Source organism: Scyliorhinus canicula, unplaced genomic scaffold (assembly GCF_902713615.1).
Source record: "Scyliorhinus canicula unplaced genomic scaffold, sScyCan1.1, whole genome shotgun sequence".
NCBI classification, from domain to species: Eukaryota; Metazoa; Chordata; class Chondrichthyes; order Carcharhiniformes; family Scyliorhinidae; genus Scyliorhinus; species Scyliorhinus canicula.
The window spans coordinates 402213-474110 of NW_024056010.1; the positions used below are offsets into that span (position 1 = coordinate 402213).

Here is a 71898-nt window from a genome sequence, read left to right on the forward strand (position 1 = left end):
AAAAAAGCAATAAGGGGAGAGAAGATGAAATATATGGGGCTGTTTAGCACAGGGCTAAATCGCTGACTTTGAAAGCAGACCAAGGCAGGCCAGCAGCATGGTTCAATTGCTATACCATCCTCCCTGACCAGGGGCCGGAATGTGGCGACTAGGGGCTTTACACAGTAACTTCATTTGAAGCCTACTTGTGACAATAAGCGATTTTCATTTCATGAATGCAAGCCGCCGGCCTCCTACCCATCCTGGAGCTGGACCGATCCAGTGAAGGATCCAACACCGTATTGAAGTCCCCAGCTACCTAATAATATGAAAGAAGAGAGGAAGAGATTTTTCAATATATAAAAGGTATATATATACCTTTCAATATATAAAAGGTAAGAGAGAGGCAAAATTAGACATTGGACCACTGAGAAATGTGGCAGGAAATTTAATAATAGGACACAAAGAAATGGCAGAGGAACTGAATACTTACTTTGCATCAGTCTTCATGTTGGAATACCCCAGTGGAATGCCAAAACTCCGGGAGAATCAGGGGCAGAGGTGAGTGCAGTGTCCATCACTAAGGAGTAGGTTCTCGGTAAACTGAAAGGTCTGAAGGTGGATAAATCACCTGGACCGGATGGACTACACCCCAGGGGCCTAAAAGAGATAGCTCAAGAGATTGTGAAGGCATTGGTGGTGATCTTTCAGGAATCACTGGAGGCAGGAAGGGTCCCACTGGACTGGAAAGCGGCAAATGTAACACCGCTGTTTAAGAAGGGAAATTATAGGCCGGTTAGCCTGATTCGGTAATTGGTAATATTTTAGAGTCCATTACTAAAGATGGGATCGTGGAATACTTGGAAGTGCATGAAAAAATAGGACTGAGTCAACACGGCTTTGTCAAAGGAAGGTCATGTCTGACAAATCTGTTAAGAGTTCTTTGAGGGGGTAACAAGGAAGTTCGATTTCCAGGCCTTTGACAAGGTGTCGCACAGGAGACTGTTAAATAGGTTAAGAGCCCATGGTGTTAAGGGTAAGATCCTGACATGGATCTCGAACAGTGGTGTTAGAATTTGATGTGAGTATTGGTTGTGAGTTTCCTGTCTGCGAATCCCTTTCTAAGCCCCTGTGAAAGAAGTTTACAAAGGCATCACTGTCAGTCCAGAAATAAAATTCAGGAATGATAAACATTTCTCCTGGTTTGAATTTGCTGTGTGTAAATCCTCCCCTCCTAATTCCCTGGAAAAGGAATTTCCAAAATTAATCACTGTCAGTCCAGGATAGAAATTCAAAACATTCTCTCCTGCTCCCTGGTCCAGGATGACCGCTCATGCCCCCCGCTGAACACTGACCCTCGTTGTCATAGCAGTCCCTTGATTTGAGGGTGATGTTGACTCAGGGTTGTGAGTTTCTGCCCTGGGTCTTCATGTGGTTGAACAGAGCCGCAGAGCTTTGGACACATGGGGCAGGATGTCCAATGAGACAGCGAAATCCGGAGAGCAGGATTGGCTTCCTGTTCTTTCCATCTCTGCCACCGCTTTGCATCATCAATAAGACATTGGGAGTCAAAGACTGATCCAGTTTGATGGACAAGTTGTCTCCATTCTGAACAATGGGGAACAAGCTCCTCCCACTCATTGTGACAAAGATGACAAACACGCATGCGCCCTGATGCACATCCAATAAAGATGGCGGCTGTTAACCCGAGCCGAACATGAGGAGCTGCAGCTCCGCTCGGTACAAACTGGGTCCCGGAAACGCATTTCCCGAGGTTTGCGACTTACAACAGCTTTACACAACGTTTCCGACCACCCCCGCGATCTCACGCTTCCTCCATGTTGTGGAGATGCCTGCGTTGGACTGGGGTGAGCACAGTAAGATGTCTTACAACACCAGGTTAAAGTCCAACAGGTTTGTTTCCTAAAACAAACCTGTTGGATTTTAACCTGGTGTTGTAAGAATTCTTACTGTGCTCCTCCATGTTATTAAACGCCTCTTACCAATTTCGGATCTGAAGAAGATGCTCTTCTCCTTCGCCATTACCCACACTGCGCATGCTTCAATCACAGCGGACCCCGCCCCTCATTCACTCCAATTGGTTGGAGGACCAGCCGTCCCCGGTCGATCCTCCAGTCCCACCCCTCCTCTTCCTATTGGTCCGGAGCTGCCGTCAATCACCCGGGCATTGTGACGGTTCCAGATGGTGAGAGCAGCCACAGGCTCAGGCTGACTCGCTGATTGTCCAACAATAACAGTGAGAATCTCAGTGGGACAATCAGACAATAATAGTGGAGATGGGGCCCAGAGGGGAAACAGCAAAGGATTCACTCACTTTGAGAGTAACAAACACAGTGTCTGTTCAAATAAGTCAGGCTGCAGTGTGTGAGTGAACACATCTTTGGATCCAATGTAGAATCATAGAATCCCTACAGTGCTGAAGGAGGCCATTTGGCCCATCGAGTCTGCACCGCCCCGCTGAAAGATCACCCTACCGTGGCCAATCCCCCACCATAACCCCGTAACCCCACCCAGGGACAATTTATCACAGCCAATCCACCTAACCTGCACATCTTTGGACTGTGGGAGGAAATCTTCTCAGCTACGGGAAGAATGTGCAAACTCCACACAGTGAACCAAGGTCGGAATCAAACCCAGGTACCTGGTGCTTGAGGCAACAGTGCTAACTACCGAACCACCCCCGTAACTCTGTCATGATTAGACAATAACCTCGCCTGTTATTCCAATTCTGGTGTATGTTACTCTGTCACTATTATGATTAGACAACAACCCATCTGATAATCCAATTATGGTGTGTGTTACTCTGTTCCTGTTATCATTAGACACTAATAGGAGGGCAAAATGCAAGGTAGCAATGATATTTTGAAGTTTCTGGGTTACAATGAGTGTCACAGGGAGGTGCGTGATAAAATAGGAATGGAAACATCATGACAAAGAATGGCACGGTGGCAGTGGTTAGCACTGCTGCCTCACAGTGCTGAGGTCCCAGGTTCGATCCCAGCCCTGGGTCACTGCCAAGTGGAGTTTGCACATTCTCCCCATGTCTCCGTGGGTCTCACCCCCACAACCCAAAGATGTGCGGGTTGGTGGATTGGCCACTCTTTTGAGGTCCACCAACAAAATAGAACAACGGAAACAAACTTAGGGACAAAGCAAAAAGGGCCGCTCCAGTTCGGGGCACTGCCCGAATGTAACAAAGATCAGCAGAAACTTAAAAACATCAAATGGGAGTGTATTTAAAGGGGTCAATAAAGCACCCCAACCCCTGCGGTGCCCACCGGGCATGGAAGGCTTTGATGGTGCCCATGGACACTGCATGCTCCCTTTCTTGGGATACCCAGCTGCGAGTGTAGCCGCGGAAAAGGGGCAAACAGTCTGGTTGGATGACCCCCTCAGTCGCCCACTGCCTGGACCTATAAATGACGAGCTTCACCAGGCCCAGAGCAGGTTCACAAGGAGGTAAGTGGCGCTGGTTCGCGAGGTCTTTGGCCCAAGTAGGACTCAGCAAAAACACAGCCCGTGCTCCCACCCTGGAACAACCACCCAATGGAATCCACCTCCTCCCTGATGATGTGTGGAGTCTTCAGTCCGGGAGGGGGCTCAGCAAACACACTGTCTACTCGATCCCGCTGACCTGGAACAAGCACACCGGATCGAATAAGGAAGGTTTTGTCCTTGCTGAAGGCAGATGTTATCAGTTGGGAGGACTGGGCCGGGCCCTCGGCCCAGCAAACAAGTAGTCCAAGGGCTTTACTCCCACCTTGTTTTTGAAGTTGCCTCCTTGTTGTTGTCCTTCTCTCCCCTCTCCTTCCTTCTCTCCCCTCTCCTTCCTCCAGGCAGCTCAGCAGCAACCAGCACCAGAAACAGGCAGCAAACTGAGCAACAGCAGCAACAGCAGAGAGTGAGAGAGAACAGTAACAGAGAAAGAGAGAGAGCAGCAACAGCAGCAGCCACTCTCCACAACAGCAACATCCTCACAACACCAAAGTCTGCACTGGGAGTGCCAGCTTCGGATTGGCCATGCTAAATTGCCCCTTAATTGGAAACAAATAATTGGGTACTCTAAATTCATAATAAAAAATAATAATAATACTCACCTCTTGTCACAATTTTGGTGTTTTCAAGTTTACAATCTGCTGCAACCTTCGGCTGGAAAGATATCAGAAGCTTTGGAAGCACCTGTAAAAAGAAATTACACTGGTCAGAAATGTTAGTTGAGGTTAGAAATTCAGATCAGACAAACCTTTATCTTGGTTTGAGTTTGCTGGGTGTAAATCCTCCCCTTCTAACCCCTGGTAAAAGGAGTTTCCAAAATCCATCACTCTTCAAGTCCAGGATAGAAGGTCCAAACATTCTTTCCCCTTGTTGCCAGTCCCAGGATTACTTAATGAGGGTTTTACTTGCTTTGGAGGCAGTTCAGTGACGTTTCATTAGTCTGATTCCTGGGATGCGAGAGTTTGTTTTATGGAGCAAGATTGAGCCTGTTTGGTCTGTACCCCATGGAGTTTAGAAGAATGAGAGGTGATCTTATGGAAACGTCTAAGATTCTGAGGGGTTTTGATAAAAGAATATTTTCCCACGTGGGGTTCAAGAACTAAGGGGGACAGTTTAAAGATAAGAGTTCTCCAATTTGACACTGAGGTGAGGAGAAATGTCTTCCCTCAGAGGGTCATCAGTATGTGGATAAAAGTAAATTGCTGCGGATGCTGGAATCTGGAACAAAAACAGAAAATACTGGATAATCTCAGCAGGTCTGACAGTATCTGTGGGGAGAAAAGGGAGTTAATGTTTTGAGTCTGGATGACTCTTTGTCAAAGCTGAGTTTCTGGAATTCTCTTTCCCAGAGAGTAGTGGCACTGGGTCACTGAATATACTCAAAGCTGAGTTAGTCTTTTTTTAATCTACTGGGGAGTCAAAGGTTTTTTGGGGAAGGCAGGAAAATGTGATTAAGGGCACATGCGGATCAGCCATGCCTTTATTGAATTGCAGAGCAGGGTCAATAGGCCGCATGGCCTATTTCTGCTGCTAATTCTGATGTTATTATTCTTCTGTTCTTTGGATTGCCACACATCGCAGCAGCACCTCTCCCTCTGGAAGAGTCTGTCAATCATCCAATGATTTTCTCTCCTGGTCACCGGGATCCTGAAGCACCACCTCTGTTACGTCATCAAGATGGCTCCTCAGCCGCGCCGCTAAACAAAGATGGCGGCCGTGGAACTAGGCCTGATACCGGATAAAAGCTCCGCAGCTGCAAACGCGGGATTTGCAGGGTCTTAAACCGGCCTTGTGAGCAGTAGGGGGGTTTATGAAGCCTTCACTCCCTCCCACCCCGACTCCCGGCTCCATTCCTCCCTCCGCCTCACCGACTCTCACTGCCCCAAACAGCCGCTCCCGCACTCGCAGACCTCCGAGCAAAGTGACACTGCGCATGCTCCAGATACAGCCCAGCATTGCGTCTGCGCACTGGGCTCCTGTGGAGTGAATAGGGCACTTTCACAGCCGCAGGGAACGTTGGGTAAGAGTCGCACCATTGAAACTGCAAGAGTAAAATAAAATAATTTGGTTACCAATTGATAAACATAATCAAGCAAATTATTATCAATGGGTATTCTGCTATTCTCCATTTCTCGAAATGATTGAATGCTGCTCTCCTGTGGAACAATGCAGATCTTAAGGTGCTTTTTCCCCATGGGTGCTTCCTCTCTCCTCCCCAGAAGATGCAAACAGTTGCTGGGTTCAATCCCGGAATCAATAATTCCTCCATCTTCTTCCCTCTTACTCGTGATACTGAATGTTCAGTGTTTTCTAGAATGATCCAGCACAGATGGAAGTTACTGGGCACATCATGTCTGCACGGACTCTGGACAAGAGCTACCACTTTTCCTGGTTAAATTCCATTTGCCACTGTACTGCTCTATCAAACTGCATCATTGGGGTGGCACGGTAGCACAGTGGTTAGCACGTTTGCCTCACAACGCCAGGGTTCCGGGTTCGATTCCCGCTTGGGTTACCGTCTGTGCAGCGTCTGCACATTCTCCCCGAAAGACTTGCTTGTTAGGTGAATTGGTCATTCTGAATTCACACGAACAGGTGGTGGAGTGTGGTGACTCAGGCATTTTCACAGTAACTTCATGGCAGTGATAATGTAAGCCTACTTGTGACAATAATAAAGATTATTATTATTATATTTGAATTCCAACACCTCAATGAAGAGGTAGAGAGGGATCTCTGCCAAACATCTGTGGGTCGAGAAACACCTTCTCCAATCGCAGAAAGACCACAAGAGAAAACATATGACCCTGAGTAGCTGTCATCCTCGAAACGAGGAACAACTGACAACCGAACAACAGAGGAGGAGCAGGTCATGAGGGTGTGACAGTCAATGTAACTTTCTGCGTTTGAGTGGTTCAGCTGGAATTCCAACCTTGCCGGGTTGGTTCTGATTTCTCAACAATCAATAGCCTTTCCCAGTTCAAGTGATGAGGATTCCTTGTCCAACTCAATCATGATAGGAAGTTGCAGGAGAGTCAAACAGAGACCGCGAGGTGTCCGTCTCACAGGGGTACAGCTCACAGTCGTGTTCAACCCAGCAGGACATGTTCACATCTGGTGGTGAGAACTTCACCATACTCCATAATCAGGGTGGCACGGTGGTGCAGTGGTTATCACTGCTGCCTCACGGCGCTGAGGTCCCTGGTTCGATCCCGGCTCCGGTTAGATCCCGGCTCCGGTTACTGTCCGTGAGAGTTTGCACATTCTCCCCGTTTGTCTGGGTTTCGCTCCCACAACCCAAAAATGTGCAGGGTAGCTGGATTGGCTTAGCTAAATTGCCCCTTAATTGGATAAAATGTATTGGGTACTCTAAAAAAAAATTTTTAATCCATAATCAAAGGCAGTTCAGACTTCTTGTCAAAAGCAAATTACTGTGGATGCTGGAATCTGAAACCAAAATAAATATGAAACTATCTTTGGTTTCAGATTCCTTGACGCAGACTGCTCCAGTGTTTATTTGCACAGCATCTCCATCTTTTACACAATGGTCTTGGCAATGTTCAAGTCCCAAGTGATGCACTGTTCTAGTTCTTGGGTTTATGTTGGACATCGGGTCGGCTTTGGTTTTTGCTTCAACGACAGATGTCATCTATGCTGAGTGGGTCTCAAACCAGTCTTTGTTGTGGGTTCCACCTTTACCAAATTTTGCTGCTGCTGTGTCAGAAATGATTCAACTCAGTGACTTCCAAACTTCATCAGTAACAATGTAGATTGATTAAGTTTTTATTCATGAGCCTGTAAAATACTTTACAGTTTCATTTCATGTTGATAATTTAATTTCATAATGGTGGTGTCACAGTGAAGAATATGTAAGTCAGAAAGAATTGTCAGCAAGGATTAATCAGAACTTTCCACTTGGAGATCAGTAGAATGTTTCAGAAACTGAATTATAGATTTTGCACCCTAAAAACTTTTTAAGATTAAAGTAGACATTCATAACGCTATTGCAAGTGTGTTCCTGGGAAAGATCTTGAATAAAGAGGAAAGATGTTTTAAAAAAGAGACACTGCAGCCCCAAAAATCAGGGACGAATCCAGAATATTAAACTGCAGCCAGTTATCGGGGTTGTTGACATCAGCAGAAATAACCAAATATTGTAAGACTATCAATCTTGTATGTGATTAACAGCAGCAATAACAGCAGAATCCAGTCTCGTCAGTCACTCATTAAGCTGTTGATGTGTCAAGAGGTTAAGTGACTGAGAGTATCTCTTCCCACATACAGAGCAGATGAACGGTCTTTCCTCAGTATGATTACGTTGGTGTGCAATGAGAATGGATGACTGCCTGAAATTCTTCCCACACTGAGTACAAGTCAGTGGATTCTCCTCGGTGTCTATTTGCTTGTGTATCAGAAGGCTGGATGAATGAATTAATCCCTTCCCACAAACGGAGCAAGTGAACGGTCTTTCCCCAGTCTGAACATGCTGGTGTACATTGAGGTTAGATAACCGCCTGAACCTCTTTTCACAGTGAGTGCAGCTGAATGGCCTCTCCTCAGTGTGAATTTGCTGGTGTGACATGAGGCTGGCTGACATACTGAATCCCTTCCCCACACATAGAGCAGATGATTGGCTTCGCCTCCGCGTGACTGCGTCGATTCCAGCTGAAATGAACATTGAACCATTTCACACAGTCCTCACATTTCCACACTTTCTCCATGGTGCCGGTGTCCTTGTGTCTCTCCAGGTTCGATGATCAGTTGAAGCCTCGTTCACACTCAGAACACATGCATGGTGTCTCCCTGCTGTGAATGGTGTGCTGATTTTGTCAGGCTGTGTAACTGGTTAAAGTTATTTCCACAGTCTGTTCATTGGATCAGACAGATGGGTGACCGCTAGAAAGGGCAGGCAGGCAGTGCAGGAATCCCCTATGGCTGTCCCCCTCTCTAACAGGTATACCATTTTGGATACTGTTGGGGGGGGGGGGGGGGGGGAGTAGCCCAGTGGGGAAAACAACAACAGCCAGAACAGTGGCACCACAACTGGCTCTGTTGTTCAGTAGGGGAGGGCAAAGTGCAGGAGAGCGATAGTTATAGGGGACTCTTTCGGAAGGGGCACAGATAGGCGCTTCCATGGACAGGAAAGAGACTCCAGGATGGTATGTTACCTCCCTTGTGCCAAGGTCCAGGAAGTCTCTGAACAAACACAGAACATCCTGAAGGGGGAGGGTGAACAGCCACTGGGATCTTTTCCTAGGCAGGTGTGACCTGTACAAGAAGGATCTGTTGCACCAATATCCTGGCTGGGAGGTTTGCTAGAGTCACTCGGGAGGATTTAAACTAGTATGGGGGTGGGAACCAGAGCGCAGAAGGTGTAATAACTGAAGGGGAATTGGAGAACAAAAATATCATCCTGTCTGCTCAAACATAGCGGTTTGAAGTGTATTTGTTTCAACACCAGCAGTATAGCAGGGAGGCAGATGAACTTAGAGCACTTATCAGTACTTGGAATGACGATGTTGTGGCTATCACAGAAACATGTTTAAAGGAAAGGTAAGATTGGTAGCTGAACGTTGGAGGATATAGATGCTTCAGGAGAGACAGAGGGGGATGTGAAAGGGGTGGGGGAGTAGCATTACTGGTTAAGTCTGAATATTGTCGACATCTCGCTGCATTTGGCCATGAACTGCTTTAGTATCCGGGGAGTCATGAATGGTGAACATTGTACAGTCACAGCAAGCATCTCCACTTCTTTAAAAAAAAATGTTTTTTTAGGGTATCCAAGTCATTTTTTGCAAGGGACGTGGCCAATCCACCTACCCTGCAAATGTTTGGGTTGTGGGGGCGAACCCCACACAAACACGAGGAGAATGTGCAAACTCCACATGCACAGTGACCCAGAGCCGGGATCGAACCTGGGACCTCGGCACCGAGGGGCAGCAGTGCTATCCACTGCACCATTGTGCTGCCCCAGCATATCCACTTTTGACCTTTTGATGGAAGTAAGGTCATGGATGAAACAGCTGAAGATAGTTGGGCTGAGGACATTGTTTAGCATGTCTGGGATCCATTCTTCAGTGGATTTCACAATGTATTTCTTAATTCATCATTTTACATCTGACAAATCACATCTGCAAGCTCACACCTATATCCTCACATTAGGCTACATGTGCTCCATCCAATGCAGACAATTCATAGACTTTCAGGTGATTGCATCAGAAGGTCAAATAGGGTGTGTAGAAATCACAATATTTCTTAAACCATCGAATTATTTAAGTGTAATTGCAATCAACCGATCCACCAGTGTTTGGAAATAGTTTACTCAATTGTTTTATTTGAACAAGACTTTTAACAATTAGGAAGAACATGAATTTCTGATGGTAAATTGAAAGAAATTTATTTAAAATAAAGATACATATCGATACAGAAGGAAAAGGGTAAACTGATCGATACAGAAGGAAAAGGGGAAACTGATCGATACAGAAGGAAAAGGGTAAACGGATCAATACGGAAGAAAAAGGGTAAACTGATCGATACAGAAGGAAAAGGGGAAACTGATCGATACAGAGGGTAAACTGATCGATACGGAAAGAAAAGGGTAAACGGATCAATACGGAAGAAAAAGGGGAAACTGATCGATAGAGAAGGAAAAGGGGAAACTGATCGATACGGAAGGAAAAGGGTAAACTGATCGATACGGAAGGAAAAGGGGAAACTGATCGATACAGAAGGAAAAGGGTAAACTGATCGACACGGAAGGAAAAGGTTAAACGGATCGATACAGAAGAAAAAGGATAAATTGATCGATACAGAAGGAAAAAGGGAAACTGATCAATACAGAAGGAAAAGGGGAAACTGATCGATACAGAAGGAAAAGGGTAAACGGATCAATACGGAAGAAAAAGGGTAAACTGTTCGATACAGAAGGAAAAGGGGAAACTGATCGATACAGAGGGTAAACTGATCGATACGGAAAGAAAAGGGTAAACGGATCAATACGGAAGAAAAAGGGTAAACTGATCGATACAGAAGGAAAAGGGGAAACTGGTCGATACGGAAGGAAAAGGGTAAACTGATCGATACGGAAGGAAAAGGGGAAACTGATCGATACGGAAGAAAAAGGGTAAACTGATCGATACAGAAGGAAAAGGGGAAACTGATTGATACAGAGGGTAAACTGATCGATACGGAAAGAAAAGGGTAAACGGATCAATACGGAAGACAAAGGGTAAACTGATCGATACAGAAGGAAAAGGGGAAACTGATCGATACGGAAGGAAAAGGGTAAACTGATCGATACGGAAGGAAAAGGGTAAACTGATCGATACGGAAGGAAAAGGGTAAACTGATCGATACGGAAGGAAAAGGGTAAACGGATCGACACGGAAGGAAAAGGGTAAACGGATCGATACAGAAGAAAAAGGATAAATTGATCGATACAGAAGGAAAAAGGGAAACTGATCAATACAGAAGGAAAAGGGGAAACTGATCGATACGGAAGGAAAAAGGGTAAACTGATCGCTACGGAAGGAAAAGGGGAAACTGATCGCTACAGAAGGAAAAGGGGAAACTGATCGATACGGAAGGAAAAGGGGAAACTGATCGATACAGAAGGAAAAGGGTAAACTGATCGATACGGAAGGAAAAAGGGTAAACGTATCGATACTGAAGGAAAAAGGGAAACTGATCAATACAGAAGGAAAAGGGGAAACTGATCGCTACAGAAGAAAAAGGGGAAACCGATCGATACAGAAGGAAAAGGGTAAACTGATCGATACGGAAGGAAAAGGGTAAACTGATCGATACGGAAGGAAAAGGGTAAACTGATCGATACAGAAGGAAACGGGGAAACTGATCGATACAGAAGGAAACGGGGAAACTGATCGATACAGAAGGAAATGGGGAAACTGATCAATACAGAAGGAAAAGGGGAAACTGATCGACACAGAAGGAAAAGGGGAAAATGATCAATACTGAAGGAAAAAGGGGAAACTTATCGATACCGAAGGAAAAGGGGAAACTGATCGATACAGAAGGAAAAGGGTAAACTGATTGATACAGAAGGAAAAGGGTAAACAGATTGATACAGAAGGAAAAGGGGAAACTGATCGATACAGAAGGAAAAGGGGAAACTGATCAATACCGAAGGAAAAGGGTAAACTGATCGATACGGAAGGAAACGGGGAAACTGATCGATACAGAAGGAAAAGGGGAAACTGATCAATACCGAAGGAAAAGGGGAAACTTATCGATACAAAACAGACTTTTATAATTTCTCTTGGTTGATCAGGCTTTAAAAACATAATCCCTTTTGTAGCCCTTCTTTGACAACAATTCTCATGGGAATCTTGCTTTTCGGATTCCAGTACCTGGCTACAGATCTTCTCCTCGGGTTTTAAATCCTTAAGTAGCTTCTCCCTCAGTTTGAATAAAATAATTAGAACTCAATGGTTGGTCAATTTCATTACTGAATCGATTTGATTGGTTTTGTCACACACTACTTGTGTCAATGTCTCAGATTGGGAGACAATGGGACTGTTTAATGTATCCCTCCTGTCTGATCCTGTACATGTCTTGAATTCACTGTATGACCTTCCAGTTCCAAATAAGATGACCAAAGTATGAAACCTCACTGCTAACCATCTTGTCAGATCGGACATTCCTTCTTACAGAAGCTGTAATATAGAATTCAAAACAGGCTGATATAGTTTTAGGTATGTCTTTAAACACATACGAACTGATTATTAAATCTTCAATTAAATTTAATTGAGGCTATTTGTTTCTGGCTGGTGAATGATGAATACACTTCATTGCTTAATACAATTGGTTAATAGCTGGATACAAAATGCCCTTTTCAGGTAAATATTAGTCTCAAAATGGCTTCCTTCATCTTGTTTGCTGACTTCAGTAAACATAAAATGTAACTTGTCTGAAAATGAATAATTTCGACTGAAATTTACTCCCTAGTCCCACTGATAGGAGTCTGTAAAGACTTTTGTTCATCCCTCTGCATGATTCAATGGGTTAATTTGTTCAGGAGAACAAAAAGATGTAGGAGCGGAAAAAATCTCGAATTAATGATGAGATGTTATTGTTCAGTGGTGACATTCCCACCTCTGAGTCAGGAGGATGTGGGTTCAACTTCAGCTCCAGAAACCTGACCATAAAATCCAGCTGGTATTCCGATGCTGTACTGAGGGAATACAGCACTGTAATGAGGGAATACAGCAGTGTACTGAGGGAATACAGCAGTGTACTGAGGGAATTAGGAATACTGCACTGCACTGAGGGGATACAGCACTGAGGGAGTACAGCGCTATACTGAGGGAATACAGCACTGTACCGAGGGAATACAGCACTGAGGGAGTACAGCAGTGTACTGAGGGAATACAGCACTGTACTGAGGGAATACAGCGCTGTACTGAGGGAATACAGCGCTGTACTGAGGGAATACAACACCGTACTGAGGGAATACTGCACTGTACTGAGGGAATACTGCACTGTACTGAGGGAATACTGCACTGTACTGAGGGAATACTGTACTGCACTGAGGGGATACAGCACTGCACTGAGGGGATACAGCACTGTACTGAGGGGATACAGCACTGTACTGAGGGGATACAGCACTGTACTGAGGGGATACAGCACTGTACTGAGGGGATACAGCACTGTACTGAGGGGATACAGCACTGTACTGAGGGGATACAGCACTGTACTGAGGGAATACAGCACTGTACTGAGGGAATACAGCACTGTACTGAGGGAATACTGCACTGTATTGAGGGAATACAGCACTGAGGGAGTACAGCGCTGTACTGAGGGAATACAGCACTGTACTGAGGGAATACAGCACTGTACTGAGGGAATACAGCACTGTACTGAGGGAATACAGCACTGAGGGAGTACAGCAGTGTACTGAGGGAATACAGCACTGGGGGAGTACAGCACTGTACTGAGGGAAAACTGCACTGTACTGAGGGAATACAACACCGTACTGAGGGAATACTGCACTGTACTGAGGGAATATAACACCGTACTGAAGGAATACTGCACTGTACTGAGGGAATACTGCACTGTACTGAGGGAATACTGCACTGTACTGAGGGGATACAGCACTGTACTGAGGGGATACAGCACTGTACTGAGGGGATACAGCACTGTACTGAGGGGATACAGCACTGTACTGAGGGGATACAGCACTGTACTGAGGGGATACAGCACTGTACTGAGGGAATACAGCACTGTACTGAGGGGATACAGCACTGTACTGAGGGGATACAGCACTGTACTGAGGGAATACAGCACTGTACTGAGGGAATGCAGCACTGTACTGAGGGGATACAGCACTGTACTGAGGGGATACAGCACTGTACTGAGGGAATACAGCACTGTACTGAGGGGATACAGCACTGTACTGAGGGGATACAGCACTGTACTGAGGGAATACTGTACTGAGGGAATACTGCACTGTACTGAGGGAATGCAGCACTGTACTGAGGGAATGCAGCACTGTACTGAGGGAATGCAGCACTGTACTGAGGGAATACAGCACTGTACTGAGGGAATACAGCACTGTACTGAGGGAATACAGCACTGTACTGAGGGAATACAGCACTGTACTGAGGGAATACTGCACTGTACTGAGGGAATACAGCACTGTACTGAGGGAATACAGCACTGTACTGAGGGAATACTGCACTGTACTGAGGGAATACAGCACTGTACTGAGGGAATACAGCACTGTACTGAGGGAATACAGCACTGTACTGAGGGAATACTGCACTGTACTGAGGGAATACAGCACGTTACTGAGGGAATACATCACTGTACTGAGGGAATACAGCACTGTACTGAGGGGATACAGCACTGTACTGAGGGGATACAGCACTGTACTGAGGGAATGCAGCACTGTACTGAGGGAATACAGCACTGTACTGAGGGAATACAGCACTGTACTGAGGGGATACAGCACTGTACTGAGGGGATACAGCACTGTACTGAGGGAATACAGCACTGTACTGAGGGAATGCAGCACTGTACTGAGGGAATACTGGACTGTCTTTCAGAAGAAACCTTCCAATCTCACCCCATCTGCTCTTGCAGCTGGACATAAAGGTTCTGCTGATGATATTTCGAAGGAGGAAGTTCTCTCGGGTGAACTGCTCACTATAAAGCCCTCGGTGATGAACACTGAACAGATAATCTGGCCATAATCATAGTTCTGTTTTGAACTCACTTTCTTTCTTCACAGATGCTGCCTGACCTGCTGAGTATTTCCAGCATCTTGTGTGTGTTTGTTGGAGCTGTTGTACACAATCTGGCTGCTGCATTTCCTACATTACAACAGTGACTACACTTCAAAAGAACTTCATTGTGTGTAAAGCACTTTCTAAGAGAAATGAAGGATTCCAACACTGTCCATTTAATGCAATGCATGTCCATTCTATTAATTCCTTTCACTGGGCTGGAGTTTAACATCAAGGGAAATAAATCTGAACAGTCAGAATGAACATTGTTCATTCCTGGGTGTTGGAATCCAATCCCTGTAATTATATGTGAACTCTCTGGTGTGCCAGACAATTGGATGGCCGAGTGAATCCTCTATCACACACGGGGCAGGTGAACGGCTTCTCCCCGGAATGGATTCGCTGGTGTTTTGTCAAATCACTTCCGCTTTTAAATCTCTTCTCACAGTCAGAACATTGAAATGGTCTCTCATCAGTGTGAACAACCCTATGTTTCCTGAGCTGCGATTTCAAAGTGAATCCCTTCCCACACTCAGAGCAGGTAAAGGGTTTCTCCCCAGTGTGAACTAGCTGGTGATCCCGGAGATTGTATGGATTAGTGTAACTCTTCCCACACTCAGTGCAGGTGAACGGTCTCTCTTCAGTGTGAACACGCTGGTGTTTAAGAACGTGTGCCGATTTAATAAATCCCTTCCCACACACGGAGCAGATGAACGGCCTCTCACCAGTGTGGACACGCTTGTGATCAGTGAGATGGGAAGAACAAGTGAATCTCTGCCCGCACTCAGAGCAGTGGAATGGTCTCTCCCCAGTGTGAACCCGTAGATGTTCAGTGAGGTTGGATGAACACCGGAAGCTCTTCCCACACTGAGAGCAATCGTATGGTTTCTCTCCAGTGTGAACGAGCTGGTGTGTCATTAGGCTGGATGCTGAAGTGAATTCCTTTCCACAGGTGGAGCAGGTAAATAGCTTCTCTCTCGTGTGAACACGTTGATGATTGATTAGACCCGCAGCATTCTTATAGCTCTTCCCACAGTCAGAGCAGTTGAAAGTCCTCTCCCTGGTGTGACTACGTCGATGAATTTCCAGCCCTGATGGGAATCTGAATCCTTTCCCACAGTCCCCACATTTCCATGGTTTTCCCATGCTGTCGGCGTTCTTGTGTTACCAAGACAGTGGCGTTGGGGTAGTGTCACTGGACTAATAATCTAGAGACCCAGGGTAATGCTCTGGGGACCCAGGTTCAAATCCCACCGCGGCAGATGGTGAAAATTGAATTCAATAAAGATCTGGAATTCAAAATCTAATTATGACCATGAAACCATTGTCAATTGTTGTAAAAACCCATCTGGGTCACTGATGTCCTTCAGGTCTGGCCTACATATGACTCCAGATTCACAGCAGTGTGGTTGATTCTTAAATGCCCTTAGGGATCAGGAATAAATGTTTCCACAACCAGCGATGCCCACATCCCATGAACAAATGAAAAAAAAAACAAGCTTGATAATCAGTTGAAGCCTCCTCTACACAACACGTATATGGTTTCTCCCCACTGTGAACGGTGCGATGTTTTTTCAGGGTTTTCACAGTCAGTTCACTGGAACATTGCCACTTGTGTGTGTGTGTTTGTCTCGGTGCTTTTCCAGTCAGAATGATGTTTCAGATCCTTTTCCAAAAAACAGAACAGACAAACATTTCTCCTTCCACATTCAAAGGCGGATGACATTCGGATCCTGATGAACGTGTCACATCCTCTTCTTCCAATCCCCTGTAAAAGGAGTTGACAGTGTCAGTATCACTTTCATTCCAGGATAGAAATACAGAACAAATAATTCTAATTTCTATGGAATATTCTTCCCTCTCATGTTTCCCCAAATATGTTGCCCAATCAAAGTAAAAGGAGTCAAAATCCCAACATAAACAATGGTATTGCTAACCACAATGCTGCCTCACGGCGCTGAGCACCTGGGTTCAATCCCAACCCCAGGTCACTGTCCATGTGGAGTTTGTACATTCTCCCTGTGTCTGCGTGGGTCTCACCCCCACAACCCAAAAAATATGTGCAGGGTAGGTGAATTGGCCATCCTAAATTGCCCCTTAATTGGAAAAAAAGAAAAGGAAAGTTTTTTTAACTGAACAGGATTGATGCTTTCAGTGTCTCAGAAGCACTCTGCATCTGAGGTAACAACAGTTGTGGAAGGTATCAAGCATGGACACCTCATGGTCCCACATCTCGGGCCACCTGCACATGGCCTCACATGGAAGAGAGGCCAGCAGCCAGAGGAAGCCCTACATACTCCCCTATAGGGCTCACCCATCCAGACCTACAAATTGTTGTTTTAAACAGATCAGGAGCAGAACTTCCACTCCGACTAACCCAGACCCCTCTGTGCAGCAAAGCTGACCTTCTAAAAGAGCATCCTCCCTGAGCCCACTCCCCCCACCCTATCCCCATAACCTGCAGGTATTTGGGTTGTGTGAGGACAGCAGAGCACCGGAAGAAACCCACACAGACACAGGGAGAATGTGCAAACTTCACAACGACAACCACCCAAGCTTGGATTCGAATCCAGGTCTCTGTCGCTGTGAGGCAGCAGTGCCAACCACAATGCCGCTAATTAACAATTGTTTATCCCTCCGGGCATTAGGACCCAGTTGGAAGAGACCCTGAACGTCCGGCCCATTCTATCCGACCGCGGCCAGACACCAGCGCATGCGCTCTTCACCTCGCTGAAACAACATGGCGGCCCGGGCCTAATCCCAGGCACAGGACCCAGAGCCAGAAACCCGCGACCGCAGGGTCTTATTAAGGGTTTGCAGCGTTCACTGAAGAGTTGAGAAACTCTCCCCGTCCAGAGCTGGCTCCATCACTCCCCCTGGGATTCCATATCCTTACCAGTTTACTTCAGCCCATCCGCACCACCACTTCCCGGTTCCCTCCGACACGGAACAGAGGAGCTACCCAGAATGCCCCGTGGCCGGCTGGCCCTGGAGCATGCGCACTCAGCACCTGGGCAATGAGAGTTGGTCGAGCGGTTTCTGGGCTCCGGAGGATTGTGGGAACTCTTCTTAGTGGCATTGTGGCCACCACTCATCAGCTGCAGGAAGTCAGTGTTTTCTGGCGACTGACCGCAGATCAGATTTTAACCTATAATTCTGTTCCTTTCTTTCTACAGATGCGGTCTAACCTCATTAGTGTGTCATATTTTGATATTCCAACATCTGCAATGTTTTTGTTTTTTAAAAATTCGTTAATTTTATACTGGAGTCGCTGGCTAGGCCAGTATTTATTGCCATTCATAGCTGCCTTCAGCAGGTGGTGGCGAGCTGCCTTGGTGAACTGCTACAGTCCATGTGATGTAGGTACAGCCGCAGTGATATTAGGGAGTTTAGGATTTTGACCCAGCGACAGTGAAGGAACAGCAATATATATCCAATTCAGGATGGTGAGTGGCTTGGAGGGGAACTTCCAGGCGATGGGATTTCTATGTGCATCTTGTCGTATCCTTCGTGGTTGTGGGTTTGGAAAGTGCTGTTTTAGGAGCCTTGGTAAGTTCCTACAGTGCATCTTGTAGATGGTACATGCTGCTGCCACTATGCTGGAGGGAGTGAATGTTTGTGGATTGGGTGCCAAGCAAAAAGGCTGCTTTGCCCTGGATGGTGTCCAGCTTCTTGAGTGCAAGGGTAGCACGTTGGCGCAGTGAGTAGCCCTACTGCCTCACGGCGCCGACATCCCATGTTCAGTGCCGGCTCTGGGTCACTGTCTGTGTGGAGTTTGCACATTCTCCCCGTGTTTGTGTGGGTTTCGCCCCCACAACCCAAAGATGTGCAGGTAGGCAGATTGGCCACGCTAAATTGCCCCATAATTGTAAAAAATAAATTGGATACTCTAAATTTATATTTAAAAAAAGAATGATTTAAGCATCTTGAGTGTGTTGGAACTGCACTAATCCAGGCAAGTGGAGAGTATTCCATTACACTCCTGACTTGTGTCTTGTAGATATGGGACAGGCTTTGGGGAGTCAGGAGAAAGGTTACTTGCCACACGATTCCTAGCTTCTGACCTGCTCTTGTAGCAATGGTATTTATATGGCTAATCCAAATCAGGTTCTAGTCAATGGTAACCCCCCCCCCCCCCCCCCCAAGATGTTTATAGTGTTTTGTGACAGATGTTGCTCACAGAACAGAGTGTAGAAACACAGTTAAAGACTGTGTTCATAGTCAACAAAACTATTTCTGTTGAGACTTTTTAATCCTTTTTACGTCTACAATATTTTTTAAATGGGGGAGGTGGTATAGTGGTATTGTCACCGAACTAGAAATCCAGAGTACTCTGGGGTCCCAGGTTCAAATCCTGCCACTGCAGATGGTGAAATTTGAATTCAATAATTCAATTTAAAAAGTGATGACCATGGAACCATTATCGATTGTTGTAAAAACCCATTTGGCTCACGAATGTCCTTTAGTGAAGGAAATCTGTCATCCTTATCTGGTCTAGCCTGTATATCACTCCAGATTGACTCTGAACTGTCCTCTCAAAGGCAATTTGGGATGGGCAATAAATGCTGAACAAATAAAATGGGACATGGACATCGCTAACATAACCAGCAACTCACCAAGCCTGTTCTGAAAATACCTGCCAAATCCCCTAACTTGCAAGGATGTGGACAGCAGGAACATGGGAACATTACAACTTGGAGGTAGTTTGCTGTGCCTTCACTGTCTCTGGGCTAAAGTCCTAGAATTCCTTTCTTAGCAGCACTATGGGTACACCAACAGTACTGAGACTGCAGCGATTAATGAAGGAAGCTCACCCCCAACTTTGGAAGGACAATTAGGGATGAACAACAAATGCTGGTTTTGTCAACAATGCTTCCATGAAAGAATAAAAACAATCTCTTGACAATCAGTAGTTTCCCCTTGTGTCTTCTCACACACTGAGCCTCTCCCCATTTTGGCATACTGGGTATAAACATTGCCATTGAAAGTTAAAACCAGTGAACAGTGAATTGTTTTGCTATCATGTGGCGAATGGGTACACTGGGACGGGAATCAATAAAATTAAGAACCAAATTATACAACTACCCAAGTAAACCTTTCCTTAATTTGGACATTCAGAATTCTTCCTCCGTGTACACGAAGAGACGCCGGAGTGTGTCGACATAGGGAATTTTCACAGTAACTTCATTGCAGTGTTATGTAAGCCTACTTGTGACAATACGATTGTTAGGGCGGCATGTGACGCAGTGGATAGCACTGGGACTGTGGCGCTGAGTACCCGGGTTCGAATCCTGGCCCTGGGTCACTGTCCATGGGGAGTTTGCACATTCTCCCCGTGTCTGCATTGGTTTCACCCCCACAACCCAAAGATGTGCAGGTTAGGTGGAGTGGCCACGCTAAATTGCTCCTGAATTGGAAAAATATATATAATTGGGTACACACAATTTATTTTTAAAAAAAATAAAGATTATTATTATTGTGCATAAGCCTGTGGTTCTTTCTATCCAGGGATTTTTTAATGTTCCTGAGTCAGGAATCTGGCCTGAACTAGATTCTATAATAATCATCATTATTATTGTCACAAGTAGGCTATGAGAGGTCTATGAAATGCAGAAGAGATTAAATGGCCAAAGGGATGCAAGGCACAATGAGATGGCAATCGAGAATATAGAAAGATTTCTAACCCTGATGGTGGCCATTCTGTCGAGTGGACGATTCAGTGAATCGGGAATGGTGAGAGTGTGGTGCTAATAATGCCAGGGTAACAGGGTTGAACCCCGTGCTGGCTGTCCAAGTTCCCCTGTGTGCAGGTTGGTGCACTCCTGTTATGATTCTTGGATTTGGATTTACTATCACGTGTACCGAGGTACAGTGAAAAGTATTGTTCTATGTACAGTCCAGACAGATCGTTCCAGACATGAAAACAGAGTACATACTGTGGATTACCTCCAGAGTTGACAATTCTAATGTACTCCTGACTGCTCTGCCACATTCTTCCATCTATAAAATTGAGGTCATTCAAAATTTTGCTGCCCCATGTCTTAACTTGCAGACAGTCCATTTACTTACACAACCCCCCCTCCAATTGTGGCCCATTTTGCACCCCCCCCCCATTTCAATTGTGCACGATTGGTGGCCCTGCTCCTTCAGTTGCCTCAACACTAACCTCTGGAATATGTTCTACCCACTCCCACACCTTGTTAGCCTGCTGAGATTTGAACCCGTGTCCCCAGACCATTCGCCTGAGCCTCTGGATAACCCGTCCAGATGACATGATCACTACACAATATTCTCCCCTCAACTTGGGGTGAGAAAAGGGCGGCACGGTGGCGCAGTGGTTAGCACTGCTGCCTCACAGTGCTGGGGACCCGAGTTTGACCCCGAACCGGGGTCATTGTCCATTTGGAGTTTGCACACTCTCCCCGTGTCTGTGTGGGTCTCACTCCCACAAACCAAAATATGTGCGGGTCAGGTGGATTGGCCATGCTAAATAGCCCCTTAAGTGAAAAAATGAATAAAAAATGAAATACATTTGGGGTGAGAAAGCATCTGAGCATCAGAGATTTGGTTGATTTAAGGTTTCCAGGTGCTGCGAAGCAGGGTCAGTGTGAGAGGCAGGTCAGGAATGCGTTGGAATAGTCAAACCTCAAGTTGACGTGGGTGTGAATGAGGATTTCAGCAGCAGACAAGCTGGGGCAGGCTGGAGACAGTAACGTTACAGAGGTGGAATTACGTGGTGTTTGTGATGGTGTGGATATGTGATCAGAAACTCGACTTGGATTTAAATCTGACACGGAGATTGTGAAGAGTGTGGTTCAGCCTCAGACAGTTCCCAGGGAGTGGCATGGACTCGGGAGTTAGGGCATGGGAATTGAGGTGGTGGTGGCTTTTGTCTTCCCAATATTTAATTGGAGGAAATTTCTGCTCATCCAGTACTGGATGTGGGATAAGCAGTTTGATAATTTAGTAACAGTGGAGGAATGGAGAGGGATGGTGGTGAGGTAGAGCTGGGTGTTGTCAGTGTGCATGTGAAAATTAACATGGTGTTTTTGGATGGCAGGACAGTGGATAGCACTGCTGCCTTATAGCACCAGGGACCCAGGTTTGAGTCTGGCCTTGGATGACTGTCAGAACGGAGTTTGTGCATTCTCCCCAAATCTGTGTGGGTTTCCTCCGGGTCCTCCCACAGTCCAAAGATGTGCAGGTTAGGTGGTGTTATGGGGTTAGGGTGAGGTTATAGATCATAGAATTTACAGTGCAGAAGGAGGCCATTCGGCCCCTCGAGTCTGCACCGGCCCTCTGAAAGAACACCCCACCCAAGCCCACACCTCCACCCTATCCCCGTAACTCAGTAACCCGACCCAACACTAAAGGCAATTTTGGATACTAAGGGCAATTTAGCATAGCCAATCCAACTAACCTGCACATCTTTGGACTGTGGGAGGAAACCGGAGCACCCGGAGGAAACCCACGCACACACGGGGGGAACATGCAGACTCCGCACATACAGCGACCCAAGCCGGGAATCAAACCTGGGACCCTGGAGCTGTGAAGTAATTGTGCTAACCACAATGCTACCGTGCTGCTTATGGGCCTAGCTAGCGCACTCTTTCAGATGTATAGTGCAAACCCGATGAGCCAAATGGCCCCTTCTACACTGTAGGGATTTTATGGATTCTCATGCCATCATGTCGATGGGAAATAGGAGGGGCCAAGGATAGATCCTTGGGGGACACCATGTTGGAGAGGAAAGGGAGGTAGGAGATGGGGTGGCCATTTGTAAACAAGTTGGGGGCCAAAGGTTGTTTTCTCAGGAAAGGTGAAGATAGTGTATTTAAAAGTGAGAGGGGCAAAACCAGATGAGAGAGAGAACTGTTAACAATATCAGTTAATGTGGGGAAGTTGGTTTGTCAGCGGTTTAGTGAGAATAGGGTCAATGAAGCAGAAGGCAGGTCTCGTAATCAAGATGAGATTGAACAAGACATGACAGGAGATAGGAGAGAACCTGGAGATAGATCCGAGTTCACACTCAGACGAGGGGGATTTTTAGTGACAGTTTGGCCTGGTGGAGCGAGTGGAAGGGAGGGAAGCAGCAGAGGCAGCTGATCAGATTGTCCACTCACTGTAATTACTGGTGAACTCGCTGGTGTCTTATCAGGTTGGATGACTGTGTGAATCCCTTCCCACACTTGGGGCAGGTGTACGGCCTCTCCCTTGTGTGAATTCGCTGGTGTGTCAGCAGGCTGGATGACTGAGTCAATGTCTTCCCACACTGGGAGCAGGTGAACGGTCTCTCACCAGTGTGAGTTCGCTGGTGTACAGTGAGGTCAGATGATGACTTGAACCCAGTTCCGCAGTAGGAGCACCTGAACGGTTTCTCATCAGTGTGAATACGTTGATGGCGCATAAGTTCACCGGAACTTTTAAAGCACTTATCACAGTTTTGGCATTTAAAAGGTTTCTCATCAGTGTGAATATGTTGATGGTGCAGCAGTTCCCGGGAACTTTTGTAGCACTTCCCACAGTCTTGGCATTTAAATGGTCTCTTCTCACTATGAACACTCTGGTGATTCAGCAGAGTGGATAACTGAGTGAATCCCTTCCCACACTCAGAGCAAGTGTAAGGTCTCTCCCCAGTGTGAACCCGTTGGTGTGTCCGCAGGTTTGATGACCGACTGAACCCACTGCCACACACAGAGCAGGTGAACGGCCTCTCCCCAGTGTGAGTGCGCTGGTGTTCACTGAGTTGAGATGACTGCTTGAACCCAGTCCCACAGTGAGAGCATCTGAATGGTCGCTCGTTGGTGTGAACACGATGATGGAGTATCAGGTCCCGGGAACTTTTATAGCACTTCCCGCAGTCTGGGCATTTAAATGGTCTGTCATCCGTGTGAACTTGCTGGTGCGTCATCAAGTCAGATGACCGAGTGAATCCCTTCCCGCACTCCCGGCAGATGAATGGTCTCTTCCCAGTGTGAACTAGCTGGTGTCTCAGCAGGTTGGATGACTGAGCGAATCCCTTCCCACACACGGAGCAGTTGAATGGTTTCTCCCCGGTGTGCACTCGCTGGTGTTGCAGCAGGCTGGATGATCGAGAGAATCCCTTCCCACAATCAGAGCAAGTGAATGACCTCTCCCCAGAGTATCTGGAATGATGAATTTCCAGTTGAGATGTGGATCTGAATCCCTCCTCACATTCCCATGGTTTCTCCTCACTGTGAACGGGGCTTTTTCCTTCCATGGTCAAAATTCACAGATATTCAGGTTGCAACAAATCAGATCCTGATGTAACGTTTGGTCCGAGTTTTCTGACTGCAAATCTTCCCCTTGTAACACTCTGTCAAATTGATTGAAAACAAAAAAAAAGAGTGAGAGAGAACCCACAAAAACACAAAGGCAGATTGTAAAATTGACCTAAATAAATCTGGTCATTTGTGGGGCCAGCACTGGGTGAAAGTGACCAGGAAAACTGCTGGATTGTCATAAAAAGCAACTGGTTCACTAATGTCCTTCAGGAAAGGCAACCTACCACCTTGCCTTAACCCACCTTTGCAAGAACACAAGAAATAGAAGCAGAAGGAAACCATTCGGCCCGTCAAACCTGCTGATCTTGGTCTTCCATTCCCCTTTCCTGCCAGCTCCCCAATCTCCTTCACTTCCTGAGAGACCAAGGGCGAAATTCTCCCCCCCCCCCCCACGACGGGTGGGAGAATAGGGGGAGGGCCTTCCCCACTTTTTTGATGCCCTCCCGCTATTCTCCCCCCCCCCCCCGCCGAAATCCCGACAAGAATCGCTGCCGCCGTTTTTTTACGGCCGGCAGCGATTCTCAGCTGTTAGAAGGGCCGAAGTCCCAGCCCTTTACGACCTTTTTACGAACGGCAAACACACCTGGTCCTGCCGTTCGTAAAAACGTCGTGACAAACTCGCAAAAAATAACCATGGCACCGATTGGCACGGCAGTACCACGGCCGTGCCAAGGGTGCCATGGGCCCGCGATCGGTGGGCACCGATCGCGGGCAGCGGGCCCGATGCCCGCGCACTATTTGTCCTTCCGCCGCCCCGCAGTATCAATACGCGGGGCGGCTGAGGGGCAACCCGGCCCGCGCATGCGCGGGTTTCGCGCAAAAACGCGATGACGTCACCCGCGCATGCGCGGGTGGAGTCTTCCCACCTGCGCATGCGCGGCTGACGTCATATGACGCGTCAGCCGGCGCTAACTCCGGCAAGCGGGCTTAACGATTTTCGTTAAGCCCGACTTGTCGGAGCCTCCGACGTCGGGCTGCTAGCCCCGACGGGGGACCAGAATCGGTCCCCCTTCGGGAAGGGGCGCGCTGCCGTAAAACCCGCCCGGGTTTTACGGCAGTTTTACGATTTCTCCCGTTTTGGGAGAATTTCGCCCCAAAAATCTCACCATCGTAACCTTAAATATATTCAATGGTGGAGTATCCACAATCCTTTGTGCTAGGGAATTCCATGTGACAAGAAATGATGTGGAGATGCCGGCGTTGGACTGGGGTGAGCACAGTAAGAAGTCTTACAACACCAGGTTAAAGTCCAACAGGTTTGTTTCAAACACGAGCTTTCGGAGCACGGCTCCTTCTTCTTCACCTGAAGAAGGAGCCGTGCTCCGAAAGCTCGTGTTTGAAACAAACCTGTTGGACTTTAACCTGGTGTTGTAAGACTTCTTACTGTGACAAGAAAGACAGAGAGAGAGAAAAAAGGAGAGTGAGTCGTGGTGCAGGGACAGAAATTATGAGGGAAAGGGAGAGAGTGAAGGGAGTGGGAATGACAGGAGCAATGGAGAGGCATTTTCTCAACCTAAATCGGAATCACAATTTGACAGAATCTCCAAAACCCTTAACCATCTCCTCGACAAACTCCATCCCTGTCTGTCTCTGCCAAATATCTGAGCTGAAGCAAACTGTTCACAACAATGGTGAAATATTTCACCCTAGATGAGCTCCCAAACACATATCCACATCGCCACCAACATCACCTATTTCGTAACGTTTCTCTGAAAAGTCTCAATATTTTATTCTGGTCCAGGCACAATATAAATACGAATTATTGTCACAGCTCTGGATACGTATCATTGTTATGCCCCATAAATAACAATCTGTAACTCAGAGTGAAAAAGTTTGATGGACATTCTGAGATGAAGAAACATTTGTAAAAATGTTGCCCCCAACAATGATGGCGACTGAGCCTGCGCTCTGCTCCAATAGATAGGTTAGGCGCGCGTGCGCACTGCAGCGAGCACGCAATTTAAAAAGGTGTCTCCGCATGCGCATGGACGCCAGTACGAAACAAAGATGACGGTCGCTTCGTTCTGTGAGAAAGCTGCAGCCTCCGCTCAGGTCACCGGGTCCCGGTAGGTTATTTTTCCGGGTTTCCTGTTTCTATCATATGTTTACGAAGAGTGCCTAACGACCGGGCTGATCCCACTGACCTGCCATTCTCACCTTTACGGATTGTGAATCGGAGAAAGAACCTTCTTCACGTCGCCATTAATCACACTGCGCATGCTTCACTCAGCCCAGTCCCGGCTCCTCCCATTCATTGCGATTGCTTGGAGGACCAGCTGCTCCCGTTCGGGCCTCCGGTCCCGCCCCTCTGCTTCGGTTGGTCCGGAGATGTCGTCAATCATTCCCCGGGCATTGTGAGGTATCAGGTGAGAAGGCGAACAGAGTCAGCATAGTTCTGTGAAGGGTAAATCGTGTTTGAATCATTTGCTGAAGTTCTTCGAAGATGTAACAAGCCAAATGGATAATGGGGGTACTGTAGATGTATCTGGACTTCCAGAATACATTTGATGAGGTGCCGTACAAAAGGTAATAAACAAGGTAAGATCCCATGGGGTTGACAGGTAATGTAATATATAATATTTTTTAGTGTCACAAGTAGGCTTACATGAACTTACGTAATTGGGCAGCAGGTAGCACAAGTGGATAGCACGGTGGCTTCACAGCTCCAGGATCCCAGGTTCGATTCCCAGCTTGGGTCACTGTCTGTGTGAAGTCTGCACGTTCTCCCCGTGTCTGCGTGGGTTTCCTCTGTGTGCTCCGGTTTCCTCCCACAGTCCAAAGACATGCAGATAAGGTGGATTGGCCATGCTAAATTGCCCTTAGTGCCCAAAATAGGTTAGGAGGGGTTATTGGGTTAAGGGGACAGGGTGGAAGGCACCCACTACCCTCTGTGTAAATAAAAAAAAACTTGCCTCGCACATCTCCTCTAAACCTATGCCCCCTAGTAATTGACCCCTCTACCCTGGGGAAAAAGTCTCTGACTATCCACTCTGTCTATGCCCCTCATAATTTTTAGACCTCTTAATCAGGTCGCCACTCAGCCTTCTTTGTTCCAGTGAGAACAAACCAAGTTTATTCAACCACTCCTCCTAGCTAATGCCCTCCATACCAGACAGCATCCTGGTAAATATTTTCTGCACCCTCTCTAAAGCCTCCACATCCTTCTGGTACTGTGGCGACCAGAATTGAACACTACAAGTGTGGCCTAACTAAGGTTCTATACTGCTGCAACATGACTTACCAATCTTTCTACTCAATGCCCCGGCCAATGAAGGCAAGCATGCCGTATGCCTTCTTGACTACCTTCTCCACCTGTGTTGCCCCTTTCAGTGACCTGTGGACCTGTACACCTAGTTCCCTCTGTTTGTAGGTAAAGATTTCCAGTATCTGTGTGACTGGAGAAGCACTGAGATAGAATATAGAACAGTGCAGCACAGAACAAGCCCTTCGGCCCTCGATGTTGTGCCGAGCCTTGTCCGAAACCAAGATCAAGCTATCCCACTCCCTATCATTCTGGTGTGATCCATGTGTCTATCCAATAACCACTTGAAAGTTCCTAAAGTGTTCGACTCCACTATCACAGCAGGCAGTCCATTCCACACCCTGACCACTCTGAGTAAAGAACCTACCTTGGACGTCCCTCATATATCTCCCACCCTGAACCTTATAGTTATGCCCTCTTGTAACAGCTACATCCATCCGAGGAAATAGTCTCTGAACATCCACTCTATCCCCCTCATCATGTTATAAACCTCTATTAAGTTGCCTCTCAACCTTCTCCGCTCCAAAGAGAAAAGCCCTAGCTCCCTCAACCTTTCCTCATAAGACCTATCCTCCAAACCAGGCAGCATCCTGGTAAATCTCCTTTGCACCCATTCCAATGCTTCCACATCCTTCCTATAGTGAGGTGACCAGAACTGCACACAATACTCCAAATGTGGTCTCACCAGGGTCATGTACAGTTGCAGCATCACCCCACGGCTCTTAAACTCAAGCCCCCTGTTAATAAATGCTAAGACATTCTTCTTCGCGGCTCTATCCACTTGAGTGGCAACCTTCAGAATCTGTGGACATGAACCCCAAGATCTCTCTGTTCCTCCACATTCCTCAGAACCCTGCAGCTGACCCTGTAATCCGCATTCAAATGTTTCCGAACAAAATGAATCACCTCGCGCTTATCAGAGTTAAACACCCATCTGCCATTTTTCGGTCCAGCTCTGCATCCTATCAATGTATCTTTGCAGCCTATAACAACCCTCCACCTTATCCACTGCTCCACCAATCTTGGTGTCATCAGCAAATTTACTGACCCATCCTTCAGCCCCCTCCTCCAAGTCATTAATAAAAATCACAAATAACAGAGGACCCAGCACTGATCCCTGTGGTACACCGCTGGTAACTGGTCTCCAGTCTGAAAATTTTCCATCCACCACCACCCTCTGTCTTCTATATGATAGCCAGTTACTTATCCAAGTTTCCCTCTATCCCACACCTCCTTACTTTCTTCATGAGCCGACCATGGGGAACCTTATCAAACGCCTTACTAAAATCCATGTATACGACATGAACTGATCTACACACTTAGTTACCTCAAAGAATTCAATCGAATTTGTGATGCAAGACTTACCCTTCACAAATCTGTGTCAACTATCCCGGATTAAGCTGCATCTTTCCAAATGGTCATAAATCCTATCCTTTAGGACCTTTTCCATTAAGTTTCCAACCACCGAAGTAAGACTAAAGGGCTTATAATTACCAGGGTCATTCCTATTCCCTTTCTTGAACAGAGGAACAACATTTGCCACTCTCCAGTCCTCTGTCACTATCCCCGTGTACAGTGAGGACCCAAAGATCAAAGGCTCTGCAATCTCATCCCTTGCCTCCCAAAGAATGCTTGGATATATCCCATCTGGTCCACGGGACTTGTCAACCTTAAGGTTTTTCAAAATTGCTAAGACATCTTTCCTCAGAACATCTACCTCCTCCAGCCTACCCGCTTGTATCACACTCTCATCCTCAAAAACATGTCACCACTCCTTGGTGAACACCGAAGAAAAGTATTCATTCAACGCCTCTGCTATCTCTTTTGACTCCATGCACAATATCCCACTACTGTCTGTGACCAGCCCTAACCTCACCCTGGTAATTTTTTTATTTCTCACATAAGAGTAAAAAGCCTTGGGGTTTTCCTTGATCCAACCCACCAAGGACTTCTCATGCCCCCTCCCAGCTCTCCAAAGCCCTTTTTTTTAGCTTCCTTGTAACCCTCAAGCGATCCAACTGAACTTTGTTTTCTCATCCTTATGCTTCCTTTTTCCTCTTGACCAGACATTCAACCTCTTTTGTGAACCATGGGTCCCTCACACGGCCATTTCCTCCCTGCCTGACAGGGACATACCTATCAAGGACACGCAGTATTTGTTCCTTCAACAAGCTCCACTTTTCATTTGTGCCTTTCCCTGACAGTTTCTGTTCCCATCTTATGCTCCCCAATTCTTGCCTAATTGCATCATAATTACCCCTCCCCCAATTATAAACCTTGCCCTGCCGTATGGCCCTATCCCTCTCCATTGCAATAGTGAAAGACACCGGATTGTGGTCACTTATCTTCAAAGTGCCCTCCCACAAACAAATCTAACACTTGGCCCGGTTCATTACCCAGTACTAAATCCAATGTGGCCCCTCCTCTTGTCGGCCTATCCACATATTGTGTCAGGAAACCCTTCTGCACACACTGTACAAAAACTGCTCATCCAAACTGTTCGACCTATAGAGGTTCCAATCAATACTTGGAAAGTTAAAGTCACCCACGATAACTACCCTGAGACCTCCACACCTACCCATAATCTGTTTTGCAATTTCGTCCTCCATATGTCTGTTACTATTTGGGGGCCTATAGAAAACTCCTGACAATGTGACCGCTCCTTTCCTATTTCTAACTTCAGCCCATACTACCTCAGTAGGCAGATCCCCCTCAAACTGCCTTTCTGCTGCCGTTAAACTATCCTTGATTGATTAACAATGCTACTCCTCCACCTCTCTTACCACCTTCCCTACTCTTACTGAAACATCTATACCCCGGAACTTCCAACAATCATTCTTGTCCCTGTTCTAACTATGTCTCCGTAATGCCCACAACATCGTAGTACCAGGTACCAATCCACGCTCCCAAGTTCACCTACCTTATTCCGGATGCTCCTTGCATTGGAGTAGACACACTTCAACCCACCTTTCTGTCTGCCGGTACACTCCTGCGCGACCTTGATATCCTCCTCAGTACCTCACTACTCTCAACACTGGCTTCTGGTCTACGGTTTGTTTTCCCATCCCCCTGACAAATTAGTTTAAAGCCCCCTGAAGAGCCGTAGCAAATTTCCTTCCCAGGATATTGGTGTCCCTCTGATATATCTGAGATATATAAAATCCTGGTTAGACACCATCTGGACTGCTGTCATTTAAAAAAAAAAAAGCTGGACATCTTCAGCATATTGGGCAGCGCCTGTGGAGAGAAACACAGTTAATGTTTCAGGTCAGCATCATCTTTCATCAGATCAAGAACAGTGTTCCCATTAGGGACAAAGGGGCAATCTGTAAGTGGAGCCAGAGGACATTGGTTGGATGTTGAACGAATGCTTCACATCTGTCTTCACCCAAGGGAATCAGGAGGCAGATATGGAACTCAGACAGAGAGACTGAGGTTCCTGAGCAAATTGAGATAGGGAGTGACATGGTATTGGAGGTGTTGGCAGGCTTAAAGGCGGACGAATCTCCAAGACTGGATGAACTGTGTCCCAGGATGCCGTGAGAGATGAGGGAGGAAATTGCAGGAGCTCTGTCCCAAATTTTTAATTCCTTTCTGGCCACGGAGAGGTGCCAGAGGCCTGGAGATCAGATAATGTGGTCCTACCTTAAGAAAGGTTGTAGAGATAAGCCAGGGAACTACAGACCAGTTAGTCTTGCGTCATTGGTAGGGAAAATATTGGAGAAACTTCAGATGGAGAGACTTATCTTCACTTGGAGAGGCAAGATTTGATCAGGAATAGTCAGCGCGGCATTGTGAGAGGAAGGTTATGCCTAACAAATTTGAATTGATTTTTTGAATGTGACCAGCTGTGTAGATGAGGGTCGTGCAGTTGATGCAGTTTGCTGGATTTCAGCAAAGCCTTTGACAAGATCAGACACAGGAGAACACAAGACCTAGGAGCAGGAGTCGGCCATCTGGCCCCTCGAGCCTGCTCCGCCATTCAATGAGATCATGGACACAGCTCCACTTTCCGGCCCAAAAACCATAATCCTTACTTTATAAAGATATTTTGTAAAGAAGGCAAAAGCACATGGGATAGAGGTGACATCATCGGATGGATTAAAGATTGGCTTAGCTGTGGGAGACAGAGGGTGATGACAGACGGCTGCTTTAGTGACTGGAAGCCAGTATCCAGCGGCATACCACAGGGATCCAGCAGAGTGAGAATGGAGGGAGAATGTGTGGGATGGAGATTTGCAGCTTTCGGGGAATAAGAGGGAGGAAAGAATGTTCCATAGGTACCAGAATTGTTTGTTCTGAGTTTCTATCCTGTACTGTGATGACTTTTTAAAATTGTTTTCACAGGATATTAGATGAGGCAAAATTACAGACACATATCTCAAACGTTACACCTCGGTCTGACAGTCACTCGATTCCCTGGAGCCTGAATATCATCGGCCTTTGAATCTAGAAGGAGAAATGTTTACCGGAACTGTCAGCTAAAGGTTTCAAACATCAGTGTGACTGGCAAAGCACCGAGACCCACACAACACACACTCGAGTCAGAGTGTTCCAGTGAACTGACTGTGAAAACATCAGTGTGACTGGAAAAGCAGCGAGACCCACACAACACACACCCGAGTGAGAGAGTTCCAGTTAACTGACTGTGGAAAGATCTTTAATCAGTTGCACAGCCTGAAGAAACATCACAACATTCACTGCAGGGAGAGTCTGTACCCGTATTCTGTGTGTGATAAGGGCATCAATGAACCTGGAGAGACACAAGGTGACCCGCACTATGGGGAAACCGTGGAAATGTGGGGACTGTGGGAAGGGATTCAAAGCTCCGTCTGTGCTGGACATTCATCAACGCAGTCACACTGGAGAGAGGCCGTTCACCTGCTCTGACTGTGGGAAAGGGTTCAGTGATTCATCCAACCTGCTGATGCACCAGCGAGTTCACAGCGGGGTGAGGCCATACACCTGCTGTGATTGTGGGAAGGGGTTCAGTCGATCATCCAACCTTCAGTCACACCAGCGAGTTCACACTGGTGAGAGGCCATTCACCTGCTCTGAATGTGGGAATGCGTTCACACTGTTATCCCATTTGCAGACACACCAAAGAGTTCACACTGGGGAGAAGCCTTTCGCCTGCTCCCAGTGTGACAAAGGATTTACTAATTTATCCAATCTACAGAAACACCAGCGGGTTCACACGGGGGAGAGGCCATTCACCTGCTCTCAGTGTGGGAAGGGATTCACACAGTCAGCCAACCTGAAGACACATCAACGAGTTCACAAGCAATAACAGGGGTTGGATTCTGCTGTTATTGCTGCTGTTAATCACATCCAGGATTGATATGCTCACAATTGGTGATGTGGGAGGGTTTCTTTCGGCTGGACTGGCCGGTCTCCCAACTTTGCTTCCAGTTGGTTGATGTGTTAATTCCTGGCTAATTTGCTGTCAGTCTAGATTCAATAAAATCTGAGATGGATTTGCAGGTATCATATCATTTAATAATAACTAACTTGCAAGGCTGCATCAATCCATAGAGCTACAGGGCACACATACTGTCTTCTGCAACATCCAGGAGTAAGAGAGATCGTATACAGAGAAGCTTATGCTGATATATTCAAACTCACAATACAATTCACATATAAGCTTCCCATTGGTCATTCTATACACCTCCTGACCTGGTCCTATATCCTAATTGGTCACTTTGCATTGTAACCCCAGCATCCTTTTCACCATGCGGCTACCCTCCCCCGAGGGTCTCAAACAGGCTTTTGCTAAATCCCTTTGTCCTTTGTCTGTGAGCTCACTACCATCGGACCGGCCCTATTTATCTATACTATTTTAACTAATAATCCTATTTTTATCATTCATTTATTCATTTCTTCAGATGCTGAGCCGAGAGGAGCACATTTCCACTGAAATGATTCATAAACTGATGATGGACATCTATTTCATCCTGAATAGTGGTGTTTTTTCCTACCAGTTTAGGTGGATCTAACATAAATACATTTGTCTCTGTTGCATTGAGTCTACAGCAGAAGCCCAGGCCAGTCGGCTTAATTGGTCTGTGTCAGTATTAATGCCCCACATGCGTTTCCACCCACCCCTCTACATCTCCCCCATCAGCAGCTCCTAATCTTTTTCCCTCATGTATGTATCTAGCTTTCCTTTCAATGTATTCATGCTGTTCACCTCAACCACTCACTGTGGTGGTGAGTTCCATATTCTCAGCACTCACTGGGTAACAAGGTTTCTCATTAACTCCCTATTGGATTATTGAATCCCCTCATAATCTTAAAGACTTCCATTAGGTCACCCTTCCTTCAGTCTTCTCCTTTCTAGAGAAAAGCAATCCCAGCCTTTCCTGGGGGTTAAATGCTCTCAGTCCGGGTATCATTCTTCAGAATCTTTGCTCCTTCTCCAGTGCCTCTATTTCCTTTTTCTAAATGGAGATAAGCAATGCTGACAGAGCTCCCAGTGTAGTCGAACCATCGTTTTAAACAAGTTGGACATTTCCTCCGTGCTTTCCAATTCTATCCCTCTGGAATGGAACCCTGTATATGGGCCCCACACTTTCGGAAAGACGTGAAGTTCTTGGAGAGGAGACTTAAGAGAGTGTACCAGGGATGAGGGACTTCAGTGAGTTGGAGAGACTGAAGCAGCTGATATTGTTATTTTGAGGTCAGGAGATCAACGAAGGCCATTCAGCCTATTGATTCCCTGGAGCAAACTAGTCAGTCCCATTACCGCAATCTATCCCTGTAGCCCTGCAAGTTTAGTTCCCTAAATGCCAATTCAGTTTCTGTTTCAAATTTTCGACTGTCTTCATTCCCACCCCAGCTCACAGGCAAGTTCCAGGTCATTTCCATTCGCTGCATCAAAATATTCTCCCACACGCTCCCCCTGCATCTCTTACCCGAAACCTAAAATCTGTGTCCTGCTCGTCCTTGTCCCTTCAGCTAATGGCAACAGCTTTTCTTTATCCACCTTATCTAAACCTGTTCTAATCTTGTCCACCTCTATCAACTCTCCCCTCAACCTCCTTGATGAATCTCTGTCTCTATTCGGGCACCCTGGATATCCGTTATCCCTTCTCAGTTCCCAAAAATCAGAGGTCAAGTCTGTGTTTTTTGGCAAACTCCACTGGAACTTTATTTTGTCAGCTGTAGTGCCCACTGGTAACTTTATTTTCAATACAACAGTTAGTGTTCTGACTCGCCCATTTGCAAGCTAGTCAGATTGATTGTCTTTAGTGAATACCGTGGTTGAGTTTTAAAATACAGATCGTGGTAATTCTTCAAATCATAATACACAGTATAAAATGACTCAGTGATTTAAACAAAAGAAAGATGACAATTTAGCAAAAGCAACAAGGAAATAAGTTTTAGAAAAATATGGATTGATTCCGGAATGGGTTTTTCCATCCTGGGTAAGTTATTCTTAAGGAGATTCCTACCTTAAGGTCTCAGGCTAGCAGGATGGTGCAGTGGTAGCACTGCAGTCTCACGGCACTGAGGTCCCAGGTTTGATCCGGACTCTGGGTCACTGTCCATGTGCAGTTTGCATATTCTCCCATATTTGCGTGGGTTTCGTCCCCACAACCTAAAGATGTGCAGGGTAGGTGGATTGAACACGCTAATATTGCCTCTTTAATTGGAAAAATGAATTGGGTACACTAAATTTTTTTTTTTTTAAATCTTAAGGTCTCGTCTTCTTTTCACCCCGATTGGCTTTAACTAATTTATAATTCACTCAATTCGGCCAAATTGTCTGTCTATCAATTTTAAGAGATATATGTATTTAAATATATTGGTGCCAATTTCTCATTCCATCGCCTGCCAATTTTCTAACTTATCCACACGTGCATCGAGACATTATTGGGGAAATACAGTTTTCGCTAAGAAATTATCAGCCCTAGACTGGATGTTACTACAGAGACGGAACTACCAGTTCTTAACTGTATAACAATGGGGCCTTTCATCTAGTTGATGTCATTGTTCTTAGAATCGTAAGCAAGTCTCAAGCAACTTGCAAAATGTAAAACCTGAGAAAGAAATTTGAGCGTGTTATCTGGATTAACCCTTAATGGGTTCCCAGCTATTTGTTGCACTAAAGTAATGCCTACTGTGAGTATAGTTAATTTATTCTTAATGAGTTCTCATTTAAACTTTTTATATCTGACAAGAAAAGTCAATTTCTATAACTCCTTTACTCATTGTGAACAACCCCAGCCTGACATCCACAGTAAAGAAAACAAAGAATATGTTAATGTCTGAAATCAATTGGGAATGTTTAATTTCTGTTTTAAAGATATTCTGAATATGTTGTCCTGGACAATAAATGAATTGGAATACTTTCCCTTGGGTGTGTCTCAATGGAATATATCAATCTGGTATCCACCTACGTTCTCGTGAAAGTCTGGAATGTGTAAATGGGATGAATAAGTTGATCACTTTCTCTTGGAAATATTTACATCCTTGCCCATGAACTTTGTTTTAAAGAAGTTCAGCCACTACATAAAATATCAGCACCGTAACATGGGGAGATAAGAAAGACAGACTCACTTTGGTCTTTTCATCAGCACATCTGAGAGTTAAGAATGTGTGACATGATTTGGGGATACTGCTGTGAGTGCGCAGATGTGATTTGTTACATGTGAAAAACAGCAAGTGTAAATTCACAGTGAAATGGGCTGAAGAGTGGGACCCAAACACACACAGCTACTTGAGACATAGCAGGAGATAAAATGGTTAATGTGACCAAGGGATTGAGACAACATTGTGACAGCACCAAGGCATTGACACACACTCCAGAGAGAAACTGACTTTAAAACAATCAATGGCGATGGTGCTTCTACCCAGAGTGTAATGGTAATGCTGCTGCACTTAGATACTACTGCTCAGACATTAGAGTGTGTCTGCTCTTATTTATACTGAATAAAATCTAACCACTGCCACCAATAAGGGCTATAACTGTGAATCATTTCAGAGTTTGGGAAAGTGGGGGTGTTAAGGGTCAATACAAATCAGGAGTTGGCCATTCGGCCCCTCGAGTCTGCTCCACCATTCAATAAAATCAGAGCTAATCTGATTGTGGTCTCAACTCCTTTCCTTCCTCCACCCTTTCACTCTCTTGTCAATCAAGAATCTATCAAATTCAGCCTTAAAGCAGACTCAAAGGCCCTGCCTCCACCACTCTCTGGGGAAGAAAGATTCATAGACCCACAGTCATCGGGGCAAAATTATCATCAGCATCTTCAATGGGAGACCCCTTATTTGTAAATGTTGTCCCCTAGTTCTGGTCTCTGCCACAAGGGGAGGCATTCTCTCTGTCAATTCCAGTCAGCGTCTCATGTGTTTAAATAGGATCATCTTTCATTCTTCTAAACTGCAATGGATACAGGCCCAACCTGTCAAACCTTTCCTCAGAGGATAACCCCCTCATTCCAGGAATCCGGGGAGTTAACCTCTCTACTGCATCTAAAGCACTTATCTCATTACTGAAATAAGGAGACGCAAACGGTACACAGTGCTCTAAATATGGTCCCACGAAGGCCCTGTACAACTGCAGCAAAACATCCTTACTTTTTGTTTCCATTTCCTTTGCAATTAACAACAATGCCATTGACCTTCCTGATCACTTGCTGTACCTGCAGACTAACTGTATCAGGGCACACTGATCCCTCTGTAACTCCAAGTTCTGCAATCTCTCCATTTAAATAATATTGTTTATTTAATACTTCCTGACAAAATGGACAATTCACATTTTCCAAAGTTATGCTCCAGCTGACAGGTTTTTGCCACTCACTTAACCTATTTGTAATCCTTTGCAGATTCCTGAAATCCACTTCACAAATTACTTTCCTACCTGCCTTTGAGGCATCAGAAAATGTAGCCGCCAGACATTCAATCCCGTCATCCAACACATTCATACAGATTGTAAATGGTTGGGAGCCCAGCACGGAACCTGGTGACATTCCACTTGTCACATCTTACCCACCCAGAAATAACCCATTCATACCTACTGGCTGCTTCCTGTTCGCTAACCAATCCTCTATCCATGCTGATATGTTGATCCCACACCATGAGTTCTTATTTTGTGTATTAACCTTTGATGTGACACCTTCGGAAATGATAAAAGCACATCTACAGGTTCCCCTTTATTGACATCCCTTGTCACTTCCTCAGAGAACCTTGCTAAATTAGTGAATAAAATGAAATGAAAATCACATTGTCACAAGTAGACTTGAAATGAAGTTGCTGTGAAAAACCCCTAGTTGCCACATGCCGGCACCTTTTCGGGGAGGCTGGTACGGGAATTGAACTGTGCTGCTGGCTTGCCTTGGTCTGCTTTCAAAGCCAGAAATTTAGCCCTGTGCTAAACCAGCCCCTAATGTTCTAGTCATGTTCAGAATGTTCTAGTCAATCACGGTTGATTCCCTGAACCCATTTTCAAACACTGTCAAAAGAAAAATCAAATTTCCTTTACCCCTCTGGTTCCTTTGCCAATGACCTTAGACGGACTCACTTTCTGTTAAAGAGCCTGTCAAACTCTCACCCACTTGCCCGAAAGTGAACAAATTTAATCAGGAAAAGTCAACAAATTCAAATATTTTCCTGTGAAAAGTTTATTGATCAAACAGAACATGGTTTAAAAAAAATAACAGAAAATTACTTGAGGATCAAAGACAACCAGAGTAACAGGATGTTCACAATATTCTGGTCCCAAACAGTTTCCCTTCAGCTCCTTTGTACCCTGTTCCCGTGACTCCCCGCTTTGGACACGGGGCACTGAACCATCAGGCCCTGTCACCCCTCCCCACTGAACCCTGATTGGTAGGAGGTCCAGTTCCCAGTCGGCCTCTAGCACCTTCCTGTCTCTATTTGCGACGCACATGGCAGTTCCCCAACTGAGGAATAGGCCCCGTTATTGTCAGCTAAATTCAGCCCTCTGCGCCGTCACCAGGCTGTCATTGACATGAGCAATAGAGACAGAAAGGTGCCTGAGGGTCAAATAGGAAGACAAAACTTGTGGATTTAGACTCCCATAAAGGTCAGCAACGTTTGAGAAAAAAAATCAAATTCCCAGTCAACAAATGAAAGGATGACACGACGGGACTTCAAGTTTTATGACTTTTGCACTGATAACGGCACCGTTGCCGCTTCCGTCGACGCAGTGTAGCACGGGCCCGGTGGTGACGGCGACATTGAGGATCTGGGGGCAGTGGAGATGGCACAGAGGGGAGGCAGGGACTTCAATCTGGGCCCCGATACAGAATAATCACTGGTTCGTTCCGGGTAGAATAGACGGGGCGTTCCTATGTTGGCACAGGGTGGGTATCAAAAGGATGGGGGACGTGTTCATTGATGGGACTTTTGCTCGTCTGAAGGAGAAATTTGGGCTACCCCCGGGGAATACCTTTAGGTACATGCAGGTTCGTGAAAAAGGTGGGGGAATTCCCACTGCTGCCTGCCCGGAAGATACAGGACAGCGTGGTCTCAGGGGTGTGGGTAGGGGATGGCAAGATATTGGAAATATATCAGGAGCTGCAGAAGGCGGAGGAGGCCTCGGTGGAGGAGCTGAAGGGCAAGTGGGAGGAGGAGCTGGGTGAGGAGCTGGATGAGGGCCTGTGGGCTGACACCCTGGGCAGGGTCAATTCCTCCTCACCTTGCTCCAGGCTCAGCCTGATATAGTTTAAGGTGGTGCACCGGGCACATATGACAGTGGCGAGAATCAGTATGTTCTTCGGGGTGGAGGATAGGTGTGTGAGGTGCTCAGAGAGCCTGACAAATCATGTCCATATGTTCTGGGCATGCCCGGCACTTACAGGGTTTTGGAAAGGCTTCGCAAAGGCTCTGTCCAAGGTCCTGAACACTCGGGTAAAACCGAGCTGGTGGATAGCGATATTTGTGGTATCGGACGATCCGGGAGTGCAGGAGTCGAAAGAGGCCGGAGTTCTGGCCTTTGCCTCCTTAGTGGCCCGGAGAAGGCTCTTGTTAATGTGGAGGACGCGAAGCCCCCAAGCGTAGAGGCTTGGGTCAGTGACATGGCGAGATTTCTCAGGTTAGAGAGGATAAAGTTTGCCTTGCGTGGGTGCTTACAGGGGTTCTCCAGGCGGTGGCAACCGTTCCTTGACTTTCTCGCGGAACATTAGGTGGAGGTCAGCAGCAGCAGCAAACCGGCGGGGGGGGGGGGGCTTAGGCAGTGGATGGATTTCATTTGTAAAGGGCAGATTCCCCACCTTATTTTGTTAAATTAAGTTGTTTTCTGTTTTACTGCTACGTTTTCTTTTCGTTGTTTTCTTTTTGTAGTACTTTGTAAAAATTATTGAAAACTTTTGAATACAAACAAATTTTTAAAAAGTTTTATGACTTTTAATACAACAAAAATAAACTAGAAGCTACTTTAACTCGGAAACCTACACGTTAAACTATAAACGAGAACTGTGCCCTTGCACAATCTGAAATCACACTCCAACATTATGGTTACACTGTCCTGGAAGTCGAAACTTAATTGTGTCAGAACCTGTCCGAAGTGATGATTCATTCCCGAGGATTTACTTCCGTTCTTCAACCAAGACACCGAGGTAAAAAAAGGGAGAATAGAATGTGAACTAGCAAAATACATAAAAATGGACTGTAAAAGTTTCTGTGGCTACGTAAAAAGGAAACGTTTGGCTCAGACAAAGGTTTGTCCGTTCCAGATAGAGTCAGGAGAATTTAGAATGAGGAAGAGATCTCTACAGCCACCTCGTTCAGCACTCTGGGATGTAGATCATCAGCTTTTGGGTATTTATTCACTTTCAACCCCATTAATTTATCCAGTGCTACTTTTTCACCAATACTAATCTCTGCCAGTCCTTTGGTTCTCTGGTATTTTGGGGACAATTTCTGTATCTTCCTCTGTGAAGACAGACACACATTGTTTAGTTTCTCTGCATTTCCTTACTCCCCATTATAAACTCTCCTGTCTCTGCCTGGAATGGACCCACATTGGTCTTTGCTAATCTTTTCCTTTTCACATTCCTGTAGAAGCTTTTCCAGTTGGTTTTTATGTTTCTCCCCAGTTTGCTCGCATCAGTTTCTTGATCCTCCTTTGCTGAATTCTAATGGATCTCATGGAATCTTTAACTTTTCTTGTTAGCCACGGTTACATCACTTTTCCTGTTGGATTTTTGTTCCTTAAAGGAATCTATATTTGTTGTATAAGTGTGAAATAAAAGTTGCAAAAATCCCAGCGGACCATAGGCTGCTCTCCCCTTTGACAGAGAGAGAGCTGACTGGAGCTGATTTAAGCTGAGGGTCAGCACACCTCAGGCGACGGGCCAGGTTGAGAAGGCGGGGCCTTCATGAATAAACTCAGCCAGTACGGGAGTTGAATCCTCACTGTTGGCCCCGAACCAACCGTCCAGCCAACTGAGCTGACCGACCCCTGATAAATATGTAATAATTCCTTAACCATTAGGTAGTCCCTGTACCAATCAGTTTCCCAATCCACCTCAGACATCTTGCCCCTCATACCCGGATAGTTTTCTTCTGTGAGGTACATCCAGATAACTTAAACAAATGAACCATGTAAACACCAGGGCCCATCTCCATGGCAACGTGGCATGCTTTGGAGTGTTTGAAACAGAAATGGAAACTAAATATCTCCACACTTCCAAACCCCCTTTCACTCTGTGATCCTTGTACAATTTGAAGCCAGGTATTAGCAAAAAGGCTTAAAGAGCATCAGCCGACTGGAGGCAAAGTGGTGAGATCGGCCAGTCCAGCAGAAAGAAACCCTCCGACCATCCCCACTGACCACCTGTCAGAATGAACAAAATGCAGTCCTGGGTGTAGAGCAGAAACAATAACAGCAGAATCCAACCCCTGTAATCTATTGTGAAATTGTTGGTGTCACAGCAGGTGCGATGAAACATGCAATCCCGTCTCCGAGTGAGAGGTGGACGGCGTCTCCCCAGTGTGAACGCGCTGGTGTCTCCGCAGGTTGGATAATTGAGTAAATCCTTTACCACACTGAGAGCAAGTGAATGGCTTCTTCCCAGTGTGAACTCGCTGGTGTGTCCGTAGGGTGGATAAATGTGCAAATCCTTTCCCACACTGAGAGCAGGAAAATGGCCATTCCCCAGTGTGAACTCGCTGGTGTGTCTGCAGGTGAGATAATTGATTGAATCCCTTCCCACACTGAGAGCAGGTGAATGGCCTCTCCCCAGTATGAATTCGCTGGTGTCTCCGCAGGGTGGATGAATCAATGAATCGCTCCCCACACTGAGAGCAGGTGAATGGCCTCTCCCCAGTGTGAACTCGCTGGTGTCTCCGCAAGGTGGATAAATGCGCAAATCCTTTCCCACACTGAGAGCAGGTGAAGGGCCTCTCACCAGTGTGAACTTGCTGGTGTGACTGCAGGTTGGATACTTGAGGAAATCCTTTCCCACACTGAGAGCAGGTGAATGGCCTCGCCCCAGTGTGAAGTCGCTGGTGTGTCTGCAGGGTGGATAATTGAATGAACCCCTTCCCACACTTTGAGCAGGTGAATGGCCTCTCCCCAGTGTGACTGCGTCGATGAATCTCCAGCTGAGATGGGGCTCTGAATCCCTTCCCACAGTCCCCACATTTCCACGGTTTCTCCATGTTTTGGGTCTCCTCGTGTCTCTCCAGGTTGGACAATCAGTGGAAGCCTCGTCCACAACACGGGTACGGACCCTCCCCGCTCTGAATGTTGTTATGTTTTTCAGGCTGTGTAACTGGTTAAAGCTCTTTCCACAGTCAGTTCAGTGGAACACTCTCACTCGGATGTGTGCTGTGTGGGTCTCGGTGCTTTTCCAGTCACACTGATGGTTGAAATATTTAGCTGACAGTTCGGGTAAACATTTCTCCTTCTAGATTCAAAGCCCGATGATATTCAGATTCCAAGGAAAGAAATGACTGTCAGATCGAGACATGACGTTTGAGATTTCTGTCTGTAATTCCCCCTTGTCTCACATCCTGCAACAAAAATTTACAAAATTCATCACTGTCAGTACAGGATAGAAATGCAGAACAGTCAATTCTAGTTTCTGTGTCACATTTTTTCCTCCCTCTTATTCCGCGAAAGCTGTAAATCCCCATCCCACACACTCTCCCTCCATTCTCACTCTGCTGTATCTAATATTCACCCTCCCAATTCTCCTGAAGCTGCTGATTCAGGCTGATTGACAGATCCATGCTCACAGCTTCCTGTCCAGGTGATCATAACAAATATGAGCTGCATTCGGCCCATCGAACCTTAACCATTCAATGGGATCATTGGCCGATCGACCTCAGCACCATTTTCCCACACTATCCCTATGTCCCTTGACCTCTTGAATATCTAGAAACCGATTAATCTATGTCTTGAAAATACTTAATGACTGAATCTCCAGAATCCTTTGGGGTAGAGAATTCCAAACCTTCACCACATCCTCGAATAAAGAAATCCCTCCTCATCTCAGCTTTCTCTCCATTTAACTGCCAGTTCCCCATAACACTCGACACCCTCAATCTGATATCTATCGGTGGTGGGGGGGGGGGGGGGGGGGGGGGTGGTCAGCCATGTGATACGGGTGCGGGAGTAGCTGCTTTTCCACAGGTTCTGGCACCACTCACCTATAATTTGATACTTATCCTAATTGCCTGGCACTCATCTTCCTAATCCTTGAATTCATATTTATTATCGTGTCCCTGGAAGACTTCAGGGTTCGGATGGTAGGATTATGCCGGAAAAATTGAAGAACTGCGTTGATAAACAGCGTTGGTGGATTCAGCGTGGGTGGAGACGCATTTTCAACATGGAGGCCTGGCCCTCAGGAGGTCTCTCGACCCCCCGCTCTCCGGGGCTCTCTGGGAGGTGGCGAAAACGATGTCTGCCGACATTATCCGTGTTACTGACCAGAGGCTGAGTGTGCTGACTCAATATCTGTGAGCTCATGAAGCACAGCTGCAAAACCCCATCAAGAGGCCTGGGATGAAAACTATCCCTCGGACTCAAAGACCGATGCACCCTTTCTAATTTGAAACGCCCAGGCTTCATAGCCTCCAGTGTGAATTCGCTGGTGTCTCCGCAGGGTGGATGAATCAATGAATCGCTCCCAACACTGAGAGCAGGTGAATGGCCTCTCCCCAGTGTGAACTCGCTGGTGTCTCCGCAAGGTGGATAAATGTGCAAATCCTTTCCCACACTGAGATCCGGAGAAGAGAATCCTGAACATTCAGCAAGATGCCTCCTCAACAGAGGCAAGAATTCAATCCTTTGAAAACCAGCCCAGTGGTGTGGTGGAGGTCCTGGAGGACCGAGGGCAGAGAAAGAACATCCGAGTCATCGGCCTGTCAGATGGTCATCATAGAATTTACAGTGCAGAAGAAGGCCATTCGGCCCATCGAGTCTGCACCTTAGAAAGAGTACCGAACCCAAGCCCTTACCACCACCCCATCCCCCTAACCCCACCTAAACTTTTATTTGGACACTCAGGGCAATTTAGCATCGCCAATCCACCTAACCTGCACATCTTTGGACTGTGGGAGGAAACCGGAGCACCCGGAGGAAACCCACGCACACATGGGGAGAACGTGCAGACGCAGCACAGAAAGTGACCCAAGCTGAGAATCGAACCTGGGACCCTGGAGCTGTGAAGCAACTGTGCTAACCACTGCGCTACCGCGCTCCCCATAAATTATGTTATTTTCTGTCCATTTAGTGTGGAGGGTGAGGCTCCCATAGGTTCTTCGAGGACTGACTGTGACGTTTTCTCAAGCTGGCTATGAAGCCTGGGTGTTTCAAATTAGAAACGGTGCATCGGTCTTTGAGTCCGAGGGATAGTTTTCATCCCAGGCCTGTAATCATTCACTTCCACAAATTGACAGAAAGTCCTGGAGAGGGAACGGCGAGGTAGCACCTGGCTCCAGGCGGGAGTGAGGATTTACTTCTTCCAGGACTTTTCGGCAGGAACACAAACAAAGCATCGAGGCTTCGATGAAGTTCAAAAGCAGTTGAAGGCTGTGGGGAGCGAATTCTGTCAGGCTTTATCCTGCAACCTGAAAAATGGTATCCAACAACTCCGTCAAGTCTTTCAATAATCCAACTATTGCCTTGACCTTCATTAAATCCATGAAGGGCCAGGATCTGGAGGGATGGTTTTCAGCTCGGACTAACTCAGGTTCTAATCCGGACTCTTTCCCTGTCATGGCGTTGTCTGAATTTCAGAATCACAGAAATACACACAGGGACAGGAGAAGGCCATTCAGCCCCTCGAGTCTGTCCTGCCATTTAGTAAGATCATGGCTGATCTGTGACCTAACTTCACATCCATTAATATCTTTGCTTAACAAAACTCTACCTCAGATTTAAACTTAACAACTGATCCAGCTTCACCTGCTGTTTGTGGGAGAGAGTTCCAAACCTCTCCCACCCTGTGTGTGAAGAAGTTCTTCCGAACATCTCTCCTAAACGGTCCAGCCCTGATTTTTAGACAATGATCCCAGTTTTAGAATCTCCAACCAGTGGAAATAGTTTATCTTTATCTACCCTGTGTTTCCGTTAATATCTTCAATACTTCAACCAGATCACACCTTAACCTTCTAAATTCTTGCGAAAAGAGGCCTAATTTGTGTAATCTCCCGTCGTAACGTAACCCCCTTCATCTGGGTATCGTGGGGTATCACTTTAGTAAATCTTTATTGCAGTCCCTCCAAGACCAAAATACCCTCCCTAAGGTGTGGTGCCCAGAATGGCTCACAGTTCTCCAAGTGTGGTCTTACAGGGTTTTGTATAACTGCAGCATAACCTCTGTCTCTTTATACTCCAATCCTCTAGATTAAATGCCTTTAGCCATTTTGATTATTTTCTGGACTTGTCTGTGACATTTTAAGAATCTCTGCACCTGAACCACAAGTCTCTTTGAACATTCACTGTACCTAACCTCTTTCCATTGAGAAAATACTCTGCTCTATCCTTTTTTGGTCCAGAATGGATAATCTCACACTTGCTTACATTCAATTCAATCTGCCACAAATTTATTCATTCACCTAATCTGTCCTGTGTGTGTGTGTGTGTGTGGGGGGGGGGGGGGGGGGGGACGTGTCCTGTGTGTGGGTGTGTATCTGCGGGCAGGTGTGCTGTGTGTGGATGTGCGTCTGGGGGAGGTGGGACCCCCGCCTGCCCCGTGCCCCGCTCCTCTCCGGCCCCACCTCTGCCGGACGGCAGCCTGCAGATCACCTCAGTCCGCCGCATGGACTTCAGCATCTACCACTGTGTGGCCCGCAACGCTGGCGGAAACAACACTGTCTCGCTACAGGTGTGGCCGCTCTCGCTGCAGGAGCTGGGCCTGGCCGGGCGCTCCGATGCCCGGGCCGGCCTGCGGCCCGGATACCCCTTCAACACCCATACGCTGCTGGTGACCAGGGGCTTCTCCTCCTTCTTCACCCTGGTGTCACCCTGCTTCACTTTACTGAGAAGACATCCCTCTGACAAAGGCACGAAAGGGAAAATGCTGGAACATCTCAGCAAGTCTGGCAGCATCTGTAGGGAGAGAAAAGAGCTAACGTTTCGAGTCCGATGACTCTTTGTGCCAGACTTGCTGAGATTTTCCAGCATTTTCCCTTTCGTTTCAGATTCCAGCATCCGCAGTAATTTACTTTTATCCCTCTGACAAAGCCATGTTGACTATTCCTGATCAAACTTTACCTCTCCAAGTGGAGATAGATTATTTCCTTCTGTGGAACTAATCCTTCAGTGTCTCCCCCTGGTCTCTATGAGGTTGTGGAGAGAAGCCGGAAGTGACAGTACAATCGAAGTCACATGGCGCATGTCCAATCCCGGCGGACAGTGAGAGTGGAGAATGTTCATTGTTTCACACTCGGCACTGGGGCCACACTCGGATTTGTAAACCCCGCCCCCCTACACTGACCTCTCACCTGACACCTCACAATGCGCGGACAATGATTGACGGCAGCTCCTGACCAATAGGGTTCAGGGGGCGGATTCGGAGGACCAGTCGGGAGTGGCTGGTCCTCCAGCTAATCGGAGTGAATGACGGGGCCGAGTGAAGCATGCGCAGTGCAATTAATGGCGGCGCAGAGAAAGTTATTTCTCGGATCCACAATCCGTAAAGGTGGGAATGGCGTAACCGAGGGAAAAATGAATCAGGCGCGTTGTTGGACACACTTTGTAAATATGTTACATAAACCGAAAACCCGTAAAAATAACCTACCGGTACCGGGGGCCCTGAGCTTTCGCACAGACAGGACGATGGAGCCGCCATCTCCATCGCGCGCGAGCGAGGTTGCGCATGCGCACCCGCACACATCAACATTATTTGGGCACTAGCAGCAGTGCGCACGCGCACCCACCATTTTTATTGGGGGCAGCAGCAGCGCAGTTCAGGCTCAGTCGCCATCATTGTTAAGGGCAACGTTTTTTAAATGTTTCATCGTGACAGACTGTTTCACTCTGAGTTACAAATTCCTATTTATGAGGCAGAACAACGATACATGTGACAATGTCAGTGACAATAATTAAGATTTATTTTGACAGAATAAAGCTTTTTGAGACATTTCAGAGAGATGTTACAAAATAACAATTGATACTGATCCACAAGAGGAGATATGAGATTTTAAGGATAATCTTAATGGAGGAAAGTGAGTGAGAGAGTCGCAGAGTTTGAAGGAGGAAATTCCAGAGCTTGTGGCCCAGTCAAATGATAAAAGGCCTGTAATGGTGGACCGAATAAATCAGGAATGCTATAGTGGCCGGAATTAAATGAGTGCAGAGATCTTGAAGAGGTGTGTGTGTGTGTGGAGGAGATTACAGAGATCAGGAGGGTCACAACTACAGAAAAGGAAGAATGGGAAATTTCAACTTTTGGTACTTCTTAAAAGGAAAGTGAGCCCAGGGGATGGGTAAACAAGACTTGTTTGTATTGTATTTGTTTGATTGGATTGGATCGGATTTGTTTATTGTCACGTGTACCGAGGTACAGTGAAAAGTATTTTTCAGCAAGCAGCTCAACAGATCATTCAGTACATGGAAGAAAAGGGAATTAAACACAATTCAAGAAAATACATAATAGGGCAACACAAGATATAGAATGTAACTACATAAGCATTGGTATCGGATGAAGCATACAGGGTGTAGTGTTAATGAGGTCAGTCCATAAGAGGGTCATTTAGGAGTCTGATGACAGTGGGGAATAGGCTGTTTTTGAGTCTGATTGTGCGTGTTCTCAGACTTCTGTATCTCCTGCCCGATGGAAGAAGTTGGAAAAGTGAGTAAGCCGGGTGGGAGGGATCTTTGATTATGATGCCCGCTTTCCCCTGGCAGCGGGAGGTGTAGATGGAGTCCATGGATGGGAGGCAGGTTTGTGTGATGGACTGGGCGGTATTCATTGTCGTCAATAAATAGGAGTCTGATGTAGGAGTCTTTGTTTTCGAGATGCTCTAGGGATGAGTGTAGGGCCAGGGAAATGGCGTCTGATATGGACCAGTTGCGACGGTATGCGGATTGAAGTGGGTCAAGGCATTCCGGGAGTATGGAGGTGATGCGCTTCATGATCAGCCTCTCGAAGCACTTCATTACGACTGAAGTCAGGGCCACCTGGCAGTAGTCATTCAGGCACGTTGCCTGGTTCTTCTTTGCTGATGGTGGTCTTCTTGAAGCAGGTGGGGACCTCGGAGTGGAGTAGGGACAGGTTAAAGATGTCTGTGGCTACCTCTGCCAGCTGGTCCACGCAGGCTCTGAGTGCACAACCAGGGATCCTGTCCGGGCCCATCGCCTTCTATGGGTTCACTTTCAGGAAGGCCGATCGGACTTCGGAAGCTGTGATGGTGGGTATGGGTGAATTATGGGCTGCTGGAGCACTCGACAGCAGATTGTTGGTTACCTGCTCGAACTGAGCACAGAATGCATTAAGTTCATCGGGGAGGGGTGTGGTGCTGCCAGAGATACTGCTTGGCTTCACTTTGTAGCCCGTTATGTTGTTTAGTCCTTGCCACAAACGCCGAGAGTCTGTCTCTGACTATAGTTTATTTTGATATTCTCTCTTGGTATCTTGGATGGGTTTGCAGAGGTCGTACCTGGATTTCTTGTATAGGTCAGGGTCATCTGCCATGAACACCTCAGATCTGTCCTTCAGTAGGGAGTCAATCTTGTGGTTGAGCCATGGTTTCCGGTTGGGGAATATAAATACTGCTTTTTTTGGCACGCAGTCGTCCACACATTTGCTGATGAAGTCTGTGATGGTGGTGGCATACTCATTTAAGTTAGTCACTGAGTTCTTAAATATGGACCAGTCCACTGTCTCTAAGCAGTCACGTAAGAGCTCTTCTGTCTCCTCGGACCAGCACTGCAGAACCTTCTTAGCTGGATTCTCCCGCTTGAGTTTCTGCTTGTAAGCCGGGAGAAGGAGCACCGTCTTATGGTCTGATTTCCCAAAGTGCGGTCCGGGATGTAACGGTAGGCGCCCTTGATTTTTGAGTAGCAGCGGTCAAGAGTGTTGTCGCCCCTGGTGGGACAGGAGATGTGCTGGTGGAATGTTGGCAGTACACTCTTGAGGTTGGCTTTGTTGAAGTCTCCGGCCACAATGAACAAGGCCTCCGGGTGTTCTGTTTCGTCGTTGTTTATGACTGTGTACAGTTCATCCAGCGCCTTCCTCACTTCTGCCTGGGGTGGGATGTAGATCGCTGTGATAATGGCTGAAGTGAACTCACGTGGAAGATAGTATGGCACTTTACGGTCAAGTATTCCAGGTCTGGGGAGCAGTAGGTCACCAGGGTCACCACATCCAAGCACCAGGAGGAGTTGATGAGGAGGCAAACCCCTCCACCCTTCGCTTTGCCTGAAGATGCCGTGCGGTCCGCCCGGTGAATAGAGAAGCCTTCAGGTTGTATGGCACAGTCCGGTGAGGTGGGGGTGAGCCATGTCTCTGCGAAACAGAGCACACAGCAGTCTCTTACTTCCCTCTGAGAGGTAAGTCTGGCGTTAAGTTCATCCGGGCTTGTTTTAAATCGCTTGGACGTTTGCCAGGTGTATGCTGGGGAGAGGGGTCTTGAAACCACGTGGCTTCAGTCGAACCTGCAGACAGCTGCGTTTCCCTCGGTTCCTCGGTCAGCGGCTGCTGCTGGATGGTCCTGGGATCCGATGGGAGACGTCAGCCCTTGTGAAGGTAGGTGGTTGCGTCTGGCAGGGTCCAGGGCGCTGTTTACGTTTTCAGGGTCGCGTCTGGCATTGTGGGAGAGCCTGGGACCAGAGGGCATAATCTCAGAGTAAGGGATCACAAATTTAGGACAGAGATGAGGAGACATTTCTTCCATCAGAGGTTAGAGAATCTGTGGAATTCTTTAGCAGGGCAATCCTTCTTTATCTGGGAATCAAACTGTTGTCTAATTGTCCCGGCAGTTACCAGGCTCCCGTGAAGTCCTCCAGCTGTTATTTTAATGCAGACTTCAACAATCTATCTTCAGTAGGTTTCTATTAATTCATTGTGACTGTCACATGACCACATTTTCAGTCTGGAAACTTAAATAAGCTGCTTTACATTCAATCAGGAATATCACAGTTTTACACCAACCTCTGATTTGACAGCAAATTTCCAGCATTCACCATTGTTCTTCCTGACTCTAAACACAGTCATAAAGGAGCTTCTGTTCCCTGTTGAGGAGCTCTGAACCATGGAAGAGAACAGCTGGGATATATTCCACTCACACCTCAGGATTAACCCACACGGGGACTTTGCTGTCAGTGAAGAGAGATGAGAAAGACCCAAGTGTCATTTGTCCCTCTCAGTGTGACCCTAAAGGACTGTGTCCAGGCTGAAGTTCTGTGTGATCCTCCCCCAGATTGTCCTTTCTGAGCTCCAGACAGGTGATGTTAACCACTCAGGTGGGAAAGACAAAAATCTGCAACAACATTTCAAACCAAGCTTATTTATTTCAAATTTATTCAGAATTTTAAACCTCATCAACAGATTAACACTGTCACAGTGAAACTGATTCACTCCTGAACATGATTAACAGCATCAATAAAGGAAGAATCCAAAATTTGTAGTCGCTTGTGAACTCGCTGGTGTGTTAGCAAGTGGGATGACTGAGTAAATCCCTTTCCACAGACGTTACAGGTGAATGGCCTCTCCCCAGTGTGAATGCGATGATGTTTCAGAAGATAAGATGAATGAAAAAATTCCTTCCCACATCTGGAGCAGGTGAACGGCCTCTCCCCACTGTGAACTCTCTGGTGTGTCAGCAGGTTGGATGACTGACTGAATCCCTTCCCACACACAGAACAGCTGAACGGCCTCTCTCCAGTGTGAACTCGTTGGGGATTCAATAGGTTGGATGAACGAGTGAATCCCTTCCCACACACTGTGCAAGTGAACGGCCTCTCCTCACTGTGAACCTGCTGATGTGTCAGAAGGTTGTATGAACGTGTGAATCCCTTCCCACAGTCAGAACAGGTGAACGGTCTATCCCCTGTATGAAGTTGCTGGTGTATCAGAAGGTTGGATGAATTAATGAATCCTTTCCCACAGTCAGAGCAGGTCAATGGCCTCTCCCCGGTGTGAATTCTCTGGTGGTTCAGTAGGGCAGATGGACGGCTGAAACCTTTCCCGCAAACAGAGCAGGTGAATGGCCTCTCCCCAGTGTGAGCATATTGGTGTGTTAGTAAATCCTTTTTGTTTTTAAAGCTCTTCTCACAGTCAGGACAGTTAAAAGATTTGTTATCAGAATGAACAAGTTGATGTGTCTGCAGGTGGGATGACTGAATGAATCCTTTCCCACACAGGGAGCAGGAGAACGGTCTCTCTCCAGTGTGAATACGTTGATGTGTCAGCAGATCCTTTTTACATTTAAAACTCTTCTCACAGACAGGACATATAAACGGTCTCTTACCAGTGTGAACAAGCTGATGAGTCACAATGTGGAATGACCGAGTGAATCCCTTCCCACAAACAGGGCAGGTGAATGGCCTCTCCTCAGTGTGAACTCGCCGGTGTGTCAGAAGGTTGTATGAATGGGTGAATCCCTTCCCACAAATGGAGCAAATGAACGGTCTCTCCCCAGTGTGACTGCGACGATGAACTTCCAGTTGTGATGGGTAACTGAATCCCTTCCCACAGTCCGCACATTTCCACGGTTTCTCCATGGTGAGGGTGTTGTTATGTCTCTCCCGTTTAAAGCCTTGTCGACACACGCAAAAGGAGTATAGTTTCTCCCTGCTGTGAATGGTGTGGTTTTCTTTTAGGCTGTGTAACTAGTTCAAGCTCTTTCCAGTCAGTGCAATGAAACACTCTCATTCGGGTGTGTGTGTGTCTCGGTGCTTTTCCAGTCACACTGATCTTTCAAATTTTTTTCCTCAAATGGAAGAGACAAACATTTCTCCTTACAGTTTCAAAGACTGATTCAGCTCCTGATGAATCGAGTGGCTGTCAGATCTCAATGTGATGTTTGGTTTTGAGTTTTCTGTCGGCCAATCCTCCACTTCCAATATCCTGTGAAAGTAATTTACAAAAACCATCACTGTCAGTCCAGGATAGAAATTCTGAACAGACAATTCTAGTTTCTCTGGAACATTTTTTGCTCTCTTGTTCCCCTAAAGCTGTAAATCCCCGTCCCACACACTCTCCCTCCTCCCTGGGCTGAAATCCAAACCCATCTCACCATGCTGCCCTTCTTTCCTCCACTCCCAGTTTTCTCCCTCCCTCTCCTCTGCCTGGGATCAGTTCTCCAGCTACTGTCTGCAGACTGACAATAAAACCAATGGGTCTTATTGGGGGGTTTGGGTTCTCACCATTGTCCCCGCTCGCGGCGGCTCTCATTCAACCTCTGGGAGCCGCACACACTCTCACTGCGGCTGCGCTCAGCCCGGAGCAGCACCGCGCGTGCTCCTCACAGAAAGACGACATCCGGGGGTGGGGCATACTGGCGCCTGCGTGTTCTGGCCCCTGTGATAGAGATAGGGTGTATTCCTCCTCGCCCGGCATTCTGGGTAATCTTATCCGCCATTATTCAGTTACGTTCCTCAGGGTGATAAATTGGTTCCGACACTTTTGATACAGTTCGGTGTTTGTACCGAATGGGGCGGCCGCATCGGTAATTTTCTCTCTGATCGGCCCCTGTTAACGGCTGTCATCTGTTTAGGGGGCGATCTGGCGCAGGGCGCCTGCGCGTCCGCCATCTTTCTCAACGGAAATGTGCAGCAGGACGCATGCGCAGCCATCCCGGAACCGGAAGCCAGAAGAGAGAATCTTGTAAATTTCCCTCCAGGACTGAGAGTGAAATTCCTTTGGAAATTCCTTTAGAAAGAGGAGGATTTGCCAACGGGAACTTCAAACCAAACATCACATCATCCTCTGACTGAGTTACTCGATTCATCAGGACCTGAATATCATTGGGAGGTAAAATGGTTTGTCTGTTCTGTCTGAGGACAAAGATTTCAGATATCAGAGTGACTGGGAAACTTTTAATGACCATTCCAGGTTAAATTTGAGACTAATTACACCGATCACATTGGGGAAGTTAAATAATTTGCTGTTGTACTCTTATGTACGCAGATAAATGTTTTAATTACCACATTTGCATACTTGGCAGGTAAACTGGGCAAACTGCTGACCTTGATAGTAGTGAGAGTTACTATCCCGGATTTTATCAAAATTTGTTGTTCCTGTTGCATTTCATGCAGCTGATCATGGCTACTGGGTAGGTATTCAGCCTAATCTCAATTTCCAGATTGTGAGGGCAGCATGGTGGCGCAGTGGGTTAGTCTTCCTGCCTCACAGTGCTGAGGTCCCAGGTTCGATCCTGGCTCTGGGTCACTGTACGTGAGTTTGCCTGGGTTTTACCCCCACCACCCAAAGATAGGTGGATTGGCCATGCTAGATTGCCCCTTAATTGGAAAAAAATTATTGGATACTCTTTAAAAAAAAAAATAATTTTCAATTCCAGATTGTGCTCTGTCCATTTAAGTTACATCAATTCATATGGCTATCTAAATAGTTTTTAAATGTTATGAGGGTTTCTGCCATCATTTTGGGCAGCACGTCACAGATTCTCACCACCCTCTGAACCTCCTAGTCCTTTCCTAAATCTCTGCCCTCTTTTATATGTATCCCTCAACCAAAGGGAATAGGACCTTACTATCCAAAATATTTTGATCCCTCAGAATTTAAAAAATATATAAATTTATATTTTTTCCAATCAAGGGGCAATTTAATTTGGCCAAGCCACCTCCCCTGCACATATTTGGGTTGTGGGGGTGAAACCCACACAGATAATGGGAGAATGTGCAAACTCCTTACAGACTGTGACCTGGGGCTAGGATCGAACCCGGGTCCCCAGCACGCAGGCACACAACCACTGTGCCACCATGATCCCCCAGAATTTTATACATTTAGAATAATCTTCATTATTGTCACAAGTAGGCTTACCTTACCTTAACACAGCAATGATGTTACTGTGAAAATCCCCTCGTAGTAACAGTCTGGCACCTATTCAGGTACACAGAGGGAAAATCCAGAATGTCCAATTCACCAAACAAGCATGTCTTTCAGGACTTGTGGGAGGAAACCCACACAGACACTGGAGAACGTGCAGACTCTGCGCAGACAGTGTCCCAAGTGGGAATTGAACCCTGGGACCCTGGCGCTGTGACGCAGCAGTGCTAACCACTGTGCTACCGTGCCACCCAGAAAACAGTTCAGCTCGATGTTCTCAGATTAAAGAAGCTGAAGCGACCAATGTGGGTCTTGAACCCACGACCCTAGGATTAAGGCTCCCATGCACTACTGAGCTAGCCGGGCTGTTTTTCATAATTTCATTTCTTCTTTTCGGTTCCAAAGAAAACAGCCCCAGTTTATCCAAACTTTCCTCGGAGCAAACATTGGCAATTTCTGGCTGATGTTCTTAAATCCCCTCTCTGCTTTTTTACTGCAGTCTTCCTGTGCACAGGAATCTAGCTCTGGCCTAACTAATCCTGTCCTGCTATTTATCATTACCTTGTTTTCCCTCCAGCTTTCTTCCTCACTATCAAGTGTTTAAACATTCTTGTGTCACAGGTAAACTTGTTATTCATGTTCCTACATTTACTTTCAAATCAATGATGTAACCAGGAGTGTGAAGGGCCCAGGACCGATTCCTTGGAAACCGGAACTGGAAAGAACCCTTTGATTTTCTCTGTTCTTTATGGGATGTGAGTGTCATGGGCAAACCAGCTTGGATGCCCATTCCTCATTGCTATTAAACTGAGTGGTTTGCTGGCAATTTCAGAATGCAATTCAGAATTCACCCCATTTCAGTGGGTTGGCCAGATCAAGTAATGCTGGTGCCGACTCGATGGGCTGAATGGTCTCCTTCTGCACTGTAGATTCTATGATTAATTCCAACCGTGGGTCACTGTGTGCAGTTTGTACATTCTTCCTGTGTCTGCGTAGATTTCCTCCGTGTGCTCTGGTTTCCTCCCACAGTCCACAGATGTGCCGGTTAGATGGATTGGCTGTGTTAAACTGTCACTGGGAGGGATTGTGGGGATAGGGTGGGGAATTCGCCAAGGGAGGATGCTCTTTCAGAGGGTTCTTGCAGACTCGATGGGCCGAATGGCTTTCTTTTGCACTGAGGGGATTCCATGATTCTACATTGGATCCAATGTTATGTTCACTCACACACACTGCAGCCTGACTCTTGTTGGAGCAGATACTGTGTTTGTTACTCTCAAAGTGAGTGAATCCTTTGCTGTTTCTCCTCTGGGCCCCATCTCCACTATTATTGTCCGATTGTCCCACTGAGACTCTCACTGTTATTATTGGACAATCAGCGAGTCAGCCTGAGCCTGTGGCCGCTCTCACCATCTGTCACCGTCACAATGCCCGGGTAATTGATGGCAGCTCATGACCAACAGAAGAGGAGGGGCGGGACTGGAGGACTGACCTGGAGTTACTGGTCCTCCAACCAATGAGGGGCGGGGTCCCTGAACAGGTGCCGGAATGTGGCAACTAGGGGCTTTTCACAGTAACTTCATTGAAGCCTACTTGTGGCAATAAGGGATTATTGTTATTATTATGCGCTGCGAGCCTGGACCAAATGCCTACTCTCCCGGATCGACTGTTTGGACTCTCCAGGATTTTATTTTAATCATTTGTCGGAGTCACTGGTTCAGCCAACATTTATTGCCCATCCCTAATTTCCCCGAAACCGAGTGGCTGGCTCGGCCATCTCGGAGGGCATTTACAGAGTCAACCACATTGCTGTGGTTTGGAACCGTGTCGGCCAGACCAGGTAAGGATGGCAGATTTTCTTTTCTATTCATTCACGGGATGTGGGTGTCGCTGGCTGGGCCAGCATTCACTGCCCAGCCCTAATTGCCCTTGAACTGAGTGTATCTCAGAGAACATTTCAAGAGCCAACCAGCTGACTGTGGATCTGGAGTCACATGTAGGCCAGACCAGGTAAGGATAGAAGATTTCCTTCACTGAAGGACAGGAGTGAACCAGGTGGATATTTACAACAACCAACAATGGTTTCATGGTCATCAGTAAACTTTCAATTAATTAAAATTTTACCTTCTGCCTTGGTGAGATTCATACCTGGGTGTCTGGAAAATCATTGGGACAGTCAAAAGTATTTGTGACTCTGGAACATGATTAGGACAGTAAAGATATTAATTTTGGGTCTTTGGAAAATCATTGTGCCAGTAAAAAGGATTCTGTTTTGTAAGCTGTATGTTTTGAGATGACCTGAGGTTATGAGAATGTTGAAATCCTTCATTTAAAATGGGTAAAACTGGGGCTTAATATTTATCCTAAATAGCTATCTTTTACCTATTAGGTGTGTTAGGAAATAGTTGACTTCTACACCCGAGCTTCATAAAGATTCACAGGATAGAATTAGAACCATAGAATTCCTATAGTGCAGAAGGAGGCCATTCGGCCCATTGAGTCTGCACTGATTCTCTGAAAGGGCACGATGCCTAGGCCCACACCCCTACCCAGTCCCTGTCACCCCATAGCCCCACCTAACCTGCACATCCCTGGACACTAAGGGGCAATATATGAAGGCCAATCCACCTAACATTCCCTTCTTTGGACTGTTGGAGGAAACTTGAGCACCAGGTGGAAGCCCACACAGACACGGGGAGAAAGTGCAAACTCCACACAGACAGTCACCAAGGCCGGAAATGAACCCGAGTCCCTGGTGCTGTGAGGCAGCAGTGCTAACCACTGTGCCACCAGAAGCATAGTTTTGGTATCAAGATTACTGTTTATGAATAAAAGCAAATTACTGCGGATGCTGGAATCTGAAGCCAAAGAGAAAATGCTGGAACATCTCAGCAGGTCTGGCAGCATCTGTAGGGAGAGAAAAGAGCTAACAAAGGACCATCTGGATTCAACATGAGCTCTTTTCTCTCCCTACAGATGCTGCCAGACATGCTGAGATGTTCCAGCATTTTCTCTTTGGTTACTGTTTATGAAGCTCAAGATCGAATTTGCTTTGCCATCTATTCTATTTAATATGTCTTGTAGATATACAAAATTCCTCTTCACCTCTTTCTCTCTCCTCCCAAAGAGGCCAGTTGGGGTTTTTATAACAATTCAGCAGTTTTCATGGTCACTTTTTCCCAGTGCCGGCCCCACAAATGACCAGATTCATTCAGCTCAATTTCACAACCTGCCTTTGTGTTTTTGTGGGTTCTCTCTCACTCCCTATTTTCTGTTCTTAAATCAGTTTCACAGGGTGTTCGAAGGGGAGGATTCAAAGTCCGGAATCTCAAACCAGGCATCACATCAGAATCTGACAGTGTCCTCAATTTATCATTTCCTGAATATCATCGTACTTTGAACATGGAAGGAAAAAGCATCGTTCACAGTGGGGAGAAACCGTACACGTGTTGTGTGTGTGAACGAGGATTCAGTCAATCATCAGGCCTCACAAGCCACAAATGCAGTCACACTGAGGAGAAACCGTGGAAATGTGTGGACTGTGGGAAAGGATTCACTTACCCATCCAGCCTGGAAACTCATCGACGCAGTCACACTGGGGAGAGGCCATTCACCTGCTCCACGTGTGGGAAGGGATTCACTGAGTCATCCACACTGCGGCAACACCAGCGAATTCACACTGGGGAGAGGCCATTCACCTGCTCCAAGTGTGGGAAGGGATTCACTCTGTCATCCACTCTGTCCACACACCAGCGAGTTCACACTGGGGAGAGATCATTCACCTGCTCAGAGTGTGGGAAGGGGTTCATTCAGTCTGTCCACCTGCGGAAACACCAGCGAGTTCACACTGGGGAGAGACCATTTACCTGCTCCGAGTGTGGGAAGGGATTCGCTGACTCATGTGACCTGCGGAAACACCAGCGAGTTCACACTGATGAGAGACCATTCCATTGTCCAGACTGTGGGAAGAGCTATAAAAGTTCTGTGGACCTGATGCGCCATCAACGTGTTCACACTGATGAGAGACCATTCAGGTGCTCTCACTGCGGGACTGGGTTCAGACAATCATCTAACCTCACTGTACATCAGCGAATTCACACTGGGGAGAAACCATTCACCTGCTCCCAGTGTGGGAAGAGATTCACTCAGTTATCCGACCTGGAGAAACACCAACGAGTTCACACTGGGGAGAGACCGTTCACCTGCTCCCAGTGTGGGAACGGATTTGCCACTTCATCCAACCTGCTGAGACACCAACGAGGCCACAAGTAACCACAGACATTGGGTTTTGCTGTTCCTCACGTTCAGGACTGAACCATGTTCATTTGGGTCTCTTTCTGCTGATAACAAACTCCAGCCCATTTACAGGGCTAATAGTCTGGCTAAAAGTCAAATAAATTAGATCTGTGTTAAATGAGCAGTGTGTTGAAACTTTTTAATATCTCTGACACAAGTTAGTTCCTTTTGAAGTTCTCTCGCTCTCTCCCGTCTCTTCCATCCTCACCTCCAACAAGAAGTGTGAGGAACTCGTGGAGCTTCTTTGTGACTGAGATTGAGTCAATCCGATCAGCTGCCTCTGCTGCTTCCCTCCCTTCCACGATCCCACCGGACCAAATTGTCTCTAAATTTCATCCTTTTGACTGCTGGTGGCAGCCATGGAGTAGGAGGTCGCGCATTTGGGAGCTCCCGCTCGTGACGGACCTTTTGAACCTTTTCTCCCGATTTGTTTTGGAATTCTATTAGAAACATCGGTGGAGAGTGAGACAGTGAGGAGAAATCCCCCACCAGTATGTGGAGCTGTGGACCAGAAATGGTCGTCCAAGAAGAATTAGTTGAGCAGCGAAGCTGACTGTAGAACCTGCAGCACGGGAAAGCATGGCAGAGGCGCAGGATCCCGGTTTGGTGGCACAGTGGTCAATGTTACCGCGGGTGGAGTTCATTCAGGAGAGCTTCACCAAGCAAATGAAGGCAACCTAATTAAGGCAAGGATTGATTGGGTGGAACAGGGGCTGGAAGCCCATGGACCGGCGATCCAGAAGGTGGCCGAGCACGAGGACCATTTAACCGCTTTGGAGGTGGAGGTGGGGCTGATGAGGGACCACCAGAAAAAGTTGCAGGAGGACCTGGAGAACAGGTCCCAGAGACAGAACCTGAGGATTGTCGGCCTCCTGGAGGGCAGTGAAGGGTCGGACGCAAGGGCATGTGTGACAAATATGCTGGAAAAGCTGATGGGAGATGGAGCGTTTTCTCGATCCTTGGAAGTAGATAGAGCGCTTGGGAGTAAGCCGCGAGCGATATGAACCTCCGAGGGTGATCGTTTAGAATGATTGAGGAGCAGGGGGTGGGGTGCTTCTGTTATTTGGGAATCCAGGTGGCACGGGAATGTTAAATCTGACCCGGCTAGTAGAGCGAATGAAGGAGGACTTTAGAAGGTGGGACATGCTCCCGCTGTCACTGGCGGGGAGGGTACACACCGTGAAAATTACGGTCCTCCCGGGATTTCTGTTTGTTTTCCAGTGCCTCTCCATCTTTATCCCAAAGGCCTCTTTTTTTTAAAATTTAGAGTACCCAATTATTTATTCCAATTAAGGGGCAATTTAGCATGGCCAGTCCACCTACTCTGCACATCTTTGGGTTGTGGGAGCGAAACCCACGCAGACACGGGGAGAATGTGCAAACTCCACACGGACAGTGACCCAGGGCCGGGATTCGAACCCGGGTCCTCAGCGCCGTAGGCAACAATGCTAACCACTGTGCCACCGTGCTGCCCTCAAAGGCCTCTTTTAAACCGGTAAACAAGGTGATTTTGGGTTTTGTGTGGGCGGGTAAAACCCCACGAGTGAAGAAAGTGTTGCTGGAGCGTAGTCGAGGGTGGTCTGGCACTGCCGAACGTTAGCAACTATTACTGGGTGGCAAATAAAGCCATGATTAGGTAGTGGGGGGGGGTCGGTGTGGGAGCGAGTCGAGGTGGCATTGTGTAAGGACATAAGTCTGGGAGCATTGATAACGGCACCTCTGCCGTTCTCGCCAGCCCGTGTACTCCACAAGCCCGGCGGCGGCCCTGAGAGTCTGGGGTCAGTGGAGGAAGCACATGAGTGGAGGGCACATCGGTCTGGGCCCCGATTTGTATCAACCACCAGTTTGTACCGGGATGGGGGATTTCGGAGGTGGCAGAGAGCAGGGATCAAGAGGATGGGAGATTTATTCATAGATGGGAGCTTTCCCTGTCTGAAGGATTTAGAGGAGAAATTTGAATTGCCGGCAGGAAACGGATTCAGGTATCTGCAGGTATGGGATTTTTTGCGAAGGCAGGTTTCGACTTTTCCGCTCCCACCACCACAGGGATACAGGACAAGGGTAGTTTCTAGAACGGGGGTGGGAGAGGGAAAGGTCTCGGATATCTACAAAGAACTTGTGGAGTCGGATTTAACTCAGATAGAGGAGCTAAAGGGTAAATGGGAAGAGGAGCTATGGGGAGGGATAGAGGCCGGTCTGTGGATTTGAGCAGAGTCAATACGTCCTCATCATGTGCCAGGCTCAGCCTGATACAATTTCAGGTCATTCACCGGGCACAATTTTATTTTCAAATTTATAGAGTACAAAATTTATTTTTTCCAATTAAGGGGCAATTTAGCATGGCCAATCCACCTACCCTGCACATCTTTGGGTTGTGGGGCCGAAACCCACGCAGACACGGGGAGAACATGCAAACTCTACATGGACAGTGACCCGGGGCCGGGATCGAACCTGGGACCTCAGCGCTGTGAGGCAGCAATTCTAACCACCGTGCCACCCCATTCACACTGCATATGACGGTGGCCCGGATGAGCTTGTTTTTTGGGGTAGAGGAGAGGTGTGCGGTCGGGGGGGGGGGCGGGAAGGAGGGGGCGGCGGGAAGGGGGGGCGGCGGGAGGGTGGGAAGTCATATCCATATGTTCTGGGCATGCCCGAAGCTTGGGGGATTCTGGCAGGGTTTTGCAGGTGTCATGTCCACGGCCCTAGAAACAAGGGTGGGGCCGAGCCCAGAGGTGGCAGATTTTGGAGTCCAGGGGGCGAGAGAGGCTGATGTCTTGGCCTTTGCCTCCCTGGTAGCCCGGAGACGGATATTGCTAGCGTGGAGGGACTCGAAGCCCCCCGGAATCAGAGATCTGGGTTAGCGACATGGCTGGGTTTCTCAGTCTTGAAAAAAAATCAAGTTTACCCTCAGAGGGTCAACGCGAGGGTTCATCCGGAGGTGGAAGCCGTTTGTCGACTTCTTCAGAGAAAATTAACTGTCAGCAGAGGCAAAAAACTTGAAGGGGAGGGGGGTAGTTAAGCTATTTTCTGTTGAGGGTAGGAGGGACTTTTTAGGGATGGAGATGATTTATGCACAATGTTTTATGTTTCAATTTGCATTGTTTACTGTTGTCACTTATTATAAAATTACAAAAACCTTAATAAAATTTTTTTAAAATCAGCATCGCCAAAATCAGATCATCTGCACATTGCCACATTGCTGTTTGTGCCATGTTGCTTTGTGGAAATTGGCTGCTGCATTTCCTATAACAGTGACGACACTTCAGAAGCACTTTGGGACATGCTGTGGTTATGAAAGGCGCTACAGAAGTGCAAGTTTTAAATTGAAGATTGATGCTTTCTGATAGTAATTGATTTCAGACATCCCCAATTAATAAATTTGCTTTGGTTCGGACAAGACTTTAACCAATTAAAGCAAAGGCAGAATTCTGGACAGTAAATTTAAAAAGGAGTTTTTTAAAGAGAAGCTTTACTGACTAACTTGAAGACATTTACGTTTACTTCAAGGTGGTGATCAGTCTGTAGAAGCGTAACCCACCCTGGCTCCTTCTTTGACACTAATTTCCTTGGAAGTCGGCCTCGAGAGTCTTCAGTTCTTGGCCAACAAGGAAGACCTTCGGAACCTCGACTTTTACCCCCAAAGTGACCATTACCTCATGTCAGAGTTGGGCCTGTGGTAACATGACCATTGGTTAATTAGGCACCAGTTTAATTTAATTGGATCTTTAATTACTGACACCACCCTCTTTCATTACTTTTCACAGGAATACAATCGAACAGTTTCATAACAGCCCTTTACCTGATTCTGCACAATTCCTTATATAGTTTTAAATGTTGAGGCTAATCAGAGTTGGAAGGTCTCCCTTGCCGCTACATTTATCTTCATTGCACATTCTTTATATACACAGCAATGAAGCTTTTACATTTTTACAACAAATAAAACTCAGACTTTTACTATAACTACTGATTCATTATTGTTTAATTAATTGTAAATCAATTAAGGATCACTACTTATTTAATCATGTTACAGATTGGTAGCTAATTAATACAATTTTTAATTGATACATTTGATACAAGATACACGAGGTCACTTAGGCTTCACCTGGTGTCTGTGTCTATATTTACATTGTGTATTTGTCATATGTCTGAGTTTTTCATGTATGGAACGATCTGTCTGGACTGTTCGCAGAACAATACTTTTCACTGTACCTCGGTACACGTTACAATAAATCAAATCCAATCAAAGAGACAGTTTCCTACTAATCTTCAGATTGAACAATGAGCCTTCTTAAGAATTATTCATTCATGGGAGGTGGGAGTCACTGGCTGGACCAGCATTTACTGCTCATTCCAATTGCCTTTGAACTGCGTATCTTGTGAGGCTATTTCAGAGGACACTTACAAATCAACCACAACATTGTTGTGGATCTGGAGTCACGTATAGGCCAGGACACATAAGGAGAGCATAGTCCAAAAGGACATTAATGAACCAGATGGGTTTTTACAACAATCAACAGTCATAATTCGACTTTTAATTTGAGATTTTACTCAATTTCACCATGTGTCACAGGCAGATTCAATCCCAGATCCCCAGAGCTTTAACCTGGGTCTCTGGATTACTAGCCCAGTAACAATACCATTACTCCACTGCCCAGCCCACATAGTCTTGGCAGAATATGATGTTTGTAACTTCTCACAATTATAAAAGTAATTCATTTTTCAAACAAATTCTGATAGCTCTGCAGTTTCTGGAAACATTTTGGTTGATCGTGTTATTTTTAAAAATAAAGATCTAGTCTTTGCAATATAATTACCTAATACACCAATTCACTAATGATAATTAATGTTAACTACTGAATAATCATGAATTTAATTCTTGTTTTTTGCTATGAAATCAATACATAGTTCATATAGAAAAGGTACAGAAGGTGAAATGGCTGCAGGAAGCCACATGTTAGAGATATAAAAGGGCTTCCTTGACCTTATTATTAATGACAGTGACTGCACTACGAAAATAACAATTTAAAAACTAAATGTGATTACACATGCGTACTTACAGCGTCCTACATTACAACAGTGAATATGATTCAAAAGTACTCCATTGGCTTAAAACACTTCAGGTGGTCCAGTGGTAGTGAGAGGTTTTATAAAAATGTACATTTGTACTAATTGTCCACAAACGAGGATATATTACACTTGATGTCCTCACCAAAATCATTGATAAAGATTGAGTCTTAATTTTGTGTAATAACAACGGCATTGGCACCATTTTGAATACTCTGTGAAACTCCCGACACACCATACGCAGAATTATTTGTTGTAAAACACAGCGAGTTGTTGTGATTTGGAATGCACTGTCCATAAATGGTGCTAGAATCTCATTGGACTGTAACTTCCTAAAGGGAATTTGGTACATTCTGAAAAAGAAAACAAAATAGTCGAACTATGGAATTAAATGGGTCGCTGTACAAAGAGCTGGCACGAGAAAAATGGGCCAATTAGACTTCTCAGTGCTCGAGGAGCCTTGTGTACATGTAAAGCGAGTGGTAATGACCTGGAACCTACTGCCTATGAGGGTGGGAGATGCAGAGATGACAGAAGGATTGCAATAGGAAATTGGACAGGCACTGAGAGAAATAAACACACAGGGATTAGGGGATAGAACGGGGCAATGGACAGACTGGCTTCCTCCACAGGGAGCCGACATGGTACCAAAGGGCTGAATGGCCCCATTCCCCACCCTCCAGATGCTGTGATCGCAGGAGAGAAATTCAGCTGCTCCAGTCACTCCAACTAACTGGAGTCCCTCATCCCTGGTACCATTCTCATTAATGTCCTCTACACCCCAAGAACATCACATCTTTCCGAAAGTGGGGAGCCCATATATAGGGTTCCATTGCAGAGGGATAGAATTGAAAAACATGGAGGAAATGTTCAGCTTGTTTAGAACGATGGTTAGACAACACTGGGAGCTGTATCAACATTGGTGATCTCCATTTTGATAAAGGAAATAGAGGCACTGGATAAGGCGCAACAAAGATTCATAATATACAGAACTGAGAGCATTTAACACTCAGGAAAGGCTGGGGCTGCTTTTTTCTGGTAAAGCAAAGGCTGATGGGTGACCTGGTGGAAGTCTTTGAGATTATGAAGGGATTCAATAATCCAATAGGAATTTCAGTGGAAACCTCTTTCCCCAGCGAGTGGTGAGAACGTGGAACTCGTTACCACAGCGAGTGGTTGAGATGAACAGCATGAACCCATTGAACGTAAAGCCAGATACATACATGAGGGAGAAAGGAATAGAGGAGATGCTGATGGGGGGAGATGTTAGGTGGTGGGTGGAGGATCATGTGGAGCATAAATACTGACAAAGTCCATGACTAATCTCAGCCGGTATGGGAATTTAACCTGTGCTGTTGGTGTCACTCAGCACAAACCAGCCAACTGAGCTAACCAATCCCTGTGTAAATCTGTAATAATTCCTTCAATATTAGTGATTGCCTGTCTCCCACCATACTATTTAATGTAGTTTCCCAGTGCACCTCAGACAACATGCCCCTCATACCCTGATTGTTTTCTTCTGTGAGAAGCACGAAGATAATTAAAACAAAATAATTATGTAACCACCATAGCCCATCTTCATGGCAATGAGGCATGATTTTTGGGGTTTCCAAACAGAAATGGTAATGAAACATCTTCTAACCGCAAAACCCCTTTCACTCCTTGTGAAATGCAAAACCAGATATTCGCAAGAAGGCTCAGAGAGAATCAACCCACTGGAGACGAAGCCGTCTGACCGGCCAGTCCAGCAGAAAGAAACCCTCTGACCATCCCCATTGACCAACAGAATGAACAAAATGCAGTCCTGGATGTAATTGAGAACAGAAACAATAACAGCAGAATCCAATCCCTGTAATCTATTGTGAACTATCTCAGGCTTGGTCACTGTCTGTGTGGAGTCTGCACGTCCTCCCTGTGTGTGCGTGGGTTTCCTCCGGGTGCTCCGGTTTCCTCCCACAGTCCAAAGATGTGCGGGTTAGGTGGATTGGCTATTCTAAATTGCCCGTAGTGTAAGGTTAATGGGGGGATTGTTGGGATACGGGTTACGTGGGTTTAAGTAGGGTGATCATTGCTCGGCACAACATCGAGGGCCGAAGGGCCTGTTCTGTGCTGTACTGTTCTATGTTCTATGTAACATGTTGGTGTCTCAGAAAGTGCAATAAATTACTAAATCCCATCGCACATTGAGAGCAGGTGAACGGCCTCGTCCCAGTATGAACTACCTGGTGTGACTGCAGACGGCATAACCAAGTGAATTGTGTAAATAGATGTAAACGGGAGTGAGATCATCGGGATTATGGATACATGGCTGCAGGATGACCAGGGATGGGAATTGAATATATTCAGTATTTAGGAAGGACAGACAAAAGGAAAAGGCAGTGGAGCGGCAGTGCTGGTTAAAGAGGAAATTATTGTAATAGTGAGGAAGCATATTAGCTCCGACAATGTGGAATCTGTATGGGTAGAGCTGAGACACACCAAGGGGCAAAAACATTAGTGGGCATCTTATATAGATCCCCAAACTGCAGTGGTGATGTTGGGAATGTCATAAAACAGGAAATCAGGCTGATTGTATCAGAGGCGACAAAGAAATGGGTGAGAAAATAAATACATAATTTGCTTCTTTCTTCACAAAGCTACCAGAAATGTTGGGAAAAGCAGGATTTAGTGAGAGGGAGGAACTGAAGAAGCTCAATATTAGGAGAGAAATGGTGGTGAAATTGATGGGATTGAAGGCTGGTAAATCCCCAGGGCCTGATAATCTGCAACCAAAGTACTTAGGGAAGTCGTGTAGAAATAGTGGATGCAACGGTGGTCATCCTCCAGGATTCTATAGACTCTGGAACAGTTCCTGCAGATTGGCTTATGTAATTCCACCATTTAAAAAGACAGAGAGAAAACAGGGAATTATAGACCAGCAAGTCAGACATCGGCAGTGGGGAAAATTCTAGAATCCATTCTCATAGATTTTATAGCAAAGCACTGAGAAACCAGTGACAGGATCGGACAGAGTCAGCATGGATTTATGAAGGGAAAATCATGCTTGACAAATCTACTGGAATTCTTCGTGGGTATAACTGGTAGAGTTAACGAGGGGCAGCCAGTGGATGTGATATTTGGACTTTCAGATGGCTTTTGACCAAAGTCCCGCACAAGAGATTATTGTGTAAAATTAAAGCACTTGGGATTAGGGGTAGTGAATTGATATGGATAAAAAACTGGTTGGCGGGCAGGAAACAGAGTAGGAATTAATGGTCTTTTTCAAACTTGCAGGCAGTGACTAGTGGGATACCACAGGGATCGGTGCTAGGACCTGAGATATTCACAAGATATATTTATGATTTAAGAAAAATTTAAAGTACCCAATTCCTTTTTACCAATTGAGGGGCAATTGAGCGTGGCCAATTCACCTACCCAGCACTTCTTTGAGTTATGGGGGTGAGACCCACGGAGACACTGTATCCACACGGATAGTGACCCAGGGCAGGATTAAACACTGGTCCACAGTGAGGCAACAGTGCTAACCACTGCAACACCCTATATATTAATGATTTGGTGAGGGAGGAAAATCCAATATCTCCAAATTTGCAGATGACACCACTTTGCGTGTGTGTGTGTGTGTGGGGGGGGGGGGGGGGGGTGGTCTGTGAGGAGGATGCAGAGATCCTTCATTGTGATTTGGACAAGTTGAGTGAGTGGGCAAATGAATGGCAGATGCAGTATAATTTGTAGAAATGCGAGGTTGTCCACTTTGACAACAAAAACGAGACGGCGGGCTATTATCTGAACGGCCATAAATTAGGAGAGGGGAATGTGCAACGAGACCTGGGTATCCTCGTACACCAGTCACTGAAGGTAAGCATGCAGCTACAGCAGGCGGTAAATAAGGCAAATGCTGTGCTAGCCTTCATTGCGAGCGGATTCAAGTACAGGAGCAGGAATATCTTGCTGTCATTATATAGGGCCTTGGTGAGGCCATACCTGGAATATTGTGAGCAGTATTGGGCTCCTTATCTGAGGAAGGATGTTCTTGCTCAGGTGGAAGTGCAGCGAAGGTTTACGAGACTGATTCGTGGGATGGTGGGACTGACGTATGCGAGATTGAATCAGTTAGGATTGTATCCACTGGAGTTCAGAAGAATGGGGGATCTCATAGAAACCTATATTATCCTAACAGGACTTAACAGGGTAGATGCAGGAAAGATTTTCCCAATGGTGGGAGGGTACAGAACCAGAGGTCGCAGTCTGAGGATACGGGGGAGACCATTTAGGACAGAGATTCTCCCTCTGTGTACCTGAACAGGCGCCGGAATGTGGCGACTAGGGGCTTTTCACAGTAACTTCATTTCAATGTAAGTGTACTTGTGACAATCAAGTTTATTAATTAATTAAAGATATGGAAGGGAAAGCGGAATTAGGCTATGAATGATAAGCCATTATCATAATGAATGGCAGAGCAGGCGCAAAGAGCCAAATGATCTGTTCCTGCTCCTATATTTCTATGTTTCTATGTAATCCCTTCCCACACTAAGAGCAGGTGAATGGCTTCTCCCCAGTGTGAACTCGCTGGTGCGTCTGCAGACTGGATAACTGTGTGAATCCATTCCCACAGAGGGAGCAGGTGAATGGCTTCTCCCTAGTGTGAACTCGCTGATGTCTCTGCAGGATGGATGAATCAATAAATCCCTTCCCACACTGAGAGCAGGTGAATGGCTTCTCCCCCAGTGTGAATTTGCTGGTGTGTCTGCAGATTGGATAAATCACTGAATGCGTTCCCACACTGACAGCAGGTGAACAGCTTCTCCCCAGTGTGAACTCGCAGATGGTTCTTTAGGTTGGATGAAGCTCGGAATCTCTGCCCACACTGAGAGCAGGTGAATGGCTTCTCCCCAGTGTGAACTCTCTGGTGTGTCTGCAGACTGGATGACTGAGTGAATCCCTTCCCACAGTTAGAGCAGATGAACGGGCGCTCACCAGTGTGAACTCGCTGATGGATACGCAGGTTGGGTAAATCACGGAATCCTTTCCCACACTGAGAGCAGCTGAATGGCCTCTCCCCAGTGTGAACTCGCTGGTGTGTCTGCAGGATGGATAACTGAGTAAAACCTTTCCCACACTGAGAGCAGATGAATGGCCTCTCCCCAGTGTGAATTCGCTGGTGTGTCTGCATGGTGGATAAATCACTGAATCCCTTCCCACACTGAGAGCAGGTGAACGGCCTCTCCCCAGTGTGAATTTGCTGATGTCTCTGCAGGGTGAATGAATCAATGAATCCCTTCCCACACTGAGAGCAGGTGAACGGCCTCTCCGTAGTGTGAACTCGCTGATGTCTCCTCAGGGTAGATGAATCAATGAATCCCTTCCCACATTGAGAGCAGGTGAATGGCTTCTCCCCAGTGTGAACTCGCCGGTGTTTCCGCAGGGTGGATGAATCAATAAATCCCTTCCCACACTGAGAACAGGTGAATGGTCTCTCCCTAGTGTGAACTCGCTGGTGTGACTGCAGGTTGGATAAAGTATGGAATCCCTTCCCACACTGAGAGCAGGTGAATGGCCTCTCCCCAGTGTGAAGTCGCTGATGTCTCCGCAGGTTGGATAAAGCACGGAATCTCTGCCCACACTGAGAGCAGGTGAATGGCCTCTCCCCAGTGTGAACTCGCTGGTGTGACTGCAGGCTGGATAAATCAATTAATCCCTTTCCACACTGAGAGCAGGTGAATGGTTTCTCCCCAGTGTGAACTCGCTGGTGTGCCTGCAGGTGCGATAACCGAGTGAACCCCTGCCCACACTGAGAGCACGTGAACGGCCTCTCCCCAGTGTGACTGCGTCGATGAGTCTCCAGCTCAGATGGGAATCTGTATTCCTTCCCACAGTCCCCACATTTCCACGGTTTCTCCATGCTTTGGGTCTCCTCGTGTCTCTCCAGATTGGACAATCAGCGGAAGCCTTGTCTACACACAGAACATGTGCAATTTCTCTCCTCACTGTGAATGGTGTGACGTTTTCTCAGACTGTGTCACAGTTGAAGCTCTTTTCACAGTCAGTTCACTGGAACACTCTCACTCGGGTGTGTGTTGTGTGGGTCTCGGTGCTTTTCCCGTCACACTCACGTTTAAAACCTTTTGACGCCGACAGATCGGACAAACATTTCTCCTACTCGCCGATGATATTCAGAGCCCGATGATATTCAGATCAAAAGGAATCGTTTGAGTTTGACGTGATGTTTGAGACGTCTGTCTGCAATTCCTCCTCTTCCAATATCCTTTAAAAACAATTTATAAAAGTTATCATTGTTGGCACAGGATAGAAATTCGGGGAAGACAATTCTAGTTTCTATGGAACATTATTTCCTCTCTTGTGTTCGAGCTTCTGAGTTAGAACACACAGTGAAGAAGGAGGCCATTCGGCCCATCGAGTCTGCACCAACCCATTTAAGCCCTCACTTCCATCTTATCCCCACAACTCAAGAACGCCTCCTAACCTTTTTGGTCATTCAGGGCAATTTATCATGGCCAATCCACTTCACCTGCACGTCTTTGGACTGTGGGAGGAAACCGGAGCACCCGCAGGAAACCCACACAGACACGGGGAGAACGTGCAGACTCCGCACAGACAGTGACCCAGCGGGGAATCGAACCTGGGACCCTCGCGCTGTGAATCCACAGTGCTACCCACTTGTGTTACCGTGCTGCCCGTTGCTGTAGAATAAAGGAGGCAAGAGCTATGTTTCTCCACAAACACCTTTGTTTCTTTGATCCAACTTCACACACAAATCTCAATGAACAAATAGTGTCTCCTGTAACCCCTTTATGTCTCAGTGACTTCATTTGGATAATTGACATCAAATTAGTGTTTAATTGGAAAGTCCATTCCTAACATCTTGTTCTTCAAAGTCTGTAAATCTCCATCCCACACAATCTCCCTCCATTCTCACTTTGCTGTATCTACTGTTCACTCTCCCAATTCTCCTGAAGGTGCTGATTCCTTTAAATTCACAAAAGTCATCAGTTAGTGCAGGATAGAAATTCACAGGAACGTCATTGCAATGTAAGCCTACCTGTGACAATCAAGATCATTATTATTAAAATTCAGGACAATTCTAATTCTTATGGAACATAATTTTCTCTCGTTCTCCAAAAGCTGTAAATCTCCACAACCCCCCCTCCATTCTAACTCTGCTGTATCTAATATTCACTCTCCCAATTCTCCTGAAGGTGCTGATTCATGTTGATTGACAGATCCAAGCTCAACTCACTGCTTCCTAACCAGGACACAGAGATTAGAATAGGAGCAAGAGTAGGCCATTCGGCCCAGAGTCTGCTCAACCATTCAATGAGATCCTTGGCCGATCTACCTCAGCACAATTTTCCCACACGATCCCCATATCCCTCGATATCTTCAATATCTAGAAACCTGTCAATATTTGTCTTGAACATACCTGATGACTGAGGCTCCACATTCCTCTGGGGTAGAGAATTCAAAAGCTTCACCACATCCTCGAGGGAAGAAATCCCCCTCATCTCAGCTTTCACTCTATTTTCCTACCTGTTCCCTATAACCCTTAACTCCATTGTCAATAAAACATCTGTCAAACCTGTGCTTCAATATATTCAATGTGCCCCCAGATACAACTGGTCCCTGTGGAAGAGAATTCCAAAGATTAACAACCCTCTGAGGGAAGAGATGACTGGAAATCTATAATGTAGCTATATTCTTATATTACAAGAAGAGAAATAATAATACGTTTACATTATTACAGAATGATAAATAATATATCTAATCTGTACCATATAACAACACGAGACATATCTCTAGCCATTATCAATTTACTGTCCCCTGAAATGTCAGCCATCTCCTGGGGAACCCACCCCTTTAATTGTGAACATTAGGAAAGAGACAATCCTTTTTTTAAATAAATTTTGAGTGACCAATTATTTTTTTTCAATTAAGGTGCAATTTAGCGTGGCCAATCCACCTACACTGCACATCTTTGGATTGTGGATGTGAGGCATGCAGACACGGGGAGAATGTGCAAACTCCACACAGACAGTGACTCAGGGATGGGATCGAACACGGGTCCTTGGTGCCGTGAGGCAGCAGTGCTAACCACGGTGCGATCAAAGATCATTCTTTTAGTCAGACAAATAAATGTGTCAACCTGTTCAGGAGATGGGTAGGAGGGGTTGGAAACACTTTGTGGAGCCTCTAACCTACATGAAAATATTTGTTTTCCAATTAATGTGGTTCCAGTTTGGGCTAAAATCATCAATGATGACTCTGATCTGTGGGAAGGAAGGAAACCCTGGCAGGTGGGTGGGGAGGATTCACAAACACCTGCTGGAGGCCACAAACCCCGAATAAGACCTATTGATTTTATTGTCAGTCAGCAGACAGGAGCTGGAGAACTGAACCCAGGCAGAGGAGAGGGAGGGAGAAAACTGTGAATGGAGTAAAGAAATGGTGCAGATGGTGAGATGAGTTTGGATTTCAGCCCAGGGAGGAGGGAGAGTGTGGGACAGGGAAAAATATTCCAGAGAAACTAGAATTCTTGGTTAAGAATTTCTATCCTGGATTGGCAGTGATGGCTTTTGCTTATTTTTAATTTTAAAATTTTTTTTTAGATTACCCAATTTTCTTTCTCCCAATTGAGGCGTAGTTTTAGCGAGGCCAATTCACTGACCCTGCGCATCTTTTTGGATTGTGGGAGTGAGTCCCACACAGACACAGCGATTATGTGCAAACTCCATACAGACAGTGACCCAGGGCCGGGATCGAACCCGGGTCCTTGGCTAACCACTGAG

At 46.4% G+C, this 71898-nt stretch overlaps 4 protein-coding genes, 1 long non-coding RNA gene and 1 pseudogene across 5 annotated transcripts; 2 read left to right on the forward strand and 4 right to left on the reverse strand.

Annotated features, from left to right (window-relative positions):
• LOC119961449 overlaps nt 1–5690 on the reverse strand; it is a 13158-nt pseudogene extending 7468 nt beyond the window's left edge.
• Nucleotides 5691–14913: 9223 nt separating this feature from the next.
• On the reverse strand, nt 14914–17741 carry LOC119961459 (gastrula zinc finger protein XlCGF7.1-like). The gene is made up of 2 exons (XM_038788832.1): nt 17635–17741; nt 14914–16506 (listed from the first exon to the last, which is right to left on the reverse strand). The coding sequence occupies exon 2, from the start codon at nt 15882–15884 to the stop codon at nt 15042–15044; it is 843 nt and encodes a 280-aa protein (XP_038644760.1). The 5' UTR covers nt 15885–16506; nt 17635–17741; the 3' UTR covers nt 14914–15041.
• On the reverse strand, nt 16398–26286 carry LOC119961450 (zinc finger protein 239-like). The gene is made up of 3 exons (XM_038788821.1): nt 26201–26286; nt 22928–24075; nt 16398–16506 (listed from the first exon to the last, which is right to left on the reverse strand). The coding sequence occupies exons 2-3, from the start codon at nt 23977–23979 to the stop codon at nt 16398–16400; spliced, it is 1161 nt and encodes a 386-aa protein (XP_038644749.1). The 5' UTR covers nt 23980–24075; nt 26201–26286.
• Nucleotides 26287–26419: 133 nt separating this feature from the next.
• LOC119961460 lies at nt 26420–33525 on the forward strand. Its single transcript, XR_005459663.1, has 2 exons — nt 26420–26581; nt 31653–33525. It is a non-coding gene; the product is annotated as an uncharacterized LOC119961460 (long non-coding RNA).
• A 19022-nt stretch (nt 33526–52547) lies between these two features.
• Nucleotides 52548–57922, forward strand: LOC119961451 (zinc finger protein 239-like; the record flags this gene model as incomplete). The annotated part of the gene is made up of 2 exons (XM_038788822.1): nt 52548–52705; nt 57024–57922. A coding segment is annotated over exon 2 (783 nt), but the record flags the coding sequence as incomplete, so codon positions are not given.
• A 177-nt stretch (nt 57923–58099) lies between these two features.
• Nucleotides 58100–68876, reverse strand: LOC119961453 (oocyte zinc finger protein XlCOF6-like; the record flags this gene model as incomplete). The annotated part of the gene is made up of 2 exons (XM_038788823.1): nt 58100–58119; nt 67889–68876. Coding segments are annotated over 2 exons (1008 nt in total), but the record flags the coding sequence as incomplete, so codon positions are not given.
• Nucleotides 68877–71898: the final 3022 nt, after the last annotated feature.

What these genes read in the sequence shown, in the direction of transcription:
- LOC119961459 (XM_038788832.1), bottom strand. Translation starts at nt 15,884, where the DNA reads ATGGGAAAACCATGGAAATGTGGGGACTGTGGGAAAGGATTCAGATTC.
- LOC119961450 (XM_038788821.1), bottom strand. Translation starts at nt 23,979, where the DNA reads ATGGAAGGAAAAAGCCCCGTTCACAGTGAGGAGAAACCATGGGAATGT. An exon ending in AGGCCGTACACCTGCCCCAA is followed by an intron (nt 16,507 to 22,927) that starts GTGTGGGAAGGG and finishes CTCCTTTTACAG; the next exon opens with GGGATTGGAAGAAGAGGATG.